The sequence below is a fragment of the Pteronotus mesoamericanus genome, unplaced genomic scaffold (genome assembly GCF_021234165.1).
Source record: "Pteronotus mesoamericanus isolate MK-2021 breed Mesoamerican mustached bat unplaced genomic scaffold, CSHL_Meso_final contig_1189, whole genome shotgun sequence".
Taxonomy (NCBI): Eukaryota; Metazoa; Chordata; class Mammalia; order Chiroptera; family Mormoopidae; genus Pteronotus; species Pteronotus mesoamericanus.
In genome coordinates this window covers 1,132,988-1,205,076 of record NW_026555038.1, presented here as the reverse complement: position 1 = coordinate 1,205,076, position 72,089 = coordinate 1,132,988, and the positions used below count along the sequence as shown (strand labels likewise).

The window sequence follows — 72,089 nt, the reverse complement described above, 5'->3', positions numbered from 1 at the left end:
AGAAAGAGAAGAAAGAAACATCAATGTGAGAGAAACATCAATCGGTTGTCTCCCGTACATGTCTAGACTGCAGATCGAACCCACAACCTAGGTTATGGGCCTTGACCAGGAATTGAACCTGCAACCTTTTGGTGTATAGGACAGCACTCCAACCAACCAAGCAACCTGGCTAAAGGTAACTCATTTCTTTTTATTGCTCAGTAATATTCCATTCCATTGTAGGTACCGTGCTTTGTCTTGGTTGCTTCCAAGATTTGGCAGTTATCAATAAATCTACAGTAAACATTCATGTACAGATTTTAGTGTGGACATAAGTTTTCAGATTATTTGGGTAAATACCAAAGAGTGTGATCGCTGGATTATATGGTAAGAGTATGTTTAGTTGTGTAAGAAATTGCCAAACTGCCTTCCAAAGTGGCTGTACCATTTTGCATTCTCATCAACAATGAAAAAGAGTTCCTGTCGCTTCACATTTTCATTAACATTTGGTGTTTTTGGTGTTTTGGATTTTAGCCATTTATAGGGATAACTCACTGATTTGTGTTAATTTGTAATTCCATAGGCACATATGATGTGGAGCGTTCTTTCATATGCTTATTTGCCACCTGTGTATTCTCTTTGGTGAGGTGTCTGTTCAAATTACCATTTGTTGAGTTAACTGTTCTCTGGGCACTGTGTGCGTAGGGTTTGTACCAGTTACTTGGTATACATGATCCATACCAACCTGATGATAGAATTGCTGTTATTCCTATTATTCAAAAGAAAAAAAATGGAGCCCTCAGTCATGTCAAAGCTAGGAAGTTATGGAGTCAAGATTCAATTCCCATCTGTTTGAATTTGAGGCTAATGCTCCTTCTACAGCTGACTAGAGTAATTTTTGCCATCTAAAAGCTAGTTGTTTCTGGGTCAGCTCCCAGTTAGATTCCTTTTGTGGGAAATGAAGGCTACCAAATATCTAACCACAAACCTCCTTCCTGGGAAGTGGGGTAACCTGACCTCAGGTTAGAGTTTCCTGCGTATTGTGGCCCAAAGCTATCTCATATGTATTCTGACTTTTTCTTCTCTTTCAATCTGTCTGTTGTGCTAACTCTGCATATTAAAAGACTATTAACTATGTTTGACATATTGAAGGACAAAGTAATCAGTATATCTCCCTCAAATTGTGAGTGGGCAGATAAAAGGAAACTTTCCCATTGTGAATTAAAAGAATAATCTTGGTATGCGATTTTTTTTATCTTCATGGCTACGCTGAATATGTTAGGTGATAAAGAGTGTATCCACCTGTGTATAGTAGGTAAAAATTGCAGAGAGAGTCTTCTGCCTCCACCCATGGTGGAGTAACAGTGAATACCTCCTGTGGTAAACAGGTAGAAATTGAACATAATATATGAAACAACTCTTTTCAGATTTCAGACAAGAAGCAGACTAAGATTGTGATCCCTGAGAGAAAGAAAACAAAGTAAGTCCAGTAGTTTCCCCAGTTTTGTGTATAAAGGTATATTCTGGACCATAGAGTAAGCAGGGGGTTCCCATAAAAAGCACTATGGTCTTGCTGAGTCAAAAAGACAGAGTTTAGGGAGTTTAGGGAGGCCAAAGTAGATGGAGAGAGCAGGGTAAGGTTTCTGAAAGGAGACTACACAGAAAAAGAGGTCAAGAAATCCACATGGAGTCACCCTGAGTCTTTGCTGAATATTAGAATGTTTACACAGAGGGCAAAACTTCAAAGACTGGGCATAAAGTGACAAGAAAGCTATGAGTTGCACAGTTCTTAGACTTCTCAAAGAGTTGGGACCCTACAGTTCCACCAGCCAGCCTACAGAGACCTTGTTGATCACTTGGAACATAATAAAAATCCCAAAAGGCCACACCCTCATTGTACTGTAAAATAACCCTATAATAAATGCTAACTTACACTTAGTCTTAAAAGCATCAAGCTGAAACCCCAATAACTTATTTTCCTAGCAGGACAAAGCATAACATTCATTAAAGAAAGACAAGAAAACTTACTCACTTGATAACATAAAATTCACAATATCCAGCATCCAGTAAAAAAATTACCAGACCTTGCCTTGGCTGGATGGTTCAGTTGGCTGGAGCATTGTCCTATACACCAAAAGCTTGTGGGCTCAATTTCTGGTCTGGGCACATACCTAGGTTATGGGTTTGATCCCCAGTCAGGGCAGTTACAGGAGGCAACCGATCAATGATTCTCTCTCACATTGATGTTTCCCTGTCTTTCTTCCTCTCTCTAAAAATCAATAAACATCCTTGGGTGAGGATTTAAAAAAAACTCCCAGGCCTACACACACACACACACACACACACACACACACACACACACACACCCACCAGACCTGGTGAGAAGTAGCAAATGTGACACAAATTACCAATACCAGGAATAAAGGAAAAGATATCTACACTGACATTAGAAGAGTAATATGTGGATGTTATAAGCCACTTTATCCTTATAAATTTGACAACTTAGGTGAAGTGGACAAATTTGATAGACACAAATTGCCAAAACTGACTTAAGAAAAAGTAGAAAATCTAAATAGTCCTTATCTATTAAAACTTAAATTCATAATTCAAAATCTTTCCAAAAAGAAATCTCCAAGGCTCAGAGGGTTTCAGTATTGAATTCAACAAATATTTAAGGAAGAAATTATACCAGTCCTACACAAATTTTTTCAGAAAACAATGGAGGAAGGAGTACATTTCATGTGGCTAGTATTACCTTGATATGAAAACTAGGTAAAGCCATTTAGGAAAAGAAATCTACTGAACAATATCCTTCATGAATATAAATGCAAATATTCTTTAAAAATTAGCTATTGAGGCTTCCAGCCAAGATGGCCGCATATGTAAATGTGGTACTCACAACCTTCCACAACCACATCAGAATTACAACCATCATTCAGAACTTCCTGAATGAGGCTATAAAGAAGAAACCACACTGAGACTGGTAGAAGGGGAAGAGAGGAGGAACAGCCTGGTCCCATACACACGTGTGGCAGATAAAAATAAGAAGGATTGTCTTAACTGCAGAGGTCCTGCTTGAGGAGTGTGGTGTTCCGGTACCACACCAGGCCCCCCAGCCCAGGGTTCCAGTGCCAGGAAGGGAAGTCCCCAGAACTTCCGGTTGTAAAAACTAGCAGAGATTTTGGCTGAGTGAGACAGAGAGCTCTGGATTCTCAGGCAGTTCCTCTTAAGAGGTTTGCAGACAAACCCTGACTGGTGTGGTTGAATTAGTTGGAGCATCATTTTGTACACCAAAATGTCAGGAGTTCAAATCCCAATCAGGGCATATGCCTAGGTTGCAGGTTTGAGTTTCATTTGTGTGTGTAAGGGAGGCAACCAATCAATGTTTTTGTCTCACATCGATGTTTCTCTCTCTCTCTCTCTCTTTCTCTTCCTCTCTAAAATCAATGAACGTATCCAAAAAATTAAAAAATGTGGCCTGTGCATGGACTTATTCAGACTCTCTCCCTGAGTTCCAGCATTGCAGCAACTGCTTGAAAGTCACTAGAAACATATAGGGAAGAGCTAAACTGTATGGCATCAGGGAGAGAGCTGGGGTGGCAGCTTTCTCCAAGACAGAAATTCTGGCAGAGGCCATTGTTCCATTTCTGGGCCCTCCCCCCACTGTGCCAGCAGTCAGGCACCATACCTGAGTCTCCATCAACCTGGCTATCACTGCTCACTCTGCCCTCGGGATTTCTTGAGAACCTGCCCCACTCAAATTTGGGGCCCACCCAAGCTATTTTCAGTGGCTTTTCCATAGGAATGGCCTGTCTTGGCTCATGACTCCGATTTGCTTAAAATCTCTCAAACAAGAAGCATCTGGCCTTGGAGTGCCCCATAACTCTCACTAAGTGGCCCCAGGTCTAGCCCTAGTGAGAGCTAGCCTTGGTTCACAGCTTAGCCTCTCTTAAACTAGTAGCAGCCATAGGCAGGTTGCTTTGTAACTCATCCTGGGTGGCCCCAGGCAGAACACAGGCAGCAGCTGACCTTGGCCTGCACCTCCCATGAGGCCTGAGAGCCAGTACACTAGGTAGACAGTTTCAGACCAGGTCAAAGCATTACTCAAATGCCTCCACAAGCAACACAATTAAGGGGCGAGCTCAGTGGGCACTACAGCCCTGCTGAATAAGCCCTGCTCTTGTGGGGTGGACCACTGCACAGCTGATCCTCCATGGTGGTCACAGCCAGTCCTTGCAGCCAGTCAGCCTGAAGGTAAATCATTCTCATAACCTGCCAACTACAATCACAGCTCAACTACAACAGGAAGGTATACATAGCTCACATGGTAGGTGCACCTAGAGTGCCCAGCTCGGGTGAACAGGAAGTCCATGCCAGCGGACCCTACAGGACACCTACTACATAAGTCACTCTACCAAGCCAAGGAGCTGTAGCAGCTCTACCTAATACATAGAAACAAATATAGGGAGGCTGCCAAAATGAGGAGGCAAAGAAACATGTCCCAAATGAAAGAACAGAGCAAAATGCCAGGAAAAAAAACTAAAAGAAACTGAGACAAACAATCTACTAGATGCAGAGTTCAAAACACTGGTCTTAAGGATGCTCAATGAACTTAGAAGAGTAGATGAACTTACATAGAACTTCAACATCATAAAAAAGTATATGGAAATCATAAAAAAAAAGTCAGAAATGAAGGATATACTAACTAAAATGAAGACTAATTTACAGGGAATCAACAATAAAATAGAGGAAGCAAATAAATAAATAAATAAATAAGATTTATAAGTAAAAATATAAATAAAAAATAAAATAAAATAAGGAAGCAAAAAACACACTAGCGGAACAGCAAGAAGAGAAAGGAGTCTGAAAAAATGAGGACAGTGTAAGGATCCCCTGGGACAATTTGAAGTGTACCAGCATTCACATCTTGAGGGTGCCAGAAGGAGGGGAGAGAGCAAGAAACTGGAAAACTATTTGAAAAAATAATGAGAGAAAACTTCCCTAACCTGATGAAGGAAATAGACATATAAGTTAAGGAAGCACAGAGAGTCTCAAACAAGGTGAACCCAAAGAGGCCCACACTAAGACAAATCATAATTAAAATGCAAATGTTTAAAAACAAAGAGAAAAATCTTAAAAGCAGCAAGAGAAAAGCAGTAAGTTACCTAGAAGGAAGCTCCCATAAGACTGTCAGCTGATTTCTCATCAGAACTTTGCAGACCAGAAAGGATTGGCAAGAAATATTCAAAGTGATGAAAAGCAGGGACCTATATGACCAAGATTACTCTAGCCAGCAAAGTTATCATTAGAATCAAAGGCCTATAAAGAGCTTCCCAGACAATAATAAGCTTAAGGAGTTCATCACCACCAAATCAGTGTTACATGAAATGTTAAAGGGTGTTCTTGAGGAAGGAGAAGGAGAAGGAGGAGGAGGAGGAGGAGAAGGAGGAGAAGAAGAAGAAGAATAAACTTAAAAATATAAAAAATAAAATGGCAATAAATACATTTCTATTAACAACTGAATTTGAAAAACACAATAAATGAACAGGCAGAATAGAAAGTCATAGATACAGAGAACATTTTGATGATTGCCAGACAGGAGGTATGTTGCAGGGATGGGTGGAAAAGATGAAGAGATTAAGAAGTACAAACTAGTAGTTACAGAATAATCATGGGGATAGAAAGTACAGCATAGAGAATATAGTCAATAATATTGTAATAACTATTTATGGGGTCAGATGGGTACAAGATTTATTGGGATGATTACAAAGTAAATTATATAATGACTAATCACTAAGGCATACACCTGAAACTAATACAATATTTTATGTCAACTGTAAATGAAAAATAAAAAATAATTTAAAAAAATTAACTATAGAACACAGGAATAAACAAAAATGGTATTATAGTATTACCAAGTGACATTTATCCTAGGGAAGCAACATGTGAAAATCAATTGATATCATTTTCCATATTAACAAAATAAAGAAAAAAATCCATATGGTAACATCAGTAGCTCTAGACAATATTTGACAGAATTCAAATAATACCCTGTTCATGATAAAAACTCTAAGAAACCTAAGGATAAAAGGGAACTTTTTGTGGAACATTTGAGATCTTGTTCCTTGGCATATGCCTTCAGCTGGCTCAAATAAACTCTTATAAAAATTCTCAAAAGAAACAAAAAAACCCCAGCATGGGAACAAATGAAAACTTTTCATATGCAGAAGACCTGATTATATATACAGAAAATTCTAAGGGGGTTTGGATGGTGTGGTGCAATGGATTGAGTGCTGGCCTGCAAATTGAAAAGTCACCGGTTCAATTCCCAGTCAGGGCATGTGCCTGGGTTGTGGGCCAGGTCCTCAGTTGGCATCCTGTAAGAGGCAGCCCATCGATGTATCTCTCACACATTGATGTTTCTCTCCCTCTCTTTCTCCCTCCCTTCCCCTCTCTCTAAAAATAAACCAAAATCTTTTTAAAAAAATTCTAAGGAATATAGAAAAATAACTACTAAAATCAATAAGTTGACTTAGCAGGATTGCTAGATATCGGGTCAAAATATAAAAATCAATTGTATTTCTAGATATAAGCAACAAACAGTTGGAAAATGAAGTCTTAAAATATCATTAACAATACCATGAAATACTTAGGGATACATTTAAGGAAATGTGTGCAAGGTCTGTACATTGAAAACTCACAAAATTACGGAGAGAAATTTATAAATATCTAAATAAATGGAGAGATTAGCATGTTCATGGATCAGAACACTCAATATTAAGATGTTAATTTTACCCAAATTAATGTACTGATTAAATGCAACAACTATCAAAAACCCAACAGAAGTATTTTTTAAGCTACAAGCTAATAAGCTGAATTTTCCAAATGCCTATGGAAATGTAAATAATCTAGTATAGTCTAAACAACTTTGAAAAGGAGTAAAGAAGTTGGAGGATTTATATTATTTGACTTTAATACTTGCCAGAAAACTACGTCAATCAAGATATTGTGATATTGGTATAGGCACAGAAAAATACATCAGTAGAACAGAACAGAGAGTTCAAACATAGACTCATGTATTTGGTCAACTGATTTTCAACAAAGGCTCCAAAGTAATTCAATAGTCAAAGAATGAACTTTTCAACAATGCATATTATACTAACTAACTGGGTATTCATATGCAGGAACAATTAACTTCAACCCTTACCTCATATTGCATATAAAAATTAACTCAAACTGTATCATAGACTAAAGCATAAACCCTAAAACTATACAATTTCTAGGAGGAAATGTTTACAGTGTTAAGGTGGGAAAGATTTATTATATAAATTCAAAAAAATTATATAAGAAACCAATAAATTGGACTTTATCAAAATAGAATACCGCTTTTTGAAAAATTAAGAAAATGAAAAGGTGAGACACGGACTAAAACAACATACTCACAGTATAGAAACCTGACAAAAACAATTAAAGAATTGTACAGAATATCTTGCAACTCAGTAGCTGGAAGGGTAACAACCCAATTTTTAAAATGGACAAAAGATTAAAACAGACACTTTAGGCCTTGTTTGGGTAGCTCAGTTGGTTAGGGCACTGTTCCGATATGCCAAGGTTGCAGGTTTGACCCCCAGTCATGACACACACAAGAATCAAGCAATGAATGCATAAATAAGTGGAACAACAAATGGATGTTTCTCTCTTTCTCTCCCCTTTCCTCCCTCTCTAAAATCAATAAATAAAAATTTTAAAAACTAGACACTTTCTAAAAGATGATAAAAACGTTTACTAACATGTGAAAGGAGGCTCGACATCATTAATTATCAGAGAAATGCATATTGTGGGTAATGACATGCAGAATCACATAACACTGAATATCCACTCCACTAGATACACTTAAAAAGACTGAGAATTCACATTGTTGGTGAAGATGTGGAACAGTGGAATGCCAATAAATTGCTGATGGGAATGTAAAATTGTACAGCAAATTTGAGAAATGATTTGGCAGTTTTTATAAAGTTACAATACAAACCAGCCAACCCACTCCTAGCTATTTCTCAGATAAATGAAAACATATATCCAGAAAAGACTTTGTACACAAATGTGCATGTAGGCTTTATTCACAATAGTGAAAAACTGGAAATGTTTCCAGCCTGTTAACAGGTGGATGCATACTCATATATCCAGCCAATGGACTGTCATTTAGCAAAAAGGAGGCAACTATTGTTTATGCTCAACATCATGGAAATAATCTCTGAAACATTATAGAGAGTGAAAAAAAATCCAGACACACACACACAAAATACTTAATGACTCCATGTATAAGAAACTCTAGGAAAGGCAAATTGAATCGATAGTTATAGAAAACACATCGTTTGGTATGTGTGGCATGGGGCAGATCCTGTAAGGATTACTGGGAAGGGCTGATGGAGATTATATACGTGTTGATTGTGGGGGTGTTACATGGATGTATAACTTTGTGAAAACCCATTAAATTTATTTTTTATTTTTAACCTTCACTTGAGGATATGTTTATTGATTTGAGAGTGAGAAACATCGTTGTGACAGAGAAACATCAATTGGTTGCTTCTCATATGTGCCCCCTGACAGAGGATTGAACCTGCAACCTAGGTTTGGGCCCCGACTAGAAATCGAACCCACAACCTTTTAGTGTATGGGGTGATACTCCAATCAACTGAGCCACCCCGCCAGGGCAAAACTCATTACATTTTATGTAAATTATGCTTTGATAAGCATAATTTTTAAATTTCGTGATGAGCATGATCTTTAAAATTTGTATATGGTTTTAAGCATAAAATTCAATTTTATGTAGATCAGTGCACTTAAAAGAAATGCAATAATAAAATAGTCTTATTGTGACAATTTCGGTAAAAGGTTGTCTTTTAACTTCTTCTTGTATATATGCTAAGCTTTAACACATATGAACCAGGTTGCTGAACGTGCAGATTTACAGCTGTTGGGAGGGGAGCTCTCCTCATTTCTTCTTTCTTTACCTCTCTTGCCTTGCCTTCTTACCTTCCTTTTTCCTCATCCCTTTCCTTAATACCAATAACAATTTACTTTTGTACTGAACTTAATAATTACAAAGCACTTGACAACCTCATTTGATTCTTAGAGAAATTTTGGGAGCCTGGGACAGGGTTATTTACTCATTTTACAGATGGGAACAAAAAAATGAGGGCTAGTGATATAAAAGTTTTATCAAAGGCAACACAGTTGGCACATGCCTTGGAACATAATCAATAGCTCTTTTCTTAGCTTCTATGTCTTTCTTTTATTTCCTACATTTTTAATTGTTTAGAGTAAAAATCTTACCAATCTTACCTTCCAAGTAAAAATTCCACTTAGTTACAAATATAATAATTACCTTCATTAAAAAAACTAAATTTCATGAAAAATTTTATCTAAAATGTTCTGACTGTGTGAAATAGACCTAACATAAAAAGCATAGGATATGAGGTTTTGATAAAATCCAGTTACCTCAAACAGATCAGCTGGACCTTAAGATGCCGTTGGTACTTAACATCAAGGGTTTTGTCACTAATGTTCACCCACAATAGCCTTGAAGGAGGACTGTAAAGGGGAGATTAATTCTTGCCATTCTCTTATATTTATTAGGTCATATTCTGAGCCCCCATTTTCTCTCTCTTACCTATAAAGAGTTTTTTTTTCTGTTTGAACAACAGAACTATCCCTTCTAAGATCAGTTAAACAAATCATCTTTTCACTGATCTTTACCTCTTCTTAATTTTTGTCTAATCACATCCTAGCTCAAAACCAGCTCTGACACCCTGTAGTTTTACTTTTCTGAATTCTTCAGACTTGCCCAATGAACTGTAAATATCTGCATTGGCTGTGGCACTTGGAATTCGGATTGAGGAGTGAGATATGCTTATTTATATTTATAATGGCCCAACTTAGTGTTTTTCCCATTAATCTTCACATTATTTATTGACCACATACTCACTGCTGTGTCTGCCACAAAGAAATAGTCCTGGTCCCTGTCCTTGAGAAGCTTGCATCTAAATTTCTAGTCGTGTAAGTTACATTCTCTGTGCCACAATCTTGACAAAATAAATATAAACCTACAAATAACTTCAGTGTGCTAATCACGCTGCCAGGTAAGCTCCTGAAGGGCCCTGGAGTCAAGCTCCTTAGGTAGATAAAGGAACTCTGGCTCCCTAGAGAGGTTCCAGCACCCTATGGGCTCCATTCTCTCTGAAGTATGAGACACAGGGCCCGCTCCAGCTGTAGTTCTGTGAACCTTGCTAGCTCTGGATTTCCAGTACTCAGGGAGAGAAGAAATTAACATTTTTGGAGCACCTTCTATGTGTCAGATGCTTTTACATACATTGTGCTATGCTGTAATTGTCACAATTCCACGATGTACAAGTCAATTTTAGAATCTAAAACAGATATGCAGTAGTGTAAAAATGACTGGCTTTGGAATCTTGAAGACTGAGGTTTCAGTTCTGGCTCAGCCACCAAATCATAGCTGGTTCACTGATTCCTTTCTTCATTTATTGACTAAAATATTTATTGAATTCCTGGTAGATATTCAAGCTCTAGTTAGGATGTGAGGATATGAAAGTGAATAAAACATAATCCTTATTTTCAAGACCCTCACATTTGAGAGATGAGAAAAATTCTTAAACAGATTGTATCAGTACAATGATAGAACCAGCTACAAGTTACTTTTATGACTTTTTACAATTTAAGTAGCCTATTTGAGCCTTGGATTCTTCATTTGTAGATTAGGAATAATTATATCTCACTTTCAGGCACAGTGGCTGCATACAAGAAACTACTAATGTGGCAAAGTCCCACTGCTCCAAGAGGTTTCTGTGCCCCCCTCCCCACTTTTCTCCTTTTTGCAAACTAAAATCAATAAGTATTCAAAGGCTTAAAATTTAAGTATTTATTTATTTTTAATTATTATTATTTTTTATTTTGAGGGTACATTTATTAAAGCTGGAAACAGTGAGCTCTGACTGGATAGCTCAGTTGATTAGTGTCTTCCCAATATGCCAAGGTTGCAGGTTTGATCCCCAGTCTGGGCACATACGAGAATCAACCAATGACTGCATAAATAAGTGGAAAAACACATCAATGTTTCTCTCTCTCTCTCTCTCTCTCTCTCACGTCCCCTGCCCCTCCCCCACCCCCACCAAATCAATAAATTAAAAAATAACAAAACCAAAAAAACCTAGGGACAGTAAAACAAAGGAAGAGCTTAGGGCAGGTGAAGCAACAGAAAAGAGCCTAGGTGGGGCTCCTCTGGCTCCATAGAAATGTTATAAGAAAGAAGTGAGCCATGCTGAGCTGTGTGAATTCACTGAGAAGTAAAAGTCACAGCAACAGATGTGAGCTAAAGCAGGGCTGCTTTTAGCTTGCTGGCAAGTCAGAGAAAAAGGGCCTTGGAAACAGGTTAAGGGGGTGAGCCTGGGATGAGCTGCTGCTGCCTGCTCCTCCCCTGGTTGCAAGTCTTGTGGGGACTCTTAGATTTAGGGGAGAAAAGTAAAGATGCAGGTAGGAGAGGGAAGATGGGCATGGGCATGCTCTGAAGAGAGCCAGCGTAAGTATCTATTGTTAAAAAATAAAAATTAACAGAGTAAATTTGAAGACCTAATTGGATTTACTTAAGCATTCACTGGTCAGGCAGCATCCCATATAGCAACTAGAAGGGCACAGATGAGTTGTACGAAATGGAAGGTTTTTATAGGCAGAAAGAGGGTGGGACTAAGAAATGAAGAGTGGATTATTTCAGGTAAAAACACCTTCCCTAAGTGGAAGGGAAGGGGTCTTATCAGGCAGATTACCTCACAAGAAAATCCAGACTGATTGATTAATATTATGTTTCTGGGAAAGGCTGAGACAACAATTAGATCAGCTATTAAACCTAGGTTTTGTATCCTGGGCTTTGGTGACATCATTCTTGCTTGTGGTTTTCTGTTGAAAACTATGTTTACATAACAACTATAGCAGCTATGAAAGGAAATTACTCAAAATCTTCCTGTCCTACAGTAGAAAACCATCTACTAGGGCACTTTCCCATTACAGAGCACACCTGCAACTCTTCTTCTTCCCCCACAGGCACGTTACCTTTGCCTTTCCCTCTCCGAAGCTCCAAGTGTTCTTCTTCTGCTTTTGTAACTTGTTTCCTGAGCCTACACAACCCAGCTGGCTCACTTCTACTATCTCTGTGACTTTCTAAATAAACTTGCTCTTATAATTTGAAAAAGAAAGTATACCAATTACTTTCATTTGCCAGCCTGGTTTCCCAGTCTTTGTCCATGTTACAAAGCTGTATTGTTATATAAATGTTTTTGTGTTGTTACAAGTTGCTTAATATTTGTAATTTTATATTTAAAATAATATAAAATATTTTACATATTAATATACATATTTCTATATTAATAATAATAGATATATAACTATATGTTTATGTATTATACACTGTGAAATATTTCATTGACTGGAATTCTTGTAATTTGCCTAACCATTCCTATATTGTTTGACATTTCTTTTGAAAGGCAAAGTAATTCAGTGGAATGACAACTTTGAAAACAGGAACATCCTAGGTGAATCTCTTACTATCTAAGAGACCTTGGGAAAGTTATTTAACCTTTCTGAAACTGTTCCATTAACTGTTTAAAAAAAGGTGCGTTTTAATAAGGATCATGCTTTTATTCTGCATTTAGATATGATCTGCATAAAGTTTCTTCCAGTATTTCGATACTCAATAAAAAGCCATAATTTAGTATTTGGTGATTATAATAACTATGTAATGTGATAAATACCTTTCCCACATAAAGTTCAATCTTTTGTGTTTTTTTCCTTAGGATGGTCTCAAATGGGATTACTTGGGTCAAAGATTATGAACACTTTTACGGCATAGAGAAACACCGTCTCAAATTGCTTTTGAAAAGCTTTCCTTCAATACGCAGCTACTAACAATAGATTGCATCACTCATTGCATCAGATTCACTTTATAGTCACCAAAAATATATTATTATGTCAAATATTTTTAACTGATTGTTTTAACTTTCCGTGCAGCCTGAACTTTTTGTTGTTGTTGTTGTTGAATAGCAAGACTTCTCTGCGTGAGTGACAGCTCAGGACCACGTGGGCTGCGGATTGCATGAGCTAACTACACATCCCAAGGTGCTCCGCGGCGCGCCGACAGGAAGTTCTAGAGCATCTCCCGCCTCCACGCCGAGGGGAAGAGGTTCTATCCGGGCCTTTGGCGCTTCTCTTTCCTTTCGCGCCGGTTACCGCTGCGGAGCGCGGCGGGTCCATGTGCGCAGTGAGCGGCGCTGTTTCTGGCTCAGAAGCACCCGAGCCTTGGGTTTTAGCGAGTCCGCGCTGCGATGGACCCCAACACTATTATAGAGGCCCTGCGGGGCACCATGGACCCAGCCCTGCGTGAGGCCGCGGAGCGCCAGCTCAATGAAGTAAGGACGCCGGGCTGGCGGCGGCGGGCGGGCGGGCGGGCGCACTGTGGCAGGCCGATCCCTCTGGGCCTGGCTAGAGACGCGGACGGCGTCGCTGAGGGGCCCAACTGGAGAGGTGGGGCGGGGACCTGACGGCGACTGCCACACCAGGGCGCCTCAGGCTGCTATGGTGGTAGTGACGGCGGCCCAGACAGTCTTTGCGTCGGATCCTGAGCTGGGCCTCTGGCTGCGGTCGAGGCACGAGGAGCCGGCTAAGGCGAGGCGGGCGTGACGGGCTGGACACATGGCTGGGTCGGGTGGACGTCCGTCCTCTGGCTCATTGCCTCTCGCTCCTCGCGCCCAGGAGGGGGCGAAACTCAATGGGAGGTTTTTCAGATGTTTCCGGGAGCAGTCTTGCTGGCGCGGGGTTTGGAGGGGCTCTGGGAAAGCGGAGCTGTACCTTTGGGAGCTGCGCTTGTCAGCATGTCACTTCATTGGGCTGATCGGTGACCTGTACAACTTTCCTCCAGCTGACCTGCTAAGGAAAGCTTTCACCCGCTTCTTTAGCAAGTTGAGGTTAGTGCAGGAGTCTCATTCACTCTACCTGAGGCGGTAGGGGAGGCAGGACGTTGTGTTGGAGTGAGGTGAAATGCACCCTTCTAGGTAGAGCTGCAACACTAATTTCCTGACTGACCTTGGGCGAGTCGCTTAACCTTTTGATGCAGAGTTTTTCCCATTCATCAAATCAGGCCACAGGATTGCTGTGACGGTCAAGTGAGAGTGCCTTGAAACGTGCCAAACTTCCTATCCACTCGCTGAGGGGTCCCCCCCGTATTTTGGGGGGGACCACTCCTTGCAAAACAGACTTGTTATGTGGATATTTTAGTGCTCTATCTTTAATTTCATTTTTTGTTTTTAAGTTATTCCAACTTTTTATGTTTTCATATTATAAAGTCTTCTTAAAAAGACCTCTGTAACTTCCTATGCCAGTTAATAATTGTCTTTTGGTGTTACCGAATTGCCAGCTTTAGTGAGGTTTAGTGTAAAAATGTTTTTTACGTGAAAGAAGCCTCTTTTTAAAATAGAAATTGAATTATTTTTATGCTTCTTGGTAGGTAAATCACTTAAAGACATTGACTTAACAAAAGAAAAAATAAAAAAACACAAAAACCAAAAAAAATGAAATATTCACTTAATTAGAAGCCGCAGGAGTATTCCTAATTGAACATCTTCCATGTACAATGGAGCTTTAGAGATCCCTGCCCCTAAGGAACTTGTATTTTAAGAGTGCCACCCACAGAGTTAAGACAAATAAAATGTGAAATTATTTTTTTAAAAAGTAAGTCTATTTTACATGTAAGTGAGACCACAATTAGATAATACCAAAGGTGATACTCAAATTCTTAGGCTCACAGTTGCCTTAGGAGGATAATGAGTTGAAACAAATTCCAAGTTTGAACCATTACTAAACTATGGCGTTACCCATCACTTTATTTTGATTTATTTTGTGATAGGCTAAGAGGAACATTATTTTGTTTATGAAGTATTAATGCATATATAAGGCTACAGATTCTAAAAGTTTAGTCATAGTTATTTCTACCATGGCCTTGCTCTAATAACACATTATTTTAACTAAACATAGTTGCATATAGTTATTATTTTTGAAATTATTTAAAAGAAAAAGTTGGTTCCCTTGTAGAAAAATTGGATAAATAATACTTCCCACAAATGTGGACTATATTTATTCCTCAAGTAGGTATTGAATGTCTAGTTCTGTGCACTAACATCTTGTAAGAGAGACCTGGGATAAGTATTTCACAGCGTTTTTGGAAGATAAATAATCAAAGTAGTATGCAAAGCATTTTTTACTTAACTGCTAAGCTACAGTTAGGGTTTTGGAATACTGTGGAACAGCAAACTTTGCTTATCCTATCAAAGAAAATTTGGTATCTGGCCTGTGTTTCTGTGATTGTTGGCTATTTATATTTTGTAAATCTCTTTCAGTTATTACACCTATATTTTTTAGTAATTTTCCTATGATAACTTCTCTTAGAATATCTGTTCTCATCTCTAACTTCAGTTGTTTTTAAAAATTTTTATTTACTGATTTTAGAAAGAGAGAGAACCACTGATTTTTTTTTTTTTTTTTTTTTTTTTGGTTATTGTTCCACATAGTTATGCATTCATTGGTTCATTCTTGTATGTGCCCTGCTAGGGGATTGAACCCACAACCTTGGTACATGGGAGAAATACTCTATCAACTGAATGACCCAGCCAGGGCTCTAATCTTCATTTTAATGAAGTGATTCCATTTAAATACTTTTTGCTTAATTTTCTGCGGCAGAACCTCGATTTAGGAAATAGATCCCAGATGGATCTTGAAGAAGCTTGACTAGTGAGAATGAGGAAGTTATATTTTATTTCTGGCAGGATCTTCTTGCTTGGTTAAGGTAGGAAGAACCAATCATTCCATGATGTCTCAACTAAAGCTATGTTTTGATTCATTTAGTTAAAAGATCATTGACATTTGAGTGAATCTCTTCAGCCAACTATAAAAATTATAAATATTTTCAGTGTATTACAGTACAAATAGTTTTTTTTAAAAGAAGTGCTCGTGCCTTAAAGTGATTACACTTAACTATTCTATCTGCTTGGAGCCCCTATTACTCATTTATCTCCCAGACTTGTTCTTTCACTTCTCTTAATCACCATTTAACTGTCTCCATATCACTAATGAGTTCCCAGACTTCACACTCCTTATCTCCCTTCACCTGTTTGTTTTTCTCTATAGCACTGATTTATCATCTATATTTTACTTACTCTCCCCAGTATAATTTTTGAGTTTCAGGAGGTCATCTTAGGGAAAGTAAATGATCTCTATCTAAGTATTTTTTCCTCCTGTGTATAAAATGAAAGTAGTTATAGTATGTATGTCATTGTGTTGTGTGGGTTGAATGAGATGATGGCATGTAAAAAATTTCAGAAAGTGTTGGCACCTAAGTTCTCCAGATTATTTGAACTGCCAGTTGATTAACCAATCTAACATGCCATACATTTTATTTTTTATCTTACCCTCTTAACCAAGTAGTGGTACATCTCAGTAGAAAATGGTCAGAAAAATGATCAGCACTAATGACAAAAAGAACACAAGTACATATTCTTTGGACACCAACATCATTAAGTAGATATCAGTACTGTAACATGAACATTGGCACAATTATAAGCACAGTGCCTGGCACCTTACAGACTCTCAATAAATATTTGCTGAATGCAAGAGAAATGAGAACTTGATAATAGTCAGAAATGTTAAGAGTGCTCATCTTTGAATTTTTAAAGTAGATTTGTGTTACAGGGATCTGTTACTTCTTGCTTAAATTCTGTTCTTTGAGATTAATTGATTTCTGTATATCTAGAAGTGCAGTTTGTAAAAATTTGCTTTATTTGGGTAATCTAAAACTTGACATTTGATACTCATTTATTCAACATTGTTTATTATGTTCCAGAGATGATGTGCTCTTGAGGATAAAAGGCTCTCCTTTCCTTTATGTACACATCCACATACATACACACTCAAAAATATTTGTTTCTTCATTTATGAGATAGATATTGTAAAATATCTCTGAAAGTTTTTGGCAGATTATTTTAATAGACAATTTTGCTCTCTTCCCACTTTAACTGCCAATGTTCTTCAGTGTGAACCTTTCTGTATACAGACAGACCTTCACTCAATGCTGCTTCAGTGTCCTGTTACACTCTTATCACCTAAAACTAAAATTTTTCCTATCCATAAATCTCACAAATTCTATCCTAAATGCCATCTTTTCTCACTCTGACCGTCTAGGGTAATGTGTAAACTTCAAACTCATTCTTTTTTTTTTCCATTCCTTTTTTCTTTTTCGGTTAACACCTAATCTTGTATAGTCTTCCTTACATTTTATTTTAACTTTTAATTTTATTTGAACCAGGTGATTGCTGTCCTTCTACTCTAAAAGATCATTGATTTTAAAAAATATATTTGCAGTGGAAATCAAATCTTAAGATTGATATATGTTTTACTTTATTAAAAGATTTTATTTATTTATTTATTTTTAGAGAGAGGAAGGGAGGGAGAAATAGAGGAAGAGAAACATCAGTGTGTGAGAGGTACATCGATCGGTTGCCTCTTACAGGCCCCCCCGACTGGGGACCTGGCTTGCAACCCAGGTATGTGCCGTGAATGGGAATCGAACCTGCAACCTTTCGATTCTCAGGCTGACACTCAATCCACTGAACCACACCAGCGAGGGCTAGGTCAATATATATATTTTTAAACCCTGAAGTATTAGCTGAGAGTAGACATTCAACAAATAATTGTTTCTGTTATTTAAAAAATATTTGAGTGCCTATCACGTATCCAGTACTATCTGTGATGCTGGGGATCGAGTACTGCACATAAGACGAAAGTCCTGGTTGTCATGTAGCTCACATTTCAAGTGAAGTTTTAATTATAATGTTAGGAAACTTTTTTTTTTTTAAATACTCTGACAATTTCCAGTCTGGTTCATGTAATAGTAATGTCTTTCTACTAAACACTGAGCTAAGTTGTAGATGAAAAATTCATGATTCCTACCTTTAAGGAGCTTCATGGTCATTAAATAGTAGTAATACTTAAATGCTTTTCAACTAGGGAGTTTTATAACTTTTAAATTATAAATTACTTAGTGACTAAAGGAAAATCCCACTTTAAATCAAACTTATTAATGTGTCACAGACAGGAACAAATAAGTAAAATGATACATATAATCTAATAATCTGAAAAACAAATTTGTTTTCTCACAAATAGCCCTCATGATACATACCTGTGGTCAGGTTTATAATAGAGCTACCAATAAGTTTTAGATGAGGAAACAACTAAATTTGACTTTGGTTAAGGCAGATTTGATCTCAGCGTCAGTATTCCCTCTCTTATACTTGCAGCCAAGAAAAACGCCCTAAGTGGAATTAGGAGGCTTGCCTAGCAGTCTTTTAAACCCACATTCCTAAGCCTAAGGTGCTAAAAGTGGTTGTGGAGGCAGAAATACTGTTTCCTCACATTCTGTGTGTGAAAAAGTAAGTGGTATTAGGTTTGATCAGTTTCTTGTTATTAAAATTCATAAACTAGTCTGAGTCACTTAAGGGATCTTCACAAATGGTTACTATTACTACTGTAAGTTATGTATTTTATTTATAAATGGTTAATTTTATTGAAAGACTTATGCAGTGTTTAATTAATGGAAATCTTGGATCTGGAAAAGTGCAGAATGACAGCATATTTATACGACAATTTGGCATGTCTAGAGATTAGCAAAATATTTTTAAGGATATATATAGACATTGTATGTAGTCTGAGGAGATAAAATTCCTCTCCTAAGACTATTGCTGCCCTGCCTAAAATTTAATGAGGTTTGCCCTGGCTGGGTGGCTCAGGTGTTTGGAGTGTCATCTCCTACACCAAAAGGTTGGGGGTTCATTCCCGGTCAGGGCACATACCTAGGTTGTGGTTGGATCCCTGCTTGGGGTGCGCACAGGAGGCAACCAATTGATGTTTCTTTCTCACATCGATCTTTTTTCTTTCTCTCCCACTTCTGCTCTCTAAAGTCAATAATTTAAGAAATCCTTGGTTGAGGATTTTAAAATATATATTGCTAAGTAGATTTGGTGTTGAATTTGGAAGAAGGAAGGTCCCTGGATACTTTGGCTGTTAGACAGGAAGTTATTCAGTGACATAGCATGTTAAAGATCTGAAAGGAAGATAGCACTATATTAATATTTGTAAGAAAACAAATTTGTTTTTCAGATTATTAGATGCATATGTATCATTTTACTTATTATTTGTTACTGTCTGTGGCACATTAATAAGTTTGATTTAAAGTGGGATTTTCTTTTGGTCACTAAGTAATTTATAATTTAAAAGTTATAAAACTCCCTAGTTGAAACGCATTTAAGTATTACTACTATTTAATGAAAGGCAAGAGGACACAGTGAAGAGCCTCATTCCTGATTCTACCACTATGATGACTTAACCTCACTCTATGTCATATTGCATGTGGGTGAAATAAAGTATTTGCCTTTATCAAATTCTTTAGTAAAGTAGAAAGGTTAGAAATCCCTGGACTCTTGAAATTATTTGGTTGTATTCATTTTATGTAAACTCTGATGTCACAGTGCCCTTAAGCCTCTCTCTTCCTTATAAATGGTGTTTAAAGTGCAGTAGCTGATTTAAGGAAGTATAGTAGCTCATTGATTTCATTCCAATGGAGTGAAATAATAAACAGTAACCTTAAGAGTAGTAACCTCTTCAAGTGTAAGATGTTCCTTACTCTAGGAAAAATGTGGATCTGGAGGGGAAACTGATAATGGGAGAAAATAGGATTTAAGTTTTAAGTCTGGTTTGATGTACTGATAATCATCCAGGAGAAAATGTCCAGCAGACAATTAGGAATGTGGAAATGAAGCTTTAGAGAAAAGGCATCAGTGGAAAAGTTAATTTTTTTTCTGCAGGTGAATTGAGAGTGAGTATGATCCAGGGGTGAGGTGTGGGCTAAAGGGCTACACTTTGGGCTGTGCCCATTTTATGGAGTTTGAGAAACATAGGAAAAAGGAGACCGGAGAATTGTGCATAAAAGTAGAAGAAAGCCAGTGAAAGGAATTTCAAGTAAGAAGGTTAGTTGTGGGCAATTCACCCTATTTTGCCGTGTGTAATGCATACTTTTTTGCTCAAATTTTTGAGAGAAAAATAAGGATGTACGTTATACATGGGTAGTATCTGAAATACCTTGTATCTGTTCTTGTGTCTTGTAATTATTACATAAAACTTGTACCATAATATGTTAAAAAATAAATGCTCAAATTCCTTTATAATACAAAAAAACAGGTATCTAAATATAGATAAATAAAAAATTTAACTAGATAATTAAAACAAAAGATTTTTTTTTTCCTGAAAGTTTGGACCAAAAGCATGGGTGTGCACTATACACAGGAGCACATTATACACAACAAAATACGGTAGTTTTCTTTTTCCTTAAAAATATTTTATAAATTTTCTACCAGTAAACATGAATTACTTTGATACTAAGTAAAAAGCTATTAGGGGAAAAAAAGGTTGTTGACATTTCTAAGTGAGGAGAGGTTAAAGTAAAATGACTTTTGGGGGAGAAAGCTTTTAAAATATTGGTAAGGTTGGAGAAAGCGATTTCAGGTTACAGGGTCACTGAGTGGAAATGCTAGCAAGGGAGTAGGTTAAAAGGGTTGTAGGGTCAGGGGAGTGTTTATGTGGATAGATTTTGTTTTTCATATATTTTTTCTTTTGTAAGGTTAGGCTTTATTTGGGAGAGTAAGGGAAGCTGCCTGTGGAGTATAAGTTTTTCAAGTCCATTATTACCTATATTGTAGCAATAATAGTTTCCTACTTGTAATATTTTGTGGGCATGTATCCTAGAATTAGATCCTTTTTATTGCTTCAAGACCTTACCTTCCTGCAGCACAGATATGGTCATGTAAAAACTTTGCCCCCAAAAGTTCACATTTACTAGATCTTGATGTAGTCACAATTTGCCTATTCATTTTTCTTTCACTATTCTCTTTTCATTCTCTTAATAATTTCTTTAACAGAATCCATGCCGTCTTCCCTTGTAAGAATCTTTCTCCCCATTTCTGTGGGTTTAAGTCCTTTAGGATCTAACTCAAAATTTTACCTGGTAGTCTGATTAGAATTTATTTACCAACCTATCTTAATAGTGATCTTTTATCTCTATAGTGTCTGGCACCTTGTAAGTATTAGTGAGTGGAGTTAAGAGAGATGGAGATGGGGTTGGGACCCTTGAGAATTTTAATTAGATGTATTGAGGGTGCATATTGGATTATCTGGGTTGATGACAGATAATTAAAGGTAAGAAATTGTCTAGAAATGTTTTTGTGTTATGCTTAGCAGCTTTTAAACTTGAGTATTGGTCGTTTTAGCTGTATTTAATGATGTATAATGACCTGGCCCATTTGTTGCTATAGTTCTGGGTCCTGTAATTAGTGCCAGCATTCAGAAGTTACATTTATACTTTGACTCATAAAATATTTATTGTAGCATCTTCTGAGGACTATATCAGTTTTTGCCCAACTGTTGGGAATAATACCGTAATTACTCAAATTTTAAAGAGTTTTTGCATTAAAGATTGATCTGGTGATATTTTTACTTGTTCCTTTTTAAATTACCATAAAACTATAAAGATCTTTTTATACATGATAAATGTAATAATAGTTAATATGTGGTAGAGATTTCTTATATGTGATAGTTTGGTAGACCCAAGAATTCCAGAAAGTTGATGAACAGCCAATGATTAGAAGAATGGTTATACCTAATTTGAATATGTAATGTATGTTTTTATTTCATCTGTGTTTTATAATGGTCTTTTTTCCACTTTTAAACTTTATTAAGGTGTAATTTACATTGCATAAAATTCAGCTGTTTTAGGTGAAAATCAGTGATTTTAGTAGATTTATTTAGTGGTACAACCATCACCACAATCCAAGTTTGGAACATTTTCATTAATCCAGTAATTACTCCTTCCAGTTTACAGTTAATCTCCTGTCCCAGCTCCAACTGGTAATCCACTTTTTCAGTTTTCTTGAGATTCTGGTGTTTGATATTTAGTGTTACTTTAAATCCATTTTTTACATTCTTTGGAAGAACACAAGTTTCCTACATTAGGAATTTCAGCAGGATGGAAATTTGTATGGGGCAAGTAGATAGATGTCCCAGTTTGAGTTTGTTTGCTTGTTCTAGTCCCACTCGTGGAAATATCATTTCCTTCTTAAAATTAACCTTAGTCTATCTAGCTCAGTTGTCTGAAAGTAACACTTTTCATCAGTTGCACTTTCAGATTATTTCAGAGTTATGCAGTCATCACTACAAACTTTAGAATATTTTTATCACCCCCAAAAGAAAACCCCTCCCTGACCACATAGCTCAGTTGGTTAAAGCACCTGCCAAGGCTGTGGAGTTCATCCCCAATCAGGGCACACACAAGAATCAACCAATGAATGCATAAGTAAGTGGAGTGGCCAATTGGTGTCCCCCTCCTCTACCTTTCTCTCTCCCCTCACCCCCCCTTCCTCTCTCTAAAAATCAGTTTAAAAGTAAAGAAACCCCATACCCATTATCTGTCATTTCCTATCTTCCCCTATACTCCCTCACCTGTGCTATTTTCTGTCTATATAGATTTGCCTATTCTGAACATTTCATATAAACTAACTCACACTGTATGTTCTTTTGTGACTGGCTTCTTTCATGTAGCATAATGGTTTTAAGGTTTATGCATGTCGTAGCATGTGTCAGTACTTCATTCTTTTTATTACCAAGTAATAGTCCATTATATGTACGGGTACACCACATTTTGCTTATCCATCAATTGATGAACATGTGGGTTGTTTCTCCACTTTTGGGCTATTATGAATAGCAATGCTATGAGTGTTCTGGCAAAAGTAATTTTTTTTTTTTTAATTTAGGGATGATTTACATGTAATAGAAAGCTCAAAAATATGTACAGCTCAATTTTACTAGATAACCACTATCCACATCAAGGTACATGTAGCATTTCCATTAGCCGACAACTAACTTTCCCTTGAGACTCTTCTCACTCAATATCTTTCCTCCTTCAGGTTAGCATTATTATGACTTTTGTTAACTATAGATTAGATTTGCTTGTTCTTGAACTTCATGTACATAGAATAGAATCACATGGTATATACCCAAGTAGTCTGGCTTCTTTCTCAACATGTTTTTGAGATTGATATTTTTTGCTTGATTTTCTAGTTTGGTTTTATTTTTTTAAGGTATTATATAGTATTTCATTGTGTGAGTTGTACCACAGTTTGTTTATAACTTCACTTGTCAGAAGGCAGGTATTATTGTGGGCATAAACACTTTATTTCTCTTGGATATATAAGAGTGAAATTGCTTGGTTGTAAAGTAGGTACGTGTTAGAAACTGCCAGTTTTCCATAATGGTTGTACCATTATACATCTACCAGCCCTGTTTGAATTCCGTATTTTTTTTCACATCCTCATCAGCACTGTGGTGTAGTGCATATATTGTTTTGTGGTAGGACTATCCTATCCACTTGTACTAATTCTTTTGTAATTTACTTAGACATATTTGCTACTTACTTCTTTTGTTTTTTATTTTCTGAGTGATTAGCTCTTCCTCAAATGTTGCAGATGTTTTCCTTTCTCTTTTATATTGTTTATACTGATGGGGGGAGCATATAAAAGTTTCACATTTTATCCACTTGATACTAAAACTTTTCTGGCTTTGAGCCTCTGGTGTCATGGTTAGATTTTCCCCCACTAAAATAATAAAAACAGATAACTTGGCTTCCTTCAATTACTCTTACAGTTTTATTTTAAAAATTTTTTTAAAATGTGTTTCTTGATGAGAGAGGGAGAGAGGTATTGGTTGGTTGCCTCTCATACATGCCCTGACCAGGACCAAACTCCCAATCTTTTGATGTACAGGACGACATTCCAACTGTGGCACACTGGCCAGGGCAGTTTTAATTTTTTATATTTAAACCTTAAGAAGTTAGCAATTGGTAAAGGTCCTTTGTTAATGTAACATTTATAGATACCTGATGTACTGTAGGAAAATATAGTAAGTAGCATACGCTCACTTTAAGTCACATGTAGCTATCCAGCCAACAATGACAGTGGTGATTGTGGTTGTTTTAATATGACTCCTAACTATAAACCAATAAATAACTTCACTTGGGGCTCCAATCATAGAAAGCAGTCTTTTCAACTCAGGAAAAAACAAAACGAAACAACTGCAGTATTATGACCTCCAAGTGTTGTATGAGAGGGGACCCCAAAATAAGTAGAATTTATTTAGAAAACATTGTGTATTTATTCTTACATGTTTAAACTTCAGTCACCTTCAAAATACTGTCCATTGCATGCACTACACCTAGCAAGATGTTTTTTCCACTGCTCAGAACAATTTTTGAACTAATTGATTTTGATGCATTTTACTGCTTCTGCTGTTTTTTGTTTCACCCGTTCCTCACTGGAAAAACATTTCCCTTTAGGACTTGTTTGATCTGGGGAAACAAAAAAAAAGTCGCTGGGGCAAGATTGGGTGAATATTGAGGGTGGGGCACAGGGTTCATGCTGGGTTTTTTTGGGAGGGGTGATCAAAAACTGCTGAACACACAGCATGGTGTGGGCAGGTGTGCTTTTAAATCACCCATCATGAAATGGGCAAATGCGTTGAAAGAGTCTTCAAAAAAATTCACTGAAGCCAAACGTAGCCTCTCACAAAAATGCCAGCTGATAAACTGATACAGATGGATTCCTAGAAAACTCACCTAGAGGAGGAAGCCTGTATTATAAAATTCCTGCCTGCCAGAAGATAATTCTAGGTTTTTTGGGGGGGTCCCCCTCTTGTATATAAAACCACATATGCTGTACTTTATAGGTGATTTAAGGAACTACAGATTGATTTGGCAGTATTTAGTTTATGCCCTACTGGTTTCAGTACATACTCCCTGGAAAAAAATGAGATTGTACTATGTATGATTATAGAAACATTTGTTTTATCCTGATATTTGCTAAAATGTTTTCCATATGTTATTTATTCCTTACAGCCATCCTGTAAAGTAGATTTTGCTATACTGATTTTGTAATTAAGACTTAGATTTCCTGAAGCTCAGGAGTTAAAAATGTAAAAAGTGATGTCACCTGTATAGGGTGGGGCAAATGTAGGTTTACAGTTCACATGGAAAGTAATACCGTAATTAATAAATAATAATACAAGAATAAACTCTTGTGTTTCGCAGACTCACAACTGTAAATCTATGTTTGCCCTACACTGTATTTATTACCAAAACTGTCTGATTCCAGAGGTCCCTTTTAGGAGTTCATAATTTGATGTAGAAGATAAGATATATTCTGAAATATAAGTGGCCTTAAAAGTCCATAATGGTCCTGGCTGGGTAGCTCAGTTGGTTAGAGTGTTGTCCCCATCCACCAAGGTTGCACATTTTATTCCTGGTCAGGGCACATGCAAGAATCAATCAGTGAATACATGAGTAAGTGGAACAACAAATCAATGTTTCTCTCTCTCTCTCTCTCTCTCTCTCTCTCTCTCTCTCTCTCTCAAATCAATTATTTTAAAATGTGCCATAGTCATAGTATGGATAGTAGTGTCCTTTGTAGGCTACTCATGGAATTTAAATTCTAATTGATAGGAAAGGCAGATGTAAAGCCAGGACTAGGTTGGTGTTGATGGGAATGGAGAAAGTGGATGTATTGACTATATAAACATTTTGGGATAGAATTAACAGGGCCTGATATATTGAATAGGAAAGTATTAAAAATGACATTCAGGTTTATGGCGTGAGTAACTGTGAGGATAGTGATGAAATGGTGCAAGGAAACAGAGCCACAGCTTTTAGGGGAAAAGATACATTGACCATAGTAAGTGTGAGAAGTTTGGGGTAATGAAGGTAGGGATGTTAAATCTGTTAAATCTGTTAAAATGATTTGGACTGGAATACCATTTGACATTTTGTTTAAAGATGGGTTGGATAAAATCAGCTGGGGAATGGAAAAGACACCCTATGACTTGAGTCCTATCACCAGGTTCTATCTAGCATTTACAGATTAAATAGGATAAGAAACCAGCAAAGGAGCCTGAGAAAGGACCAGGAAAAGTGAAGTATGAATTGTGTAGATGGGAGGGTGTTTCAAGAAACTAGCAGTGTGGTTAACTGTGTTCAGATCTGTTTAGAGCAAGGGAAAGGGCAAATAACTCCCCTTCATCCATTTAATTACTCCTGTTCTGATCTTAAATTTAAGAGGTTCTTCTTTAAGGGGAATTCTAGATTATATTAAATTTCAGGAAATTCTTTTGTTTCTTCCACTTTGTCCTCTACTTCTTCATTATACTTTATTGCAATTAACTGTTTACCTTGTTTTCCTTTATTAAACTCTTTAAGTTTCCACAGGGTCAAGGCGCCTTATTTGTTTTGTTCTCAGCTCCTGGCATGGTGTCTTGCACCAAGAACATTTTGATGACTAATTTTAGGAGTGACTGAATGAGTAAGAGTATCATTCTAGGTTCTAATGTGGAAGAAATTTTTATATCCAAACGGAAATTTTTGTTTTGAAGAATGCTTATGGGTAGGGGAAGGCTGTAAAAAACTAAAATAAAAGTCACTGTTAATGTAAACGTGCAGAAAAATACTAAAAACATGGGCTGGAAGGAGGAGATGACATTGGGGGCCAAAGATGTCGTCTTTAGCCCAGATGAGGTGGCTAAATTGGGGGAGAAGGAGTGAAACTGAGAAATCATACAAGGAGGGAATTTAACTTGAAGGTTCAGTTCTTTTGAAAACTGTTAGAAACAACTATGACAGGCAGTTGGTTAGGCATTCTTCCACAAAGTGAAAGGTTGCAGGTTTGATTCCTGGTCAGGGTACATCCCTGAGTGCAGGTTCAGTCCCCTTGGGTCACATGCAAGAGGCAACAAATCTTTGTGTCATTGGTGTTTCCCTTCCTCTCTTCTCCTCTCTCTAAAAATAAATTAATGAAATCTTTAAAATAAAAATGTTAGAAACAAATATGACAGGTTTAGGAATCATTAATTAACTTTTTTGTAGTGTTAATGAAAGTGACCCAGGTATAGAGTATACATTTTGGAAAATAGAAACTATATAAAAGATAACTCCTCTCTAATCCCACCACTCCAGAGATAACTTAGCATTTTCGGTGTATTTCATTTTCTGTGTATGTTGCATTGTATTTGCTTATAAATGTATTTATTAAATTATCATTACATAGTTTATATCCAACTTGTATTGAATGTTCAGAGTTACTGATTTTTAATTTTCTACTGAAATAAAACATCCATACAAAAAAATGGTCATAAGGGTACAGTTGATTAATTTTTACAAACAGAACACACTTATATAACACAGCCATATTAAGAAATAAAATATTATTAGCACCTTTAAACTAACCCCCAGGTTGATTTTTTACTGATTTAGTTTGTTTCTAGCCATTTAATAGACTGTTTCTATGGAAAAATTATTACTGAATTGGGGAAACAAGTATCACAGAGAATATTGTTTTTGGTCTGCTGCCACCAGTGTAGGTTAAGAATGCTAACCGGCGTATATGGGAAGTGCAGCAGAATACAGGCAAATGCAGACATCCAAAATGTTGTAAGAATTAGGATGTTAAATTTTTTTGTTATTGTAGGTGAGTGACAGGAAATAAGTCTGGGCTTATTGTCACCGAGTGGTGGAATAAAGTACTGAGAATATTTGTTTGCTGAAATTTAAAATAATGTGTTTTTGTTTGTAGGCACACAAGTCTATGAATTTTGTTTCGACACTGCTTCAGATTACTATGTCGGAACAACTGGATTTACCTGTGAGACAAGCAGGCAAGTTTCCTGAATTATTTTCTTGAGTATATGTAAACATTATTGTTTAAAAGATTCATAGATGAATAGCAGAAGTACCTTGGGGTGGCTCTCCAGTGATTTTCTTCCCTCAAAATCAGTTTCCCCTCATGTGTTTACTACAAATAGCAGGAATCTTGATATTAGGTGGCAGAGTTTAAAAGAATGTAATATTTCATTGAATTAAAAGAGAAACTGATGGGGTTTATTAAAAGGTTCTTTGTTTAGCCCTTGCCAGTGTGGCTCAGTTGGTTGGAGCATCATCCCTTAATGGAAGGGTTATGGGTTCAATTCCTAGTCAGGATACATACCTGGGTTGCAGGTTTGACCTCATCTGGGTGCATACAATCCCCCTTTGGGACCCCTCCCTCTGGACACATGCAGGAGGCAACCAGCTGATGCTTCTCTCTTACATCTATGTTTTTCTCTCTCTCCCTTCCTCTTCTCTCTCTAAAGGCAATGAAAAAATGTGCTCAGGGTAGGATAAAAAAAATTTTTTTAAATGATTCTTTGTATAGGCAATTGTTTTTTAACAGCTGTTTGCATTTATTGTTTATTCCAACAATTTAAAGAGTACTATTTCTTAGTTCAGGTTTTAGTGAGATACTGAGCAATTCCCTCAGTATCAAAGTCTGAAAATACGACACTACTGATATTATGTTAGTCTAGAAAATAATGCACTTAACATCTTTATGTTTTACTATGTAATTTCATTGCAGATATATAAATTTTACAGGAACTATAAAGTACTAATAATTTCATCATCTAGAAAAAAACACATATTCTGATGGTATTTTTTTGCTCTTTTATTCTCTTATACCAATTTGTTTAAAAATATATATATTTTTTTGCTTTAGTGTATAGTAAGCATTTGCCTTTTCTTTACATAGGTCTTAAAAGTGGTGTGTGTGTGTGTGTATTTTTCAAAGATTTTATGTATATTTAGAGAGGGGGAAGGGAGGGAAAGAAGCACCTATGTGGGAGGGAAACCCGATTGGCTGCCACTTGCATTCACTGCAACCAGGGACCAAATCTACAATCCAGATGTGTGACCTGACTGGGAATCAAACTGGTGACCTTCATTCACTTTGTAGGACAATGCCCAGTTGAGTCACACTGGTCATGGCAGAAATTAAATTTTAATGGCTAAATAATTTACCATAATGTGCTATATGCAGTGAACTATTTCTTAATTATTAGAATTTAATCTCGGGTCTGTTTCATTAATAGTTGTATTCCCAGGGCCTGAAATATTGCCTGGCACACTGAGGGTACTCAATAAATAAATGAATGAATGTCATTGTTATGATTTTTTTAAAATTTGGCATATTGAGTTACACAATAATGGAACTTTTTTTGTACCTATAAAATATAGTAATTTAACTGGACTCTGGCCAGCAGTAAATCTTGTTAACACATCTCTAAATAAGTAGGAGAAGGTTGCTTTAACGTTTTAACGGTTGCTCTTTTTTTTACTAATGAAGTTGACATTTTCTTATTTGGTTATTTTTAAGATAAGAATCTTTGCCTTTGAATCTCAAATTTTTACTAAGATTTTCAAAGTGTTTGGTATTTAGAAGGGACCTTAACAAATTTTAGAGACTTGATTATGTGTATTACGTGGCTGTGACTCCCTGTTACCCTATGAATGAGTGATGTCCATAATATCTTGTCCTCAACAGCCCTGCTCAGCTCATATAGAATTGTGCCTATGGCTTCTTTTGTGGAGTCAATCCATCTCATATTTGCTCTTCCCTTTTCTTGCTGTCTCTTATTTTTCTCAGGATTATTGTCTTTCCCAAAGAACCATGCCTTCTCACGATCTTCCCTAAGCAGAACAGCTTCAAGTTTTGTCATTTTTTCCTACAGCAATGTTTCAGACTTAATTTGCTCTACAATCCACTTGTTCTGTCTATTCATCTTTCTGGTAGTCCAGGGTATCTGTGGAGTAAAATGAAAATTGTACTAGGAAATATTTCTTTAGTATTACAAAACCATAAGCAACCAAACTATGGAACTGTTAAACATTTTAAAAATATGATCATTACTTTGAAAGTTATATCTTTGAAATATTTGAATGGTACTTGGTAGTGTATGGCATATGGTGGTATCATCTGCTAGACTTTGAAAGATTCTGTGTTTGTAGTAGAGTTCATTCTGGATGGAGTAGGCTGTGAATCATGAGATTCTTGAAGTGCAGTTCTCACTTGTTGAACCAAACAACCTTTAAAATTCCAAATCAGCATTTTACAAATGAGAGAGAGAGAGACCCCCATTCCTTTGTGCATTACAAGAGAAGGAAATACTTAGAGGCTGTGTCAGGTCTTACTTAGGTCTTTGTTCTGTTTTGGAGCTAAAGAATCAAAATTCTAGTAGTATCAATCTGAAATGTGTCAGTCCTATTTACTTAGTGTCTATTGTAGATGTATAGTTTACCTTAAAACATTTGTTGAAGGGTATTTTAATGTGTAGTCTTAATCTTTTAAAAATATTCTGAGATGGGGTTTAATTCCCAAGATAAAGCAAAGCAGAATATAAAAATTATAGAGTTGTATTAGTTACCCTTATTTAAATAGGTGCCAGACTCTAGGTAAGAGGTAATCGTTAATCAGAGAAGAGCCAGTGTTTGCAGAATTTAGGAATTAATTAATTTTGAATAATTTCCCTTTCCTATACATTTGTGATCGAGGTTCCCTCTCGCTGTTCATACCTCTCTCTCTCCCCCTCTTTTGGAGGGAGAGGGCTGTAAAAAGCATTGTTAGCAATCTAGTTTAGTTCAAGTTAACCAGCAATGTACATTATAGCAGTCTGATAGCTGACAGAAAATAATCTATAATTTTGAACACAGCAAATTCTCCCATAAAATAATGTGAATTTGAAGCAGTATAATTGTGGTATGATTGAAATGCTTAGAATTATAAACTAAGAATCTTTATATACTCTACTTTTTCTATAATAAAAACAACCTTTGTGTCTTAGTTGGCCTGCTGTAACAGCACCATAGGCTGAGTTATTTATAAACAACAGAAATTTATTTTTCACAGTTCTGTAGGCTGAGAAGTCCAAGGTCAAGACATTTACAGATTTGGTGTCTGATAAGGACTCATTTTCTGGTTCATAGAACCTCAGATAGTGGAAGAGGGGGGAGCAAGCTCTCTGGGGTCTCTACTAAAGTAAGGGCTTTAATCTCATTCATGAGGACAGAGCCCTAATTATGCACCAAAGGCTTTATTAGCATCACATCCAGTATTAGGATTTCAATCTGAATTTGCGTGGGGTTGGGGGGGGGCGCACAAACATTTACTATGTAGCGGTGATTTTTAATTGTAGAAGCTCTTGATGTGTTAGCTGGTTTTGTCTTTAGAGGCTTCCTTTAGAAAACTTGTTTGTTAAAACTAAATAGCTTTCCTACAGAAAACAGTATAAAAAGTGTAATGAATAAATGTGATATTAAAGGTCTTAACAGTTTAATTTGTAGAGTGTTTATTTGCAAAGTTATCTTAATCTCTGTGTTTAGTAAAAAACTTTGGGTGACTACTGTAGGTAAGTATTAAATTTGTGTTTGATTATCAACTTTTATAATAATAGAATGCATTATTTTGTTTTTTAAAGGATAGTGATACAACAGTGGTTGGTCTCAAAGAAAGAAATGGAGGTGTGGACACTTAAAGGGATTTTCTCAGTGCTTTCATAGTAAATACTCTTTTGTCAAATCAACCTATATTTTAGGTGTTATCTATTTGAAAAATATGGTAACGCAGTATTGGCCTGATCGGGAGACAGCACCACGGGATATATCTCCTTATACAATTCCAGAAGAAGATCGACATTGTATTCGAGAAAATATTGTAGAGGCCATTATCCATTCTCCTGAGCTCATCAGGTATTATCCATATATATTTTTTAAACTCGCTCACTTTTACAGGTATATATTTTGTGGGGGTTTTAGGAGGGTGTGTGTGTGGGGGGGGGTCTTTTCAGAACATACAAACCTGTCATTTTTATGGCAGAAAAACTAACAAATGCTGTTACCATAGAGTTTTTAAGAAATTTTTGTACTACAGTTAAATTTTACATTTATAAAACTAGGATCTTTTAAACACTGTGTAAAACTTGTGAAACATACTGTGTTCATATGAAAGGGGGTAAAGAAAACTACAGAATGTTGTCATATAATTTATTTTGTAGTCTTTCGTTCTTTGAAATAGTAGGAACATAGTTTTTGCTCAGTAACTTATTTCTTATTTTTGTCTAAAATTGTATGTATGTATGTATGTATGTATGTATGTATTTATGTATTTATTGAGTTACCAAAATTTCACCTAGGTGGCATTTCTTCCTCCTTACTATTTATTTTTGACTTTCAGGGTACAGCTTACTACATGTATTCATCATATCATCAAACATGATTACCCAAGCCGCTGGACTGCCATTGTGGACAAAATTGGCTTTTATCTTCAGTCTGATAACAGTGCTTGTTGGCTAGGAATTCTTCTTTGCCTTTATCAGCTTGTGAAAAATTATGAGTAAGTGTCCCTTTCAATTCCTGTAGAGTTTTGAGACGTGAGAAATATTTGGAAAATTTAAGCAAATTTGAACATCTAAAATTACTTTTGGTATGTATTGGATTTGCCAAAGTGTGTGTTTTTTTTCCATAAGATGGCTCTAGTAGTGCTTAGTTGTCTCTTAACTTCATTCGAAACAATTTTGTTAGATTGTATTGTGACAGTGTCCATTTAAAAAATATATCAGCATTCACTTAAAAAAACTTATCAAAATTGGTGGATTTTTGTGTAGCTATTTTCCAGACTGAAGATGGAGGAAAATATGCAGCATTTTCAGCATATTATGCTTTGTTATTTCAAGGAAGGTAGAAACACAACTGAAATGTAAAACAGTATTTGTGCAGTGTATGGAGAAGGTGCTGTGACTGATTGAACATGTCAAGAATGATTTGTGAAGTTTCATGCTGGACAGTTCTCACTGGGTGATTCTCTACTATTGGGTAGACCAGTTGAAGTTGATAGTAATCAAATCGAGACATTAATTGAGTAGAGTCAACGTTATACCATGCAGGAGATAGCTGACATCCTCAAAATAGACAAATCATTAAAGTTATTGGTGAAAATGAAAAATGTATCTTTTATGGAAAAAACCATATGGACTTTTTGGCCAACCCAATATATTAAAATTAGACTTTAATTGTGTTCTCTTTTTGAAATAGCAATTTTATTTTAATTCTGCAGTCTCTCTGTTGATTCAGCTAGTAAACTACTTGTGTCCTTTTTTCTTAATCATGTGCTCTCCTATTAAAAAATGAGTTACCTCTTAACTTCTCAATATGGGCTGATGAAGGCGTCTTTTTATAATGTGAAGGGAATTATAGTACGTTGAGCATTAGAGCTCTTTATTACTTCTGGCTTTCTGTGAATTTTTATCTTAATTTGGGATCTTGATAACTTATAAGAACTTATCTCTAGTATTTTTAAGGAGAATATATTGGAATTTCATATGACCATTTTTAATCATTGTGCTTTAAGGGATTCACAGTCACCTGTTTCAGTGTTTACATAATTGAGCAAATTATAGTTCATATTAGTATTAGTAAGAGATTATTTTAGACCAAGGAATCATCTTAGTTTTGGGTTTAGGGATAAGAAAAATGTATAACCTTGGAAGTTGAGGTAGGTAGCAGTAAGAGTAGTAAGTCAAATATCAAAGGGGTTTTCTCTTGTGTGTGGTGAAAGTAATGAAACTGATAGGCACATGAAAGATTTGACATTAGAAAATTATGAGGAAGGGTTGAGGAACGTTTTACACCTTGATGGTGGCATTATTTCCAGTCCTAACAGTTACACAGATGCCATTGTGAGCCCTCTAATTGTGGTGCTTGTAGTTAGCCTCCAATACCATTTTTGGGTCCCATCTCAAAGTAGCTGATGAACTGCTGCATTTGTTCTGAGCAGGAGAGAAATATACCATTTACAGCATTGGTACTGGTGTTTTCTTGTGTTCCCACCAGCTACCCATCTTCCTGCTAAGGAATGTTCCAGCTGTTGCTCCAACCTCTGTCAGAGTGCCAGTTGTAGTTCTGGTAAGTGAGTGACTAAAATGAGAGAGAATATCAGTTATAAGCTGTATTGTCATTGAGGAGGTCCAAGTCTCTCTTATCCTATAATCTTAGCAGGAGAGCGTTTAACAGGGGGGTTTTAAATGGGAGACACAGGAGGCTGCTACAATATTGGAATTCCAGTTTATTTTCACCCACTGTTTTATTGTGGAGCACGAGGTATTCACAAGGGATCTGTGTGGACTGAAGCAGTTCTAAGAAAATTCTTGGAGAAATTGGAAGTTGTGATGGCCTTCAGGAGCGTAGATCCTCAGGAAATAACTTGTCAGTTGAAGGAGCACAGCAGGAGCACTTGAAGAGGAAGGCATGGCACACCATATGGAGTAGTGTGAACAAAAAGAAAGGTACAGAGGTGGAAATGAGACATTGTCTTTAGTGGGTAGTGAGGAGACTATTATAGTAGGGATAATTCTATTGAGAGTTTGGGGGTAATTTTGGACTTGTAAATTGGGACTGTGCTAAAGAGGATTTTGAATGTCAGGAGAAATTTGGATGTGATCTTTCAGATACTGGTGAACCGTTGAAGTTTTTTTCTTTTTTAACAGAAAAGTTATAGTCTAGTATGTAAGGATTTCCTATCAATGTGGCTTACCTGATTGACACACCATAGCCTTGTAGTGGGCTGTTATTAATCACATACTTTCATGAGTTCAGGAATTTAGTCTTAATGGAATAGTAATTTGTTTCCTACCATAAATTAATTTTATACCAATTATCTTAGATTAGTAACTGGTATCACTCAACTTGTAGTCCTCTACTTTAATGTAGAGAGGAAGGTAGGAGAGAAGAATGTTTAATACAAATAGGTATTCACACTCTCAGTGTGGTGATCACTTGGGTTGAATAAACGGAGAGGGGTGCATAATAATAGTTCTCACCTTTATTGTTAAAAGGGGATATTGTCAATAATTATTATAGTTTCTATAATCAGATTGGAGACTGCAAATGGCTTCATTTTATAAAATTTTTTTTATTGACTAAAAATATGTACAGATAACCTTTTAAAATATATATGCCAGGTATACTTTCTCAGTACATTCAAATATTTAAAATAATCTGCCAGTTTTATGATTTAATAGTCTCATTATTTATGTGAACATTTCTCTTTGTGTTTTTTATTCTTGGCAATTGACTCTGGTTCTCATTTCACCCAAAGGCAAAAAAGAATCTAGCTTTTTAAAAATGTACTCAGATATGCAGTTCTTTGTGTTTAATTCTGACCAAGGACGTTTCTTTTTCTTTTTCTTTTTCCTTTTTTTTTTTTTTTTTGGAGAGAGGGGTGGGGTGGGAAGGGGGAGAGAGAAGCATAGATTGGTTGCCCCTGGTAGGTCCATGAACCTGGGATTGTCTATGCCTGGACCAGACCAGGGAACAAACTGCAGCCTTTCGGTTATGGGTCAATGGTCCAGCCAGGGCAGATACGCAATTCTTTAAGTATATTTTTCTTCTTCAAAAAGTCCACCAGTAGATAAACCTGGATTCTGGTAAGAGAAAACCAACTTAAAGCCTTTTAGATAACCTAATCTAAAAAGAAAAGCTATGCCTTTTAGAATAATGACTTCTTAAACACTAGTTTGTATTTTGCAAAGCTATTATGCCTATTGACTCCTTAATTATGGAAGCTGGAGTTACTTTCTCAGTTCTACACTAAAAAATTCAATTATTTAATTCCTTTTTTGAAATAAAGCAGCCGACCTTTTAACAATCCAGCTAAAATGCTAAGGGATCTATAAGTGAAAATGTCTCAGGTCAGCAATTTGTTACCCATCATCTTGGAGCAAATGTGATTCAGAATTCGGGAATTTTTTTTTTTTGGATTTTAGGAAGGAAATAAGGTTCACATAATACATATTACGTCATGTTGCTATTGAAATCTGTACCAGCAGCAAGCAGAGACAGAAGGCTGGAGGGGCACTGCGCCATGGGGGCAAGCGCATAGTCACCCTGTTGGAACCCACTGCAGGCACGAAGCTCAATGTGTGGCGAGTGGCGGGATGGCAAAGTTAATCAAGAACCCTTTTTACTGTACAGGAAGAAGAGTCTCAGATAATATCTTTAACCATTAAGGACTCAGTAAAACTAGGTTCCTCCCCATTTCACATGTGAAGATCACCATTCAGCAAATTAGGACCTCCTATAGGATGAGGTTACATCCATATAAACCCATCCTAAGTTGAAAATACTGCTACTTCTTCGTAGACATTTAAAAAAAAAAATCAGCATTGAACTGTTTGGAAATGAAACATCACTTAAAATCCTCCCAAACTCCTAATTCCAAAGAATTGGCAACATTCTCTGATCAAGAAAAGAAGTGATGAAGTGTATGTTGAAAGTATCCTGGCACTGGTCCTGTTTTTTCCTCTCTAAATTTGAATAAACATGGAGAAATGGTACTTGATGCCAGTTGTGGTCTTAATAGGACTAACAGTATGGTGGACAGTTCCTCTTAATTCTTATTTAGGTGCTAGAAAACTCCTTGTGTTTGCTGATTATGAAGCTCAGAGATGCTGGCAAAAAATAACTTAAAATTTACCAAGCAATGCTATTTTAACAGCAGTGATAACAATTTACTGTATTGGGGATTGGATTATCCACCTCTTAAAGCTTATCACAGTCTTTTATGTGTGTATGTAAGCAAAGTCATAAATCCAGACTGGATTGCTCTCTATACCTCACGTGGATATGAGAGTCAGGCACACAAGCTCTTCTTGTGTGCAACAGTGTGAGTTGCTGATTTGCTGATTTACATACTTGCAGTGGTTTTGTACTGTTGTTTAAAAGAAACTAAAAAAAAAAAACAAAACACGTTGCTAATGCATTATGCATATTGCTGTATTAAGGTCTTATTCTTACTGACTATAGACATTTTCAGTATCCTTTACTAATTTAGAAATAAAGTCAGATGCATATATATGATGAAATCGATGCTCAGTTTGTGTCATGCTATCATTCTGTGATATCTTATTTGTTAGGATACTTATATAAACTATTTTCACAATGATATGTAAGAATCTCTTAACAAAGTTGTTACTTAAATGGTAAAATAAAGAGTTGCTAAAAGTAGAATTGCTTTTTCACACCTGTTTGGCTTGGCAACTGATTAGCTCTTCTGGAGAGTGGGAAAAAGAAGGCCAAGTATAATTTGAAAAAGATATAACATACCTGCTATCTTTTGTAAATGTTATCTGACACTAACAAACGAAAAACAATCTTACACTTTTTTGAGTTTTAAATCAAGATGTTTCTCTAACAGTGGTAGCTGGAAGCCTCAGGAAACTGAAACTGAATAATTAAAATTTACTGTGTGGATTTTATGCGTAACTTTGATAACTAAAATAAGGAACATTAAAATAAACCTTGGAGAAAAACTAAAAAGAGAAATCTGTACCAGCACTCAGTAGTAAAACACATTATTATTATATTGGCTATAAAATACGTATTTACCCCAAGTAGACTAAATGAAGATCATAAATAGCCTCTTGAGGTTGGGTTTTGTTGCCAGGTGGGTTATTTAAAAAATTTCTGGCTTACTATGCTTTTATAAACAGAATATTTTCTGCTTTATAGATGCCACTCTGCCTTAATACACTTGGTATGTGAATTATTTAAGGATGGTAAAATATAATTGATTTTATATCAGCTGCTAATGTTTAAAAGCCAAAATCGTTGTAGCTCTTCAGCTATACAGCCTTCAGAATTGGAAGTAACATGGTGAAGTGGTTAAGAGGGCAGACCCTGGATCTTGACAGCTGAGGTTCATACCTAGATGTGTGTTCTGGGGAAAGCATTTAACTTGCCTGTGTCTCCGTTTCCTCAGCTGTAGAATAGAGGATACTAATGGGACCTTGAAGATTAAGACCTTATGATAAATGCTGAGTAAATTTTACATATACTTTTATTATTTGAGATTTTTTTAAGGTTGCTTTTTGTTGCAGAGTAAGTTTTTCTTCTATTTGCTTTTATTTGTGTAAACAAACAAGTTTAAATTTATATGTCATCTATAAATAAAATTGTGAAATAAAAGTAAAGTTTTACAGAATTAGTTTGTATTCCTACCCAAAGGTACAAGAAACCAGAGGAACGGAGTCCATTGGTAGCAGCAATGCAGCATTTCCTGCCAGTGCTAAAGGACCGTTTTATTCAGCTTCTTCCTGATCAGTCTGATCAGTCTGTTCTTATTCAGAAACAAATTTTCAAGATCTTCTATGCTCTTGTTCAGGTAATTTTTATAAAGCAGTGTTTAAGTATAAAAAGTCAGTGTATCTAAATTAAGTGGATGAATTGCTAGTCTATAAGTTGCCAAAATTTTAAGTAAGTTAAAAGTCCAACCAAGCATACTCACCCAAATACACAAACAAGTCTAATAAATCTTAAATTATAAACGGTCAATCTTAAGTTTTCTTAAACCATCCAACATTATTTACAAAATCAGTAAATTTTTTCTTGTACCTTTCACCTTAAGAATTCACAGGTCTAAAAATCAGTTGCTTGATCACGGTTTACATCTAACAAGTACCCTGATCTGCCAAATATACATAGATTGTCCCAAGAACTACAAAACCCATTTCTAAGCTTATATTACATAAAAATACTGATACTGTGGGCTTGACTGGCACACAATAATGGGCTTCAACACTTTAGTATATTTTAAATCTTTTGGGGATAAAAGTTATCCACTAAGGAAATGGTTGTATCTGTATTCTCAGTGGAATGTAATTACTTAAGAAACCTGAGTGTTTGATCAGGATTAAAACTTTGCTTCTTTTTGTACCATATAGCCATAGGAGGATTCATCTCAACTACCAGGACTTTTGGTTCAATTCATGCCTGTACTTACTTTTTAAATCTCTTTTAAATAGATCTATGACTTTACCTCCATTGAAATTGTAACTGTCCACCTCCCTTGTTTGGTTGGATTTTGCATGTCTTTGCTAGATCTTTAAAGATAATCTATTGTCTCCAAGTCTTAACCTAAGGAGCTTTAAAGCTAAGGAGCTTTAATTGGCTCCTTCTTATGCAATTCTTTTTGAAGTGCTTTGATAGACAAGTATACTATTTCCTCTTTTTTTCCCCCTGACTGGTAGGACCTCCATCTTTTAGATTAAAAATAATTTCTTTTTGTAAATTATTGTAGGGCATAGGACAAAATATCTCTGCAACAAGTTTTTTGAGACTAGCATACCTTAATATAAAAATACAAGTGTAGCTCCTTCTCACTTGTGAAAATAAGTGTCCTAAAATCCTAAATAGGATATTGATTTTGTGAGCCTATTAAGTGAGGATTTATTCCAAAAACGCAAGAGTGGATCAACAGTAAGAAATCAGTTTTTGTGATAAACTCTTAATATGAGAGAGGCCTGTAGCCATCTTTGAGGATGTCCTTCCTACTTTAAATAAAATTAATAAACCTGGAATTGAAATTCCTTAACTTGGTAAAAAGTGTTCACTAAAAATCCATAATAAATATCATACTTTATGGTAAAAATAGAAATACTTCCAGTAATTTGGGGAAAAGACAAGGATGCCCACTGTCATTGCCACAATTCCCCATTGCAGATAACTAACCAAATTTGCCTGTGTATTAAAAACAAGAAATGTTCATTGAATGAAATACTTTTTGTAGGTGCTGTGTAGAATAAAAGGAAGTGGGATTTTCTTTTGTAAGGATTTTAAAAATTAATTCTTGATTTTAATTTAGTATACACTACCACTGGAGCTGATAAACCAACAGAACCTGACAGAATGGATAGAAATTTTAAAGACAGTTGTGAACAGGGATGTACCTAATGTAAGTATCTTTGTGATCTCTTATATTACTAAACATAAATATTTAGTTATCTTTTGAGAATTATAACTGCTGTTTCCTGTACCTTCTTTGTAAACTGTGATAATTCATGATGGAGATTTTTCTAGATGGATACCATTTCATTGTTTACATATGTTCGTATACTAAGTAAAAATTTGTGAAGGGGTATTTCATATATTATTTAAATGCTTGTATATCTCTGTTAATTTCATCCTGATCCATCTGTTTCTTTTCAGTTTTTAATTAAGAGCTCATAACATGTATTAGCTCACATAGTTACAATTTTTCATGTAAACTTTTAAAATCTACTTGTTTAGCAACCTTCAAATATATAATACAGTATTGTTAACTGTAATCATCATTGCATCCCCAGAACTTATTTATCTCATAGCTGGAAATTTGCTTTTTTTGACCGCCTTCCTAGTGATTACTTATGGTAATCATTTCATAGTATATACCTGTATCAGATCATTCTGTTGTATACCTTAAACTAAATACGATGCTATATATAAATTATAACTTTTTAAAAAGTCCACAACTAGATTTTTAGCCTAATAATTTGCCAAGACATCTGTGAACAGGGAAGAACTTGTAAGTTGACTAAACTTTCATAGTTACGTTGTTTTTTTAAATAGCTTTTAGAAATATAACTTAAAAAGCATAAAATTGACCTTTCAAAGTGTCTAATTCAGTGGTTTTTAGTTCATACAGAACTATCAAACTATGTTTTTTTCAACGTTTAATCACAATTTTAAAAATAACTATAATTTTTCTTTATAATCGAGTTCAGCGATTTTCAACCAGTATGCTACAAGAATTTTTAAAACATGTACTACTTGACTATTTAGTTAGGGACACTGACCTCTTTTTCCCTTAGATTGTCAAAGTAAAAAATGACAGCTGCCAACACAGCAATAGGCATCCAGTGTGAATGAATAAAAATTGTAACTATTTTTTTGTCAGGGAAAAAAAATAATTAGTTTGTGTGTGCCATAAGATGAAAAAGGTTGCAGATCGCTGATTTAGTTTTCTAGAGAGGTAGGGAATTTACAATCCTGAATACCTTTTTAGTGCTTTTTAGTACGTTTTTAGTGCTTTTACTAACATACTTTATTAATCTACAAAAAAAGAATTTAAAAAATCTTGCTGAATTTACTTTATACAGAGATATGGAAGAGTTCTGCAATTTGTCCGGCACAATCTTCTTGGTGGTATAAGTACCAAAAAAAAACAAAAACAAAACCTGTTTTGTAGTTTATTGATCAAATTTTTACTTTAAACAGTACAAAAAAAGTAAACAGGTCATTTCCCTCACTTCATAGGAAACTATTATAATTTGATGAGTATTTTTCTGTACACACTTAATACAACTATGAAATACATATTTTTATATATATTGTGAGCCTTTTTGGTGTCATTTATAATCATACACATGCATATATTATGAGAAAATAGTTCAATGGGTTAGGACAGTCACCTGCACCCATGTAAAACATCTAGCATGGTTATGTTCTGTAGCGTGCTTGTTCCAGTCATCCCTACCATCACCATTCCCATTTCTAGTATCATAGATGAGATTTGTCTGTTCTAGAACTTAATATGAACTTAGTTTTTTTTGTTTTTGTTTTGTTTTTTGTTTTGTACCTGCCTTCTTTTGCCTAATGTATTTATCAGATGTATTATGTTGCATTGTGGTAGTTTGTTTCTTGTTATTGCCAAGTAGTATCCCATTATATGGATACATATATAAAAATTGGATATACAAGTTTATGGACGGGGGTGGTTTCAGAATTTTAGTAATGGATAAAAGTGCTATGAATGTTCTTATACAAGTCTTTGTGATCACTTTTCTGTGTCATTTTTCTTGAGTTAAAAACCAAAGGGTAGAATTGGGTTGTAGCGTAGGTGTATGATTTCTAATGTAGTTGTACCATTGGTGTCACTGGCAATGCATGGGAGTTTTAATGGCTATAACTTAAAAATATGCCATGGATGTCTTTGGTAAATATAATGACCTACTCTATTCATCTTTTATGGGTGTTCCATAATTAAACGTCCCCTTATTAATGAAAAGTTCTTGGCAGTTTTTCACTATTACAAATAGTTTTGCAAATGAATATTCTCATACATATATCTTTATAGTGATATTTCTGAAATGGAGTTTCTTGCGACCTTTTGATTTGAACTGTACTAGTTTTGATTAAACTACTTGCCATAGCCTTGACTTTATATTGTGTGGGTCTCGAGTGAAATATTTGGGTTTAAGCTTTAAAAGAATTTTTAAAAAGCATATCCTTTGTAAACAAGTAGCTGAAGCAGTGGAAGTGCCTCTTACATTTAAATAAGGGTTAGGACTTTTTCAAATCTAGCTTTTCATTATGAAAGGCCAGTATGGGAGGAGGATGATGTTTTTGAGAATCTGTTCTCACCTCATACTGTTTCTCTTAGTTTGTATCATCTCTTATTATCTATCATTAAATAACTGTCTCTTTAAATAAGGAAACACTTCAAGTTGAAGAAGATGATAGACCTGAGTTACCATGGTGGAAATGTAAGAAGTGGGCTTTACATATTTTAGCAAGGCTTTTTGAAAGGTAAGCTCCCAGATATACGATGAATTTAAGTTCATTTTTTTTCAGGCTTTTGGTTTTATAAGAGCTGATATAAAGTATTGTAAAGTAACAGTGGGCATTTTAATGTTCTTTTAGATATGGAAGCCCTGGCAATGTTTCCAAGGAATATAACGAATTTGCTGAAGTATTTCTGAAGGCATTTGCTGTTGGTGTCCAGCAGGTAAGTCTAAGATAATTTTTCTAAATAGAAACATTGTATTATTAGGTTAATTTTTGTCTTGCTTATTTTATTAGAAATTAAAATAAAAATAATAAACTTATTGCATATTAATGTAGAGTGTGTTTTCTGTTAAAAATAACTTTTCCAAAATGAAAAATTTTTAACAAGAGGAAATGGCATTGTTATACATTTTTACTATTGTCTTTAATGTCTGGCTTAGTACAAGTCATATGTACACTCATATACATCTGTATTCAGTCTGTTTTAATTTGTGTTGGTGGACATAAAGACAATTTGGCCTTAGAGATAAGTTTAGAAATGGAAGAATGTTTTAATACACTTTTCACATAGTTGTAGAAATAAAGTCTTTAATATTACACCAAAATTGAGCAGTAGTTTCTTAAAGGTTAATTGTAGTGTAGAGTTGGAAATTAACTGAACATTTCATATTCCATTAGAGTAAAACACATAGGTGTATATAGCACTTTGAATGGGTCTTTCATCCATACATGATTTTGTAACATTCTGCACTGGCCATTTAGAGAATGTCGACTCATTGAATTAATGCAGATTTTCCTAATGTTAATACATTTCATTTTGCAATTTAAAAACCACATTTGTTAATATCAACATCAGTCTCATCAGAAATATTTTCAAATAATTTTTGCTTGAAAGCTCAGATTTTAACACAAGTAACCTGTTGTCGGATATTTTTTTTTAAGTGACAGGCTGATTTTATTCATTTTTGAGGAAAAAAACATGCCATATACACAAGTCTAAATAACCATAATTGGTCTATCAGTTTTTCTTTTAAGTATATGATATTGTTTGTTGGAACAAGCTGCTATTTCAGCTTTTTTCCTAATAATTGTTCTTTGGTATATAGCAGAAATGCTATATATATATATATATATATATATATATATATATTTCCCATTTAATAATATTTATAATTCTGGTTTCTTGAGAACTTTTTTTTTTTTTAAAGGACGTTCATAAGGAAAGCTTGTTCTGTAATTGTGTGGCTGTAAAGAATATGACTGCTGATAGACTTCAGTGCCATTCCATTCATATTAGATACAGAAAGTTTTACCACTCTTTTGTACCATTGATACAGATGTTAAATCCAGTAAAAAGGGCAAATAATAACTTAGCATTTTTATGAAAATAGGTTGCCCTCACAGATACTTTGATGGGTCTGTCACCCAATTTTTGATGATAGTTGTTTTTGAAATATGAAGTAGGATAAGCAGGTGAATGTTTTGAGTAAAGTTTTCTTAGAAGGTAAATTTAACAATAATAGGGATGTCTCAGAATATTGTGGTATGTTTAATAAGTAGCATACTAGTTACCCTTTTTATATTTAATCAGAAACTAGTCCTTTGACAGAGTATTATTTCAGTTTGTTTATTTAAATGCCTTCCTTGAGAATGAATGTGGTTCTGCAGTATATAATTTTAAAAATTACTTAATTCTGAGGATGATGACCTGTAAATTGTGTCAGGTGTTTTTGCTGGCTTAGAAGTCATTAATTTTTATTTAAAGTCATCAATATTTTTTCTCAAAGGTTTTATTGAAGGTATTATATCAGTACAAGGAGAAGCAATATATGGCTCCTCGAGTTTTACAACAGACATTAAATTATATTAATCAAGGAGTTTCTCATGCACTCACCTGGAAGAACCTGAAGCCTCATATACAGGTAATGATTTTCTATCTGAAATGTTTTTCTAGAAAATATAATGGAAATAACATTAAATACCATAAAGGTTTAAAAATGCTTTCTTTTTTTTTTTTTCTTGTGTTGCTTAGTGTAGTTCTGGTAATTGTTTTGAGAGTAGAGTAGAAAAATGAGGTAAAACATGTGAAGTTATAAAAGCGATTTTGTGACTATTCAGATTACCTTTTTACCTAAGCTGTTCTTACTGTTGGATTATGATTAGTTAATATTTTGGTCACGTGATTTGGAGTAGTCAAAGGACTGTTGTACCAGATTCATTTTGAGGATAGTTGGCTTATGTATCATTTTTATGAGTAATATTTTTGCTTTATTTACAAATGTAGGACATAGGCTAAAATTTCATGTTGTATTTTCTCAGATTACCCATGTGCACATGTTTTATTTTATAATTACTTGTTGCATAAAGGGAGGAATAGCTACATTGAAAGTTGATCTGAAAGTATACAGAGTTTGATATTAAGCTTTAAAAAATACATATAGATTATGCAGTTACTTTTGTTTTACCACTTTACAGAATTTTGAAGATTTAAATCTTCAGACTCACTTAAAGTTATTACTTTCTTAACTTTTAAATTACAGGGCATTATCCAAGATGTTATTTTTCCATTGATGTGCTATACAGATGCCGATGAAGAACTTTGGCAAGAAGACCCTTATGAATATATACGCATGAAGTTTGGTAAGGTATTTTCACATTTTTAGAAACAAAATGTTAGTTAAGGCTATATATAGTAAACCTAGGGGCTATCAATGTCTTTTACCTTTCGTACTCAAAAATCTTTGTTGCTGTGGCCAGTGTGACTCAGTTGGTTGGAGCACACCTGCCCCCACCCTCCCACCCCCAACACCTGCACCAGCCCTCCCCACACCCTTCCTCTCTTTCCAAAAAGCAATTAGAAAAATAGCCTCAGGTGAAGGTTAAAAAAAAATCTTTTGTTTCAGTTTAATTTATTCATCGATTAGACCAGCAATTTTCAACCATTTTCATCTCACAGCACACATAAACTAGTTAATGAAATTCTGTGGCACACCACAGAATGTTCTTTGATCTAACAAAAAAATATAGATATAATTTTGATTCATTCACGTGGGACAGCTATTGTGCTTGCTGTTGTAATTTTTTTAATTTGACAGTTTTACGGGAAAAGACGTTGGTGACCCTGACTAAATAGTTAGGTATTGTATGTTTTGAAAATTTTCAACTGGCACACCAGTTGAAAATCACTGCTTTAGACCTTTGGGTGGGGAGCTATGGCATTTGATAATTTTTCGCAGACACAGTTAAGTGTTACTAAGTTTTCAGATGTGCTCTGTCACGTGTCAAAATTGTTAGACATTCAAGATTATACTTTAACACTAAGTGTCCAAATTATACTTTGGATTCTTATGGTAGTCATCGATAATGTGGGAATCGAGAAGACATACACTGAAAGCTGGAGTCACACAGAGTCTCTCCATGGTACTAAAAAATTGTAATTGACTGATGTTGAGTATTTGTCCCTCCTCCTAGCAAAGTCATCATGTATTTTTATTTTTTTTTTATTGGCTTAAAATAACACACAATAATGTCAATTTCTGTGAGTTAGGGATCTGGGCATTGCTTAAGAGAATTGACTGCTTTAACATCTCATGAAGTTGTAATCAAAGAATCTTAGTGTACTTTCAGTAGTTTGCACTTGTGTGACCCTGTTGTGAAAATTCTCACAGTCGTAGTGTTCTATATGAAAGAAAAAAAAAATCACTGGGATAAATTAATGGATTGTTAACATTTAACTAATGTACAGAAAAGACATGGAATAGACTTTTGCAAAATTATATGGATAATGAGGCACATTTTCATATTCACCTTGCGTGAAAATTTACACAGTTTTAAGGTGTTTTGGGGTTTTTTGTTTTAATATTTTAATTTAATTTTTAGAGAGGGAATGGAGGGAGAAAGAGAGGGAGAGAAACATCGATGAGAAAGAAACATGGATCAGTTGCCACAGCCCGACTGGGGACATAGTCTGCAACCCAGGCATGTGCCCTGACTGGGAAATCAAATCTGTGACTTTTGGTTTGCAGGCTAGCACTCAGCCCACTGAGCCACATTAGCCAGGGCTAAGGCTTTTTTAACAGCCACTTTGTGGCAGTGATTGTTGAAGAAATTAACTTTTCTGTATTAATTTTAAATTTATTCTCTAGATGTATTTGAAGATTTCATTTCTCCTACAACTGCTGCCCAGACACTTTTGTTTACAGCCTGTAGTAAGAGGAAAGAGGTAAGTTATTTAAGGTGGAATACTTTTTCTTTAATATTTGAAGTTGGTTCAGATACACAGAAAGTCATTTTGTCATTCCTGCCTTTTAAGGATTTTGGTTTACCCAATGAAGTATTAGTTTTCTCTTTTTGCTCTAGGTGCTGCAAAAGACTATGGGATTTTGCTACCAGATTCTTACAGAACCAAATGCTGATCCTCGAAAAAAAGATGGAGCCCTGCATATGATTGGCTCTTTAGCTGAAATACTTCTGAAGGTATTTCTTTCATGTGCATGTGCAAATTGAGATACAATTTATATACCATAAAATTGGCCCATATAAAGTACAGTTCAGTGTTTTTTCTTATATTCAGAGTTCCAAAACATTTTCATCACCCCAAAAAGAAACCTTATTAGCAGTTACTCTCCTTTTTCTCTGAGACTTCTAAGCACTAGGATACACCTAATCAATTTTTTTGTCTCCTCTATGGGTCTGCCAACTCTGGACATTGGCTATAAATGGAGTGATAAAACATTTGGTCCTTTTTGAGTAGCTTTTTTTTACTTAGCGTAATACTTTCAAAGATCATCATATTGTGGCCACGTCACAGTACTTTCATTCCTTTTATTGTCAAATAATATTTCATTGTATTGATATACCACATTTAATTAATTTATTTATCTATCAGTTGATGGTCCTTTGCATTGTTTCACATTTTTACTATTTAAACAATGGAGCTATGAACATTTGTGTACACATATTTGTGTGGATGTATGTTCTTATTTCTCTTGGGTAATAAATATCTAGAAGTCAAATTGCAGGTCATATTTTGAGAAACTGAGAGACTGTGTTTCCAAAGCGATTGTCTCTATCATTTTATGTTTTCACCAGTGGTGCATGAAGGTTCAAGTTACTATGTCCTCACAAACATTTATTATCTGTCATTTTCATTATAGCCATCCTACTTGATTTCAGATGGTTTTTCGCTATGCTTTTGATTTACATTACTCTGATAACTAATGATGTTGAGAATCTTTTTATAGGATTACAGACCATTGTATATTCTCTTTGGAGAAATACCTGTTTAAATCCGTTGTCTTTTTTAATTGTGTTATTGTCTTTATTGTTAAGTTGTTACAGTTCTTTGTATGTTCTAAATACTAGACCATTATTATATATGTGATTTGCAGGTATTTTCTGCCATTCTCTGGGTTATCTTTTCAATTTCTTGAATGGTATCCTTCAAAGTATAAGTTTTGATACGATTTTGAAATCATATCCAGTTTATTTTTTCTTTTGTTGCTTGTGTTGAAAGCACTTCTTTTTGCATGACTTTTCTTTATTTTTTTAATTGTATTTTTCCCATTACCATTTATTTCTCTTATAGCCACCCCCTCCCAATTACCAAACTTGTCTGTGTCCATGAGTCCTTTTTCCTTTTCGCTCATTCCCTTCACCTTCTAATCCCCTCCCCACAGCTGTCTGCTTGCTCTCTGTTTGTCTGTCTCTGTTTTGCTTGTTAGTTCAGTGTAGTCATTAGATTTCACATGAGTGAAATCATACGGTATTTGTCTTTTTCTGACTGGTTTATTTCACTTAGCATAATGTTCTTCAAGTCCAGCCATGCTGTCTCAAAGGGTAAAATTTTCGTCTATTTTACGACCAAATAGCATTCCATTATGTACATATACCATAGTTGTTTTATCCACTCATCTGCTGATGAGCACTTGGGCTGCTTGCACATCCGTGGTGATTGTAAATAAGGCTACAGTGAATATGAGGTGCTTATATACTCTCAATTCAGTGTTTTGGGTTTCTTCAGATAAATTCCAAGAAGTGGAATCACTGGGTCATAAAACAGTTCTGTTCTTAATTATTTGAGGTATCTCTATACTGCTGTCCACAATGGCCACACCAGTCTACATTTTTACCAACAGTACAAAAGTGTTCCCGTTTCTCCACATCGTCGCCAGCAACTTGTTTGTTGATTTATTGAAAATAGTCATTCTGACAAGTATGAGGTGATACCTCAATGTGGTTTTAATTTGCATTTCTGTGATTAGTGATATCGACCATCTTTTCACATGATCTGGGACCCAGAAAAACCTGGAATTATCTTCTGGAGGGCAAGTCCCTTTCCCTGCTAGATGAGTGTTCTAGGAACCCATCTGTATCACTGTACCAGCTAGCATTATTGTGAGAGGCTGTTTGGCTTCATTAAATTTTTTTTGAAGACTCTTTCAGTGCATTTGCCCATGTCCCGATGGTTGATTTAAGAGGACATCTGCCCTCACTGTGCTGAGTGCTCAGCAGTTTTTGACCCAAAAATGGCAGGACCCTGGTGTATCACCCTGCCTATTCAAATGCCCAATTTTGCCCCGAGCGAATTTTTTGTTTCCGCAGAAGAAAAAAGTCCTTAAAGGAATCCGTTTTGCTGATGTGGAAGAGGTGAAACAAAAAATGGCAGATGCACTAAAAGGCATTGAAATAAAAATGAGTTCAAAAACTATTTTGAGCAGTGGGAAAAACATCTCAATAGTTGTATTGCATCAAATGGAGAGTACTTCAAAGGTGACTGAAGTTTAAACATGTAAGAATAAACAATTTTTTATAAATAAATTCCAGGGTTTTTTTGGGTGCCCCGTTTGTATGTCTATTGGTTATATGTTTGTCCTCCTTGGAGAAGTGTCTATTTAGGTCCTTTGCCCATTTTTTAAATTGAATTCTTTGTTTCTTTAGTGTTGAGTGTTATAAGTTGTTCATAAATTTTTGATATTAACCCCTTATCAGGTGTATCAGCAAATATGTTCTCCCATTCAATGGGTTGTCTTTTTATTTTGTTGATGGCTTCCTTTGCTGTGCAAAAACTTTTTAGTTTGATATATAACTTTGTTTCTATTTCCTGGGGATATGTATCAGAAAAAAAATACTGCTATGAGCAGTGTCTATGAGATTTTACTGCCTACGGTTTCTTCTTGGACTTTTATGGTTTCAGGTCTAACGTTTAAGTTTTTAATCCATTTTGAATGTATTCTTGTGTGTGGTGTAAGAAGGTGGTCTAGTTTCATTTTTCTGCACATATCTGTCCAGTTTTCCCAGCACCATTTATTGAATAGACTATATTTAGCCCATTGTATGTGCTTGCTTCTCCTGTTGAATATTAATTGACTATAAAGGTGTGAGTTTATTTCTGGGCACTCTGTTTTGTTCCATAGATCTGTATGTCTGTTTTTATGCCAATATCATGCTGTTTGATTACTGTGGCCTTACAGTTTGATATTAGGTAGTGTGATACCTCCAACTTTGTTCTTCTTTCTCAAGATTGCTGTTGCTATTTGGGACCTTTTATGATTTCATATAAATTTTTGAAAGGTTTTTTCTTGTTCTGTGAAATTTGGTATCCTGATAGGAATTGTGTTGCATCTACAGATTGCTTTGAGTAGCATGGACTTTTTTTTTTTTTTTAAGATTTTTATTTATTTACTTTTAGAGAGAAAGGAAGGGAAGGAGAAAGAGAAGGAGAGGAACATCAATGTGTGAGAGATACCATCAGTTGGTAACCTCTTATATGCCCCCAACTGGGGACCTGGCTTGCAACCCAGGCATGTGCTCTGACAGCAATTCAAACTTCTGACTTTTTTTTTTTGGTTTGCAGGCTGGCGTTCTGTCCACTGAGCCACACCTGTCAGGGCTACTAGCATGGACATTTTAATGATGTTCATTCTTCCTATCCATGAACACAGTATGTGCTTCCACTTACTTGTATGTTCTTTAACTTCTTTCTTCAGTGTCCTATAATTTTCTGAGTATAGGTTTTTTACATCCTTGGATAGATTTGTTCCTAGGCATTTTGTCTTTTTGAAGCAACTGTAAAAGGCATTGTTTTCATAGTTTCTTTGATAGTTCATTATTGGCATATGATAATACCATTGCTTTCATTTATCAGTTCTAGCAGTTTCTTGATGGAATCTTTAGGGTTCTTTATGTACAGTATCATGACATCTGCAAATAAAGACAGTTTTACTTCTTCCTTTCCAGTTTGGATGCCTTTTAATTTTTTCTTGTTTGATTGCTATAGCTAGGATTTCCAGTACTGTGTTGAATAAAAGAGATGAATAAGTGGACATTCCTGTTGTATTCCTGATCTTAAGGGGACTGCTTGTAGTTTTTGCCCTTTGAGTATAATTCTGGCAGTGAGTTTGTCATACATGGCATTTATTATGTCAAGGCATGTTCTCCTATTCCCACTTTGCTGAGAGTTTTTGTCATAAATGGGTGCTGGATTTTATCAAATGCTTTTTCTGCATGTATGGATATGATCATGTGGTTTTCATCCTTTATTTTGTTTATGTGGTATATCACATTTGTTGATTTGCTAATGTTGCACCAATATTACATTCCTGGATTAAATCCTACTTGATCATGGTGTATGATCTTTTTGGTGAATTCCTATATTCAGTTTGCTAGTATTTTGTTGAGAATTTTAGCCTCTGTGTTCATCAGGGATATTGGCCTATAGATTTCTTCCTTCGTAGTATCTTTATCCAGGTTTGGGAATAGGATAATGCTGGCCTCATAAAATGAACTTGGGGGTCATCCCTCTTGAATATTTTGGAATAGTTTGAGAAGGAGAGGTGTTATTAATTCTTCTTGGAATGTTTGGTAAAATTCACATGTGAAGCCATCTGGTCCAGGGCTTTTGTTGGGAGTTTTTTGATTACTGCTTGTTTTACTAGGTGTAATCATCTATTCACATTCTCTGATTCTTCCTGATTTACTTTTGGAAGATTGTATGTTTCTAGGAATTTATCCATTTCATCCATGTTGTCCAATTTGTTGGCACATAGCTGTTCATAGTATTTTATTACAATCCTTTGTATTTCTTTGGTTTCAGTTGTTATTTCTCTTTCATTTCTGATTTTATTTATTTTGGTCCTTTCTCTTTTTTTCTTGATGAGTCTGATTAAAGATTTGACAATCTTGTTTATCTTTTTAAAGAACCAGCTCTTGAATTCATTGTTCTTTTGTATCATTTTTTTTAGACTCCATTTCATTTATTTCTGCTCTGATCTTATAATTTCCTTCTTTCTACTCACTTTGAGCTTTGTTTTTCTTTTTTGTTTGTTTTATTTTTTATTTCTAATTTATTTTTTTTTATAAGTTATAGCCCTTTCTAGCCCTAGGATTCTCTTTTTTTTAAATTTTATTTACTTTTTGGGGGGGAGGGATTGAGAAAGAAAGGGAGAGAAACATGCAAGAGATACATTGATTAGTTGCCTGTCATATGCTCCCAACTGGGGATCTGACCCACAGCCTAAGCATGCGCTGTGACTGGGAATCAAAGTAACCTTTGGCGCTCAGTCCACTGAGCCATACCAGCCAGGGCCTTTTTTTTTTTTTTTTTTTTTTTTTTTTTAATTTTTATTTATTTATTTCTAGAGAGAAGGGATGGAGGGAGAAAGAGAGAGAGGAAAACATCAGTGGGCTGCCTCTCGCATGCCCTCGACTGGGGATCTTGCCTGCAACCCAGGCATGTACCTTGACCTGGATCTGAACCAGGGACCCCTGGGTTAGCGGCCCAGCACTCAATCTACTGAACCTCACTAGCCAGGACTGTTTGTTGTTATTTTTCAAGTTTCTTTAACTATAAAGTTAGGTTATTATTTGAACTTTTTCTTATTTTTTGAGATGGACCTGTACTGCTATGAATTTCCATCTTAGGACTGCCTTTCCTGTGTCCCACAGATTTTGTGCTGCTGTGTTCTCATTTTCACTTGCTTCAAGGTATCTTTTGATTTCTTCCTTGCCCCACTCGTTTAACATGTTATTTAGCTTTCAAGCTTTGTGTATTCTTTCAGTTTTCTTGTGATTGATTTCTGGTTTCATGGCATTATGGTCAGAGAAGATGCTTGGTATGATTTCAGTCTTAAACTCACTGAGACCTGTATCCTAAATGAGGTCTATCCTAGAAGATGTTACATGTGCGGTTGAAAAGAACGTATATTCTGCTGCTTTGGGGTGAAATGCTCTGAAGATATCGATTAGATCTATTTGATGTAGTGTGTCATTTAAGGCCACTGTCTCCTTGTTGATTTTCTTTCTGGAAGATCTATCCACTGAACTCAATGGGGTGTTAAAATGTCCTACTATGACTCTTTTTCCCGATCTCTCTCTTTACGTCCATCAAGATTTGTTTAAGATGTTTAGGTGTCCCTATTGGGTGCATCAGTGTTTACTGGATTTATATCCTCTTTTTGGATTGTTTCTTTTATCATTATATAGTGTCCTTCTTTGTCTCTTAGTGTAGCCTTGCCTTTAAAGTATATTTTGTCACATTCAGGTATTGCTACACCAGCTTCTTTTTTCCTTTGCATTTCCATGAAATATCTTTTCCATCCCTTTACTTTTAGTCTGTATATCTTTCATTCTGAGGTGGATCTCTTGGAAACAGCATATATATGGGTCTTGTTTTCTTATCCATTCAGCTGCCCTATGTGTTTTGATTGAAGCATTTAAACCATTGAAAGTCATTATCATTAGATAGGTATTTATTGCCATTTAATTTTTTTAACTATTTCCCTCTTCTTAAAGAAAGCCCTTTAATATTTGTTGCTATACTGGTTTGATGTTAACAAACTCCTTTAGCTTTTTCTTGTCTTGGAAGTTCTTTATTTCTCTTTTAGTTTTAAATGATAGCCTTTCTGGGTAAAGTGTCCCTGGTTGTAGGTCCTCTCTTTTCATCACCTTGAATATTTCATGCCAGTCCCTTCTGTAAATCAGCTTACAGTATAATGGGGAGTTCCTTTGTAGATAATTGCGGTTTTTAAGATTTTTCTCCTTGTCTTTAAGCCTTGCCGTTTTAATTATGATATGTCTTCATATGGTCCTCTTTGGATTCATCTTGTTTGGGACTCTCTATGCTTCCTAGACTTGTGTCCTTTTCCTTTGACAGGTTATGGAAGTTTTTGGTTATTATTTCTTCAGATAGGTTCTCCACCTCTTGCTCATTCTCTTCTCCTTCTGGTATTTTCATGATGCAGATGCTTTCTTTATGTTGTCCCCAAGGTTTCTTAAACTATTCTCATTTTTAAAAATTCTTTCCTCTTTTTTTGCTGCTCTGCTTGGGTGGGTTTTTTTCCCTACCTTGACTTCCAAATCACTGGTTCTATCTAACCTACTGTTTATTCCTTCTAGTGTATTGTTTCTTACACATACTGCATTCTTTCTTTCTGATTGGTCCTTTTTTATGGTTTCTTTCTTTTTTTTTTTTTTAATGCTGTTGAATATCCTTAAAATCATTACTCTAAAGTCTGTATCTGATAAATTGCTTGCCTCTGTTTCATTTAGTTCTTCTTCTGGAGAGTTCTATTGTTCTCCCTGGTGAGGGGCCTGTTACTCTGTCTTCCAATTTTGACTATGTCTTTGTGTTTGTTTCTGTGTATTAAGTAAATCCACAAAGAGTCTGGGGCAGACCTATCTCACTGCTTGTGACGGGCCCTAGGCAGCCTATTTGGAGCTATCAGCAATCCATAGCTTGTGGCTCTCTGTGCCACACCTCTGGGTGTTTGCAGAAAGAACCAAGCCACACACCAAGGCTGGATTTTACCAGCACTAGGCCCAGCAGAGGGTCAGTAAAAGTCTCCAGAGCTCTGCCTTCACAGTTAGGCTTAGTTACTGAAACAGCCTCCAGCTGTACTCAGCAGCCTGGCTTCAGCTCTGCAGTATGGGTTAAGAGGGATTCCTATAGGTGGGGCTACTGTTTCCCCCTCCCCACCTCCTCCCATGCCTCATGGAGGGGAGTGTTGTAACTGGGAAAGATGGCTACTGCAGTATGGGGAATGATTCAGCACATGGATACTGGTGACTGACCCTTCAGCTCTCTCCCCAGAGCCACCAACTGCACTCTCTCCTCACGTCTCTAATCTACTCTACCCTTTTTCTGTGGGATCCCAGGGTAAGTGGCTGCAAACAAAATTTTGTGCATTAGCCTTTTAAGAGGCTCTCTGTGTCTCTAGCTGCCTCTGCCTGGTAGACAGCAACCCTGCTGCTTTTCACAGCTGGATGATATTTGGGTTCCTTTCCTGGTTCTGGTGCTCTGTGCTGGGGAGCCCAGCCTGGGGTTCAAACCCTGCAAGTCTTCAGGGGAACTCTGCTCTCTGCACCCTAGCCCCTCCCACCACCACCACTGAAATACTCCTCCAGCACTTCAGCTGCCACCCCATGGGAGCCCAGCCAGCCCTCTTGCGTTTCTGCACTTCCTACGGTCTCATGGCGATGAGGTTTCTTCCATAAGTCCTTGGCTTTTTTCCAGCTGTTGTTCAGTTTATTTAGAATGATTTTTCTATAATTTAGTTGTAGTTCCAGTTTGGTCCTGGGAGGTGGTTAGTGTAGCTTCTACTTATTTCACTATCATCTTAGAGTCTGAGTGAGTTTTCTTTTCATGTTGCAAAATAATTGTAAAACAGTGGGTATTTTCTTCTCAAAAAATTGATCTTTAAGGAAGATTGTGTACATGAATGCATCCATTTGCAGCCTAAGAACATCATGCTTTTGTGCCAGATTTTCTAGGAAAAAATGAAATACTGGAGTAGATTTATCTTTAGAATCCTCAACTTAATTGTAAACATTGTGTCTGACTTCTTCATAAATAATATCTAAAATTTATTTTACTTTAAAGTTAATAAATGGGATCTATTCAAATTGTAACTACTTAGTCACAATACAAAACAACTCCCAGTAGCCTTTCTATATACAATGCTGTATTGAATTCAACACCATTAATTTGTTGGTATATTTTTTATATCTTTAAGCTTTACTATACCTGTCCAGCCATCCTTCTCTTAATTCATAAAGTATTGGGTTGGCCAAAAAGTTCGTTTGGTTTTTTTCCCATAACATGGCTCCAGTAGTGCTTAGTTGTCTTTAACTTCATTTGAAATAATTCTGTTAGATTGTATTGTGGCAGCTGTCATAGCAGCATGCCTTTTGTAAAAAAAAATCAGAATTGGTAAATTTCTACATAGCCATTTTAATATTGAAGATGAAAGAAAATACGAAACATTTTCAGCATATTATGCTTTATAATTTCAAGAAAGGTAAAAATGCAACTGAGAAGCAAGGAAAGATCTGTGCAGTGTATGGAGAACATGATCGAATGTGTCAAAAGTGGTTTGCAGTTTCATGCTAGAGCTTTCTCACTGGACAATGCTCCACAGTCAGGTAGACAGTTGAAGTTGATCGTAATCAAATCAAGACATTAAGTGAGAACAATCAACATTCTACCATATGGGAGATAGCTGACATGCTCAAAATATGCAAATCAAAAAAGTTATTGCTGAAAATGAAAAATGTCTTTTATTTTACAGAAAAAACTGTATGGACTTTTTCACCAACCCAGTATAATTAAAAACAGTAATTTTTTGTATGGGAGTCTGGGAATTGAGTGAATTTTTTTAGCACAGATTTTTTTAAAAAACAAACTTGATGTGTAAATAATTTTAAATTTACAAAAAAAATTTGCAAAAATAGTTGCATTATCCTTCACCCAGCTTCCCCTAATGTTACCATCTTGTATATCTACGCCATAATACTCAAAACCATGAAACTAATATTGATATGATACTGTTAATTAATCTACAGGCCCAGTTCACAGTTTACAAAATTTTTCACAAATACCTTTTCTGGTCCATGATCCATTCCTGGATCCCACCATTGCATTTAGTTCTTAGGTCTCATTAGTCTTCTTTCTTTAAGTTTTGAAAATGTTTATCAGCTCTAATTTTGATTGAACATGCAGTTGAAGGAACTCTTCTTAGAAGCATGTTACTCTTCAGAAAATAGAATGTATTTTTGATATCCAGATTATTGCCTTGAAAGCAGGATGTTTTTCAGTCTTTGTTGTGTTCATTTAGAACCTTTCCAGAGGTTTTTCCATTGTAATAGTTTTATAAGAAAAAGTTTTACAAGGTAAAATAAAATTAACCACATTCCGTTATTCAAACACCAGAGCTTCTAAGATTCAATGCACTTGCTTCCTAAACAAATGATATAAAAAGGTAAAAGAATGTATTCAGTGTTTTCTTTTTTAAATCTTCAACCAAGGAAGGACATGCCTACTGATTTTTTTAGAAGGAGAGGGGAAGGGAGGGAGATAAATAGGGAGGGAGAGGAACATAAGTGGATCACAGGAGTGGGAGAGAAGCTTCGACTGGATCTCATGTGCACCGATCAGGGACCAAACCCACAACCCAGGCGTGTGCCCTGACCAGGAATCTAACCCACAGCCTTTTGGTTCATGGGTTGATGCTTCCACCAGCTAAGTCACACTGGGCCAGGGCATATTTAGTGTTTTTGGTGGTAAAGTTTGAGAATAAGAAAATCTGATGTGGATCTTGGTGTTCAAAGAACCAGAATAAATGTGTGTTTTAAAATCAGTAGTCATTTTTAACACTGGTATATCTATTTGGCATCTGAGATTATATTTGAAACTCCTTCAAAAATAATATTTGTTTATATTTACAGAAAAAGATTTACAAAGATCAGATGGAATACATGTTGCAGAATCATGTATTCCCTCTATTCAGCAGTGAACTAGGCTACATGAGAGCGAGGGTAAGTTTTAATGCTGTTTTAATTTATATATTTACATCGTGTAATGAATGACTGCTTATGTAAACTTTTAAAAGGGAACTTTTTAATGTTCACTTTAAAAGCCCTATTTCATATTAGACTTATGTTTCATGCAAATCTTTTAATGGCTGATGTAATGTGTGCATAGTTTTCATCTGTGTCTGATAGCAGTGTCTGTCTGTGTTTTGCATTCAGATCTTGCTATCCACACAAACATCATGCAGCCAAAGAGTAAGTTGGGATCATAGTACTGGTCTAGTGTTGTCTCATTGGACATAATTTTACACTGACCAGCCTCCAAATTCCCGCACAGAATTTTGTGAATAGAGATACTATATAGTTGGGGAATTTAATGTAAAATATTGTAGTAACTCACTGCAATTCTTGTTTTTAAGGCTTGCTGGGTCCTTCACTATTTTTGTGAAGTGAAGTTCAAAAGTGACCAGAACCTGCAAACGGCCTTAGAGTTGACAAGAAGATGTCTAATTGATGACAGGGAAATGCCTGTGAAAGTGGAAGCTGCCATTGCACTTCAAGTGTTGATTAGCAATCAAGAAAAAGGTAAGATGTTTATCCTAGATACTTGACACATAATCTTCCTTTTTATGTAACAGTGTCTCTTTTTTACTCTTTGGTGTATGTTGTATCACGTTTTAAGGAGTTTTTAGCTATTTTGGCCTAAGTTTTCTTCTCTTTTCCTCTTATAGCTAAAGAATATATCACACCATTCATCAGACCTGTAATGCAGGCTCTTCTTCATATTATAAGAGAAACAGAAAATGATGATCTTACCAATGTCATCCAGAAAATGATCTGCGAGTACAGTGAAGAAGTTACTCCTATTGCAGTAGAAATGACACAACATTTGGTATGTTATTTGAATCAATCATTCATACATTACTTACCTTACTGAAAGTATTTTCAGAGCTTACTGTATTTTCAGATACTGTTATAATCCCTCAATGTATATTTAACTCACTTAAATCTCATACAATTCTGTGTGAGGACTATTTCTGTATTGAAAGAAAATCTGAGGTGTAAAGAGCTAAAGTAGCTTGCCCATAGCTAGAATAAGTGGGGCTGGATTCATATCTGAGCTGTATGCCTTTACAGAGCACGTTCTTAACTGTTATCTCACATTGCATTATGATTGACTTGTTCGTGTAGTTTCTTAGAATATTTTGGACCAACTTAAAGATGAAGTAGGCATGTTGGTTACAAATGCTTTTGAAATGAAATTTGTGTAATGTTATTTTATTGATAGCCTTTGTTTACTGTACATAGCCCCAGTCTTCTGAGAATTAAGTTATTTATGGGTAATAAAGAATGTGAACATGTGTCTAACAGTTACCCATTCCTTTTCCCTATACATTGAATTATTTGATGCAGTTTATATTCCTAAGTATTGATATTTCAAGAATCTAACTCTAATTATTTGCTCTGGGTTTAAGCAGTGGTAGAGTTTGTGAATCCAGCACCCACTTATGATAACTCTCAGTAAAGTGGGTCTAGAGGGACCATAACATAATAAAAGCCATATATGAAAAACCCAGGCTAGTATGCTCAATGGACAAAAGCTAAAAGCATTTCCCTTAAGATCAGAAACAAGACAGGGATGTCCACTTTCACCACCCCTACTCAACATAGTACTGTAAGTCCTAGCCATAGTAGTCAGACAAGAAGAATTAATAAAAGGCATCCAGATTGGAAAGGAAGAAGCAAAACTCATTATTTGCAGATTTTGTGATACTGTATGTTGAGATCTTGAAAGATTTCCACCAAAGAAACTACTAGAACTGATAAGTGAGTTCAGTGATGTAGAGGATACAAAATATCCAGAAAGCAGTTTCATTTTTGTACACCAATAATGAACTATCAGAAAGGGAAACTTAAGAAAACAATCTCATTTCCATTTACATCAAAAATAACGTAAAATACCTAGGAATAAATTTAACCGAGGTTGTAAAAGACCTGTGTTCAGAAAATGGTAAGACACTGAAGAAAGAAATTGAAGAAGCTACAAATAAGTGGAAGCTTATACCATGCTCACGGATAGGGAAAATAAGCATCATTAGAATGCCCATGCTACCAAAGACAATCTATATATTCAACACAATTCCTATCAAGATACCAATGGCATATTTGGCAGGACTAGAACAAATATTCCAAAAATTTATACAGAACCACAAAAGACCCCAAATAGTAGCAGTAATCTTGTACTACAAGGCCATAGTAATCAAAAGAGCGTAGTACTGGCATAAATACAGACATACAGATCTATGAAACAGAATAGAGTGCCCAGAAAAGAATACACACTTTTATGGTTAAGTACTATTTCACAAAGGAGGCAAGAATATACAGTGGGGGTAAAAATGAGCCTAGTAAATGAATGGAGTTGGGGAAATTGGACAGACAATATGCAAAGAAAATGAAACTAGACCACTTTCTTACACCATGTGCAACAATAAACTCAAAATGGATTAAAGACTTAAATGTAAGTCTTTACATTTAACCATAAAACTCCTAGAAGAATACATGGGCAGTAAAATCTCTGACATTTCTCTTAGCAATATATTTTCTGATCTCCTTGGGCAAGGGAAACGAAAGACAAACAATTGGGACTACATCAAACAAAAAAGGTTTTGCACAGCCAAGAAACCATCAACAAAATAGAAAGATGACACACTGAATCAGAGAACATAATTATCAATGATACACCTGGTAATGGCTTAATATCCAAAATTTATAAGGAACAGAGGTCAAGTAACTAAGACCCCTAAGTAATTCGCAGAGCAGTACTATTTGATTATAGTGTCCAAGCTCTTAATTATTATTAATCAATTTGGAGACATTGATTGATTTTGCTGTCCCAGTGAGAACATTTTAAAAATTAAAAGTTTTAGACAAAAATGTGTTTATACCACTTTGATGGTAAACGTAAATTACATTCTTTTGAATCTAGGCAATGACATTTAATCAAGTAATCCAGACTGGGCCAGATGAAGAAGGAAGTGATGATAAAGCAGTTACTGCTATGGGAATTCTGAATACCATTGACACACTTCTTAGTGTAGTTGAAGATCATAAAGAGGTAAGAAAATGATATAATGTTTTAAGGGTTTTAGGTTATTTCAAACTATTCTTCATCAACTACTCTGTGCTTTTTGGAGGGTTCTAACTTACAATTTTTGGTTATCTTTTCATGTACCTTGATTCCGCCATCTTAAAAGTTGAGTAGTTCCCTTTTGTTATGGATAAGATTGATGTAGTATTTTAGTTTCCCTACTATTATAGAAGGAACAAGTTGTTTGCATTACAGTATCTTTACCTCAAGGCTTGGGTTTTGGCTCCCTCTTAGTTTACATATCTCAGATCCAAAAGTGTGGTGATTTCTAGGAAAATGTATTCTACCTAGTGTTCCTTTTCAATAAAAAATACTTTAAAACTATGATAGAATACCTTAAATGTACAATTCAGTGGTGTTAAGTACATTCACATTGTTGTGCAACCTACACTGTAGTCTTTCTAGTTTTCTTTTACTGTTATCTTGTAGAAAGGTGTGAATTGTAAATGAATTTTTAAATGGAATTATTTTAAATATACAGAAAAGAGAAATGAACAGAGAAAAACTATAACCAATACCTTTTACCCACCACCTAAATTTACTAGATTTTAACATTTTATAGTATATCCATTAGACTTTATTTCCAGTAAGAAAGACAGTTTCATATAGATGTAATTAAAGATCTTGGGCTACCACTTCTTAATCTCATTTCCCTAATCTCTTCCCTTAAAAGTAATCACTGTCCTGAATTTGAAGTTATATATTCTGTCTGTGTTGTATGACTTAGGGGCCTGGTTCTCTGTGTCTAGTAATATTGAGATAATTATATAAATGGAGGTGGCTTAAGAATTATTAGGAGTGGTGGGAATAATGCTTTCTTTCAAATTGTTCTGTACACCACTAACAGTGACTTTTCAGTTACGTCTGGGCTTAATTAATCTGTATTTACAAACAAAATTTTTAAAGTCTGTCTGAAGAACTGTGTGGCTACTTTATTTTCATAATTACTTGAATTTTTCCAGGATGTTATTTTTTCCTTTTTGGGTAAACTATGCATCTTATTCCTTACGTTTATCTCATTGTAATGGTATTTCACTAAATTGGAATCCCAGGTTGATTCATAACATGAGTGAGTCATTTTTAAAGCAAAGTCTTAACAATGATTTCTTAACAATACTGACTTTATATTTTTAATATAGTGAATTCCATTATACATTGTCCAGTAATTCATTCGGTGTGCTGTGATTCTTCCATGTGATTTTTTTTTCTTCTCTTTTTAGATAACCCAGCAGCTTGAGGGAATCTGTTTACAGGTCATTGGAACTGTATTACAACAGCATGTCTTAGGTATATACCTCTGGCTAATGTAAGAATTTACTGTTATGTCACATTAGCAAGGATTGTACTAATTACTCCATACTCTCTTTTAGAATTTTATGAGGAGATCTTCTCTTTAGCACATAGTTTGACATGTCAGCAAGTGTCTCCACAGATGTGGCAGCTTCTACCTCTGGTATTTGAGGTTTTTCAACAAGATGGCTTTGATTACTTTACAGGTAAGTCAAGTCAGCATAGAAATACCTTTGTTTTGATTTATTTTTAGGATATCAATTGAACATATAGTTTTGAATATTCTAAGTTCATCCTTGTTTGGATAAGTCACCAATAGCAGTTGATGCTAAAGGACCGATAACAGTGATTTTCATTTCATATTTTTATTTAAGTATTAGTTTATATTATTTTTATTTTATGCTTATTTTCACAATCCTGCTCCCCATCAGTATTCTTTGTATCATCTTTGTGTTTTAACTACTAAATATAAAGGAATTCACTTTAATAATGGTTCATTTTTACAGCTAATTACAAATGAATATGCGTTAATTAAAAGTGAATGTTATGGACAAAACAGTCTCAGATTTGCTTTATTCTAAAGAGATTTTTTTAGAAACAAAATGTTTATATTAGTAAAGGTAATTAACTGATGCTTTTTAATACAGATATGATGCCTCTGCTTCATAATTATGTGACAGTTGACACAGACACACTTTTGTCTGATACCAAGTATCTTGAAATGATATACAGTATGTGCAAAAAGGTAGGTCATTTTTAATTAATAGAAGAACATGCTATGAGTCTGGTGCTATAAAAAGTATGAAATTGTGAAGCTACATGATACCACATTATGATGATCAGATTATATGGGTCTAACAGAATAAGGACTTTAACCAGTCAGAGAAGACAAATACGATATGATCTCACTTCTATGTGGAATCTAATGAACAAAGTAAACTGACAAACAAAATAGAAACAGATGAATACATGGAACAGACTGATTGATAGCTGTCAGGGCATCTGGGAGGACTGGATGAAAGAAGGTGAAGGGATGTGCCGAAGAACATAAATGGGTAACTCATAGACACAGGCAACAGTATGGTGATGGTGGGGGTGGGGAGCCTGGGTGGAGGAGGGAAAAGTGGGGAGAGTGGGACATCTGTAATAATGTCAACAATAAAAGTTAAAAAGAATAAGGGCTTTAAAAGTTTAAACAGGACTTTGATTCCTTAGCTGTCAACGTTAATGGCTTTGGCAAGTGTTTGTCTTCTGTCTGCCCTCTGATATTTAATGTAGAGTTATAAATGTTTTTGATTTTCACTGTGCCTGGAGCTTAACAGCCTAGTTCTTTGCTGGGGTTTGAATAAAATGGAAAGAATCTAGAATTTGAGAGATTTTTGAAAGGATCAGGAATTATTGCAGATATTTGTTAAATAAAATTCTTGGAGGCTGTGGAGGCTATACAGTAATTATTTGGTAAATAGCAAGATTGTAAAAATCATAAATTTCCAATGAATGTTATGAGGTATGAGTAAAATACTTGAATTGGGGTCCTTCAATCGATGTCATGGTCACTGTAATTGGTGGTTTTTTAATTTCTAACAGTGCTTGTTTAGAGGCAGCAGGCTGTTTAACATGAGGCATTTAAAAAGTGACTTTGCTCCATGAAGTTTTTAGATGTGCTTGTCTGTACTGATACCTTTCTTTTCTGAACAGTCACAAAATAATCACCTAGATATGTTATTCAGTATTTATTGCCAATACTATTATTATTGCAATACTCTGAAAACAGATATCTATACCATCATATTCCAGAACACTTATTGTTATTTTCAGTCCTCTGCTGCTAACTGGCATGCCGAATCCATGTTTTTATGTGTCTGTGGACATTTGCTGTCAACAGGCTGTTTCCTCCTTCCTCCTCTTACACTCCAATGTCAGAATTTTTTAATTTTTGAGACTTGTATAGAGAAAAGATTTTCCTAGCAATATCAGCTTAGTTTTTTTGTAGTTCTTTACATAAGAGCCAGATATCCCTGAGAAAAGTTAGGTACTTTAGCTAAGGTGAAGGTCCTTTGGCATGTTTGTATGAGAAAAGTGGTCAACATGTTATAGTCCAGAATGGCACTCTGGGAGAAGTGCTTTATGTATACTAAGATCCAGATTGCTAGAATATGTCAGATGATCAACTCCACATCCCCACAGATCCTTTAGACTATAATCTGAATATTGTAATTCCTATTTAGAATATCTTAAATACTCCAGAGACTGAAGATGGGACAGAAATTCTCAGACTGAAAGTTTTCATAATGCCTCCCTCAAATATATATTGTGTTGATCAGGTTCTTACCGGAGTTGCAGGAGAAGATGCAGAGTGTCATGCAGCAAAATTGTTAGAGGTCATCATTCTACAGTGCAAAGGGCGTGGCATTGATCAGGTCAGTGAGGCTACTATTGATTCGTTTGTGAGGCTTCAGAGAGGAAATCTTCCCCTCCACTTTTTTTCTTTTTGGCCATTTGTTATATATTCTGTACGTTGTTATTTATTAAGACACCTAGATAAATTAATTAATATTTAACCAATGTATAATAATGATCATATGTTTAATATGTATATGTTAAATATGACTGGCTTGTTTTATGACCACTTATTAACATGCAAGGTAAGTTTTGTTTTGACTTTGCATTTTCTTATGAGTATTGCTTGCCATGTTATCACTTTGCAGTAAAATAGATTCAGTCATTAAATTTCCATGGTTGGTTTCAATAAGAATTTTTTCCAGTTTTATTGAGATATAATTGAAATATAATGTGTAAGTTGGAAATGTACAGTGTAATGAATTGACACACATACGTATTACAGAAATGGTCACCACAGTAAGGTTAGTCAATAGGGGTATTGTGAATCCTCGGTTGCTATTGTGGTGAGGCCCTAATATCTCATTGAAGACTTTCTCTCTAAAATTAGATTTCCCCACTGAAATGCCTCAAAAAAACAAAAACAAAAACTATTGTATCATTTAATGAGGAAAGCAGGGAGTTGAGGCAACAAGTAAGTTAATATGGGTAGGACAATTAGATTGCTATTACTTACAATTTTAGAATATTTTCATCTTTCTTTACAGTGTATTCCTTTATTCGTGGAAGCAGCTTTAGAGAGACTGACAAGAGAGGTGAAGACGAGTGAACTTCGAACAATGTGCCTGCAAGTTGCCATTGCAGCTTTGTATTATAATCCACACTTACTACTTAACACGTTAGAAAATCTTCGCTTTCCTAATAATGTTGAACCAGTTACAAATCATTTTATTACACAGTGGCTTAATGACGTTGATTGTTTCTTGGGGTAAGTGACATATATTGGATATTTGTTTATTTAACTTTATAAGAAACTGCTTATTAAGGAAAATCTTTTATTTTATCTTTTAGGCTACATGACAGAAAAATGTGTGTTCTGGGCCTGTGTGCTCTTATTGATATGGAACAAATACCACAAGTTTTAAATCAGGTTTCTGGACAGATTTTGCCAGCTTTTATCCTTTTATTTAATGGATTAAAAAGAGCATATGCCTGCCATGCAGAACATGAGAATGACAGTGATGACGATGATGAAGCTGATGATGATGAAGAAACAGGTAAGGGATTTGTGATGGAGGAACATACCTACTTATATTATCACTGGACTTAATTTGTTTTATTAGTCCTTCTCCTAAAGAAATGTGAGATCATAGTCAAATGTTTTTATTTTCATTATTCATAGGAAGATAATCTTACCTTTCCCCTAGGGTAAGGTCCATGAAGGCAGAACTTCTGCTGTATCTTAACACGTAAAAGTACTTCTAGGCATTTATGGTTCCTCCCTTTTTTAACAGGCTTAATTCATTTTATTTTTCTTGTATAAAATTATGTCGTGGCTCAATAGGTTGGACATCATCCTGCAAACCAAAAGGTCACTGGTGCTCTTCCTGGTCAGGGCATATGCCTGGATTGTGGGCCAGGTCCCCATTTGGGGGGCATGCGAGAGGCAGCTGATCGATCCTCATCATGCACATTGATCTTCCTCATGTCCTTGACGTGGAGGCCCAGTTTGGTTATAGGGATCATACCTTGTCCTCAGCCTTTTCTCCTCAAGCTCCGGGGCCTTGGCCCCCGTTCAGACCCCAGCCACGACCTTGGTTCTGGATGCCACTGCCAAATCCTCCTCCATGGTAGCCACAGTGGCCTCCCATTCCAGGGCCACCAGGCTGTCAAGTAGCATCTGGCTTCATTCACCATTTGGTGTTAATTCTGAAAAGAAGGCATTTATGGTTCTTAGTGTTGGCAAACATAAGCATCCTAACTATAAATAATGTTAATTGGATGTTGCCTAATACACTTCACCTGTAAGACACTGTAGACTACAAGAGTATGAATTAACAGAATATTAGTTAAGAAAAGTTATTTTAACAGTTTCAAAAAAAGATAGCGATTGCCACTTTTGTCTTTTATCATTCACTAATAAACTATATTACTTTACTATTGGTGTTTGATTTGGTATATACCATATGGCTCAGAGTACACCAAGTGCTGAATCTCCTATTTTGCAATTCTTTTTCAAACCTCTAATATTAAGAATTGTGGCTGGGTTTCTTGCATTTCTGTGAGAATTTTTTTCCTATTGCTAAACATATACTTAAACACCAGTTCCTGGGGACTGTTCCTTGAATTTATTCAATTGTGGTTTACTGTTACCACTATCAGTTTGTTTTGTAACAGAATGTTGTAGTACTGACAAAAGCGTCTTTTTTTGTCTTGGCAGAGGAACTGGGGAGCGATGAAGATGACATTGATGAAGATGGTCAAGAATATTTGGAAATTCTGGCTAAGCAAGCAGGTGAAGATGGAGATGATGATGATTGGGAAGAAAACGATGCTGAGGAGACGGCTCTGGAAGGCTATTCCACAATCATTGACGATGAAGATAACCCAGTTGATGAGTATCAGATATTTAAAGCTATATTTCAAAGTAAGTCAACTTGTTATATGTAATTCATGTAGCCCTCTTCCTGATCCATTTCCATAAACCAGTCTGTTCTTACATTGTCCCTTAGAGGGATTTGGGTATATCAAACCCAACAGAATATGATTTAGGATTGTTGTACAAAATAACTAAAGTTACTTCTACCATTGCCATATCTTGATAACATTTTCTGCATCCAATTCTTTTTATTTAGACTATAATTTTGAAACAGGCACATTGTAGAAAAAAATATTCAAAAAGTTTATACAGGCACAATTTCTCTTTCCCACTTCTGATTTCTAGTCTCCCAGCTTCCTCCAGAAGCATCCACCTTCTGTTTGTGTGTGTTCGCATATCTTTCCTTTCCAGCCAAACCCACACTTAACCTTTCTGAGAATTGGACAGTTCATAAATAATGGCCTTGGAATCCTTTCCATTTTTTCTGTGCCACAATGTGTGTGGCTACATAACATTTGGTGCCAGGGTTTTTGTTTTTACCTTCGTGTACATGGAGTTCAACAAAATACAACATCTGTGTTCCCCCATTCAGCTTTGAAATTAAAATTGACATATTTGAAATGCCCTTTATCGTCAGAGTTAAATATTGTGCTATCTATTCATCATTCCTATGCATTATGAACTTTGATGTAAAATAACTTCTCTGATAAAGACTTTAGTTTTCCAAGCCCATGACAAAGCAATTTCGATGGAGGGTTGCAAAAGTACAAAGAAATTTTATGAGCAACATGGCAGGCAACAAGAATTGATTGAGATGCCAAGAACTACTGGCTTCTATTAGTACCCCTATTAGTACATGAGAAAAAGAGTTTTCATTCTTGAAATTATTCCATAAAATATATTTTGTTAAAAATTTTTATAGAGAACATATTCTGTCTCACCATGCACATGATCTTTGAATAGCTGTTTAACTGAAGTAGGGGAATACACGGTCAGACTTACCACCATTATTATATCTCAGCTTATCTAGTCCATGTTTTCATGACACATTTTGAGGTTTTTTGACACGTGGTCTTGTGACAGCTGGGAAAAAATTATTCTCCCTTTGTCACAGATTGAGTTTGACCATTGTTTGGGCTATAATATTAAAAATATGTGAGCACTGATTTTAACTTAAGTATTACAGATCTTTCTATAAAAAGACAGTAGATGTATTTAGAGTTTTTGAATAGGCAATGCAGAAAGAAATGAGGTATTTTGTACCATTCACCCCTTCATATGCATCTACTTAATGCTTTTTGTTTTTTAATTTAGAGATTTGAAAATTTTTATATCTAAACTTCCCTTAGTTTGTTGTTTATAAGAACTGGTTTAGGCGCTGCATCCTTATTTGCTAGAGATATAAATTAGGAGAATGATCAGGTTTTTTGAGACATTAAAGCTAAACCGAATTTTTTTCTCCCTGTATCATTTGTTTCACAAATAACTTTAAAATTATTATTGAGGGAACATAAAATAGATCAGAATTTTAGTACTGGAGGTGGAGCACAGGAACAGAATAGAAAGGAGCTACCAGGCCTCTCATTATTTCCATTTCCCTGTTTCTTTTCTTTTTGATAGCTATACAAAATCGCAATCCTGTGTGGTATCAGGCTCTGACTCATGGTCTTAATGAAGAACAAAGAAAACAGTTACAGGATATAGCAACTCTGGCCGATCAAAGAAGAGCAGCCCATGGTATGTTAATTAACCACAACCCCTCTTTAATGCAATTCATGATTTGATACAGCTTTAAAATTTTATATTAAATGATTTTTTTTAAGATTTTATTTTTTTAGAGAGAGGGAAGGGAGGGAGAAAGAGACAGAGAGAAAGAACCATCAATGTGTGGTTGCCTCTCACGCATCCCCCATCTCTGGTGACCTGGCCCATAACCCAGGCATGTGCCCTGACAGGGAATTGAACTGATGACCCTTTGGTTCTCAGGCAGGCACTCAAGCCACTAAGCCACACCAGGCAGGGCTAAATTATTTTTAACTATATTAAATTTATAGTTGTTGGAGGTGATAGGAATTCACGCTAACCTAAAGGAATGAATTGAATTTTGTGTTTGGCAACATTTCACTGATTTAAGTGTAGTTGAAGACTACTTTCAGTTTGCGGAAGCTTTAATAAGGTTGCCCAAGTTTATGTTGATGGCTTGATAGTTGAAAATCCTATTAAAAAGTGTAAAAAAATTAAAAGTTACAAAAACTCTCTCAGATTTATATTAAACATTCTAACCAGTATGCATTTCACAAAAGAACATTTTAGATAATACATAGCCTAATTTTGGAACTCCCTACCTAATACTACTAGTTAAGCTATTATTAATGTGTCCATTTTCTTGTTTTCTCCAAAGTAGTAAGATGATCACATGTTCTATTAAACTAACACTTAACTTCTTTTCTAGAATCCAAAATGATTGAGAAGCACGGAGGATACAAATTCAGTGCTCCAGTTGTGCCAAGCTCTTTCAATTTTGGAGGCCCGGCACCAGGGATGAATTGAGTGTCACTTTCCTGCTGTGTGATTGTAGTGATGAGCTTGTGTTCCTCCTAGTAGCGGTTCCAGAACTGGTTCATGTTATTTACTCTAAACTAATTGATCAATAGATGGACAAAAGAAAAAAACAAAACAAAACCAGGAGGCCAGACCTGATCATGCAACTTGGCACTGAAAAAGAATCCAGAGGGATTTTGAGTGTGGGGGGGAACTGAAGGGGGGGTGTTTTCTTTATTTTTTGAAGAAAGTAAGATTCTGACTGAAAGTTCAGGTGACACTGTGGAAATATGAAACAAGAGGGGATGTCATGAAGGCAGCTTTTCTTTTTCTGAGGAAAAAATAGGCATGGGCTACAGGACTATTTAAAACGTCTCATTTACAGTATAAGCTCAAAGGTAGATGTAATTTTATACCTATGAGTATTTGTCTGATTTCTGTCTCTTCCTCACCATTGGGTATCTATTCTTCACATGTAAATAAGGTAATCAACCACCTTATTCAGTCGTCATCTTTTCACTCATCAAAGATTGTTTCTATGTAGATTGGACATTTATTGTAGCACTACATAACTGATTTTAAAAAATCTGTAAATGAATTAGCACTTTCATATTGAAACAAGCCTGCTAGCCTATGTATAAAATAGCAAAATGTTTGCTGTTTATAAAAAGAAGGGATGTAATGGGGTGGGGGGCAGGGGTAATTTCAAGATATTAATTTAAAAATGTACTAGCAATTTTGTACCTGGTGACTTTGTGGTGCGCTCACCTTGATAGTGACTTGAATTCGGTATGTTAAAAGGGGTTAATGATACTTCATTGCTGCTAAAAAATGGCAACTCCCTCTGTGTCCTGTTTTTTCTTAAAGCTCTGGGTGTACAAGTGGATATCCGGATACAAGACCTTACTGTAACAAATAAGAAAGGTGATATCTGAAGCATGTGAATTGGATATAAAGTTCTACTCTTAAAGAGTTATCAAGGAGTTGTGGCTAAACATCAATATATGCAATCTATTAAAAGAACTTAATTCGGCTATTATGTCTTGATTTGATTGCAGTGTTTTCCTAATTATAAAAATTTTCCCTCATTGGCCTATTTTTTATCCTGTACCTAGAAAGGGTGCAAAATGCACACTTAAAATTTGATATTTAACACATGCCCTCCCCTATTACCCCTCGATTGTGGTATCAGATCTTAGATAGGCAGAAGGCACATGGTTCCCTCCAAAAACCACTATTGATACCACTGCAAAAACAAGCCAGCAACCAGACAATGTAGAGAGGTTGGCTTGCTTCCCTCTCTCCTAACTGCATGTTAAAAATAAGCCTTTATTGAGCTTAAACATCTGTCAGATGAGTCATACATTGGATTATTTTTTTATATACATGCGTACACACAATATTTCAAATTAAAAGCAACATCTCAATAGATTCAAAACTACTAAATGCTGTTATCTGTAACAGACTAAAAAATTTATAACTGTAAAAATGAAACATGCACATATTGATATTTAAAATGCATAATGAAGAAAACCCATTGATGTTGTGTTTTTCTTGTATGCCAATTATTAAGCCACTATTGCTGGCACTGTTTGGTTTTCTATTTTAACACTGAAGGAGTGAAAGTATTTCCTATATTTATGAATTTACTATGAAAATCTTGGCAAAAAAATTGTCTAAAATGTGTGGATGAAAACTGTTAATCAAGTGTGTTTCTACTTTTTTCCCCCAAATTGGACACCATCTGTATACCATAGGTTGCCTAAGGGGATTTCACTATTATATAAAATCAATAACATTAAAATGGAGTAGTTGTATATATGAAACATTGTGTACAGAGGGGAGATATTGAATAGTATTAAACATTTCGTCTTCCTTTATCTTTTATCCCTTACCTAATATTTAGTCTACTTTTTTAAATTTCAGACTTCACTGCTATTTGAATTGATAATTTCAGTTTTCACATTGTTAATGGAAAACCATATCTAATAAAGGTTTTAGTTATTCCAGTGCACAGTATGAAAATTCTCATTTGCTGAGATTTTGTTTCAAGAAAATGTATTGGTATGTCTTTGAGAACAAGTTTTATTGTTTCCTCTGTCATACAGTCCAAACTAACTTCCATTTATGGATTTGAACTGAAATTAAAGACCTTAAAATTAAACTATATTTAATATTAAATAGTGTTCAAATGGTAGTTTCTAATGTACCTACTATATACCTCATTTATTTTCAATATTTCTGTAAACATCAAATTAGTTTCTTACAGACTATGGATGTTGATGTCAGTGTTTTTAGGTAAGGTGGTAGGACTTTGATAAATTTTTTTTAATCCTCACCCAAGGATACGTTTATTGATTTTAGAGACAGAAGAAGGGAAAAAGAGAAACATTGATCAGTTGCCTCCCAAATGTGCCCTGACGGAATAGACCCAGCAACTTTTCAGTGTACAGGACATGCTCCAACCAACCGAGCCACCTGTCCAGTCCTGGTAACTTTCTGAGAGTATTTACAAACATGTAATATGCTGCCTGTAGATTTTATTTACATACAGCCTTTCCCACAGTTTCACTAACCTATAACATTCATTCATTTTTAGAGATAGGGAAAGGAGGGGAAAAGGGAGAGAAACATCAATGTCAGAAACATCAGTGGGTAGCCCCTCTTGTATGTGCCTTGGCTAGAGAGGTAACCCACAATCAAGGCATGTGCTAACTGAGAATCAAACCAGTGACCTAGCTTTGTGGGATAGGTCTAACCAACTGAGCCACGCTGGTCAGGGCCATGTAACATTTTTCAGTTTATAGAATTCTGATTTTGTATGGGTTTCAGTATTTGTCCTTTTTAGTCGCTGATACTAGCGTATAATCTTGATTTTTATCAGTATTAAATAAAGGAAGTTTAATTGTTTCTCTGCAGGTTATAAAATGGTGATTACTAACCTACACACTTCA

At 35.4% G+C, this 72,089-nt stretch overlaps 1 protein-coding gene and 1 non-coding gene across 2 annotated transcripts; both read left to right on the top strand.

Moving 5' to 3' along the window:
• The first annotated feature begins 13,205 nt into the window (after positions 1-13,205).
• Positions 13,206-70,158, top strand: IPO7 (importin 7). The gene is made up of 25 exons (XM_054582923.1): positions 13,206-13,451; positions 27,804-27,885; positions 31,633-31,786; positions 32,271-32,429; positions 38,096-38,252; positions 39,732-39,821; positions 42,339-42,433; positions 42,548-42,632; positions 44,200-44,334; positions 44,953-45,052; positions 46,558-46,634; positions 46,772-46,888; positions 57,134-57,223; positions 57,637-57,802; positions 57,949-58,109; positions 60,204-60,332; positions 61,586-61,652; positions 61,736-61,861; positions 62,303-62,400; positions 63,980-64,075; positions 64,763-64,983; positions 65,067-65,272; positions 66,436-66,642; positions 68,215-68,331; positions 69,047-70,158. The coding sequence occupies exons 1-25, from the start codon at positions 13,368-13,370 to the stop codon at positions 69,142-69,144; spliced, it is 3,117 nt and encodes a 1,038-aa protein (XP_054438898.1). The 5' UTR covers positions 13,206-13,367; the 3' UTR covers positions 69,145-70,158.
• On the top strand, positions 57,372-57,556 carry LOC129078371 (small nucleolar RNA SNORA23). The gene has a single exon (XR_008529959.1). It is a non-coding gene; the product is annotated as a small nucleolar RNA SNORA23 (small nucleolar RNA).
• Positions 70,159-72,089: the final 1,931 nt, after the last annotated feature.

Coding starts and splice junctions, on each gene's coding strand:
- IPO7 (XM_054582923.1), top strand. CDS start 13,368: ATGGACCCCAACACTATTATAGAGGCCCTGCGGGGCACCATGGACCCA. Junction 27,886..31,632: donor TTTACCTGTGAGACAAGCAG/GCAAGTTTCCTG, acceptor CCTATATTTTAG/GTGTTATCTATTTGAAAAAT. Junction 57,803..57,948: donor GATTAGCAATCAAGAAAAAG/GTAAGATGTTTA, acceptor TTCCTCTTATAG/CTAAAGAATATATCACACCA.